Raw genomic sequence first — 72,089 nt, 5'->3', positions numbered from 1 at the left:
CAATGCTGTCAATGTCAACAAAGGAGAAGGTACCATTGCACACACGATCAATTCTGTCAATTTCAACAAAGGAGAAGGGACCATTGCACACACGTTCAATGCTGTCAATGTCAACAAAGGAGAAGGTACCATTGCACACACGATCAATTCTGTCAATTTCAACAAAGGAGAAGGGACCATTGCACACACGATCAATGCTGTCAATGTCAACAAAGGAGAAGGGACCATAGCACACACGATCAATGCTGTCAATTTCAACAAAGGAGAAGGGACCATTGCACACACGATCAATGTTGTCAATGTCAACAAAAGGTGGTTTTTGAGGATCGACCCGGCCTTGCATCATCCGTAAAGTCCTGTCGGACATCTTTAATGCACTTTCAATCTACTTGTATTCTTCTTCAGATTCATTATCACCGTATAAAACAGCCGTCACTCCATTTCTGAGGGGTAATTTCATATGATAACTTTTACCACCGCACTTCACCGTAAAAACTTGATTTGTTGTTTCGTTGCTACGTGATTTCATTGTCAATTTTCATTTTTAGACAACAAACAGTATAAAAACACAAGGGCAAAAACAGAAACTAACATAACTGGGCATACCAAAACGCACAGCTCGACGATCCGCCGAACCGCTCACGATCAATGTTGCTGTCAAAGTAATTGATTCGTTGCTACGTGATTTCATTCTCAATTTCCATTTTCAGACGACAAACAGTAAACACAAGGGCAAAAACAGAAACTAACATAACTGGGCATACCAAAACGCACAGCTCGACGATCCGCCGAACCGCTCACGATCAATGTTGCTGTCAAAGTAGTTGATTCGTTGCTACGTGATTTCATTCTCAATTTCCATTTTCAGACGACAAACAGTAAACACAAGGGCAAAAACAGAAACTAACATAACTGAGCATACCAAATCGCACAGCTCGACGATCCGCCGAATCGCTCACGATCAATGTTGTTGTCAACGCAGGTGTTTTGAAGGCCTTACATCATCTATGGCAACTTGTCGGCCACCATTTTAGAAAGCTTATTAACCCATTTGAAAACGAATGTTTTGTAATCAGACCATTACCACCGTATAATCAGCTATCGGTACATTTCAGTTTAATTTCTTGATAAATTCGAACCGATTTCTTGATAAATGGCGAATAGTATAAACACAAGGAAGGACAACAGAAACTATGACATAATTGGCATACCATTACGCATAGGTCGACGATCCGCCAAGCAAACAAGATATACGCTAACATATACGCTAGTTACCTCCTGAGACCCTCATTGGGTCTCAGGAGGTAACTAGCGTATATGTTAAAAACCATTTTTTATTGATGGTTTTTTTAATACGGAAATAAATAGTTGTATATCGTTATAAATTTATGCTGGTTATAATGTATATTATCTCTGTTTAACTGTAGTCTTTTTAAAAAATGCATTCATCGCTAATTATTTAGATGAAGATCATATATATTTTTTTAAACATATGTTTTTTTATTTGATATTTAGTTAAAAAAAAGGAATTAATTCCTTTAAAAAAAAATAACCTTGTCAGAATTTTTTTTTAAATAATGGGTATTGTTAACCTCAAGGGGGTTGCCATGGTGAATGAAAAATTAAACAGAAATTGCGTGTTCTCTCTTTATTTCGCGACACTTAACTCTTAATTTTTTTGCGAAAAACTTTTTTTACGGAATTGCGTAAGTATCGTTAGAATGAAGATGGTTTTTGCAAATAAATTGACAAAACGGATAACTTAAGATAGGGATATAAAGATTTGCAGGAAAAACATTTAAAAAACACGAAAAACATAAGGATTTTTCAAAGACGGGAGCTTTTTTTCCCGAATTTTTGGACAAAACTCTTAAGTGTGATTGGAGGGGGAGAGGGCGGGGAGACTATATCGTTATTCCTTTGTCTGTTTTGTTTCCCCACTCCGGGTGATCGCCTTCAACTGTTATTGGCATTCCCCTCCGATCTGGACTCGCAGCTAACGACACCTATCGGGGGGGAATTAGAAGCAATGCGATTTCATCCCTTTTTTCGCACAATTCTTCCGCTTTTTAATCGTTTTTTATGCGTTTTTTGGGCGAATTAAGCTCTATGCTAAATAATAATCACTGGGAGAGGGAAAAGAGAAGGACATTACGACGAACTCTGTCTACGATTTATATTCTAATTACGCTCTTGGATAATTGCGAAACTTTTTCTATAAGTTTAGAGCAAAAGTTTAAAATTCTGACGAACGAGAGAAGATTTGAGACAGTTGGTACCGATATTAATTTGGTCAATATTAATGAGTTGAATTCGAAAAAGGACATCTGTGTGTTTGCGTGAGTAATAACCAAATCATGTTCCAGAAACAAGCCATATTGTATATACTGTCCTATAAATACGAGAACTGAGGCCTTAAAAATACTCTATTTCGGTTTAAATTTAGTGTCTACACCAATGATTTTGCTGTTGTCCACTTCTTATCCAAAGTACTCTCTCTCCATTCTTAGTATGGTTATCTATGCCTTCTTCTTATTATGTATTCCATCTTATCCCTCTTTTCATTTCCACTCTTTAGAGAAGCTTCTCTCTCGGAAGTCCTCCTTCTTAAGGCAGTTCTTTTTAGGCTTTTAATTCGTGTTATATCGTCGTTTCTTCTTTGCTTTATTGATTCTGTCTCTTCTCCACACATCATCTTGTTCCTAAGTGATATACAATGTCCTCAATGATCATATTTCATTGCATTTTATATTGGGAATATAGGAAAAAGTCGCAAGTGGGGCAGAGATCTATTTAGAGGTTGTATGGGTATGGGATCAAAGGTGATTGAATTTTTTGCCTGAAACAACGGGGAACAATGACAATGCTTTGAATAATATGCTTAATGGTGCATTGATTGGTGTATGGTGTGTGTGCAAAGATCCATCCATCATAGAGGGTAGATTCTTTTAAATACCTGTTGTCCGCGGGCCGTTACAGTCTGCGGATCGTTTCCAGACTGAACCCCTGCTCGAGGGTCACGTGACGAATTGACGATGCCACTTTCCAATTGAGCAATTAGGGCATTAATTCTTTTGGAAAACTCTGTTTCGTAGATCCGCGTCAAATATTTCGAAAACTTATTATTCCTAAAATATTCCCAAGTAAAAATAAGAAATTTAAGGTCCATAAGACCTATCACCTTAGTGCCAAACTCTAATTCTTGGGCGAAACCAGGATATTTTAAAATTACGCAAGTAAGAACATAGGTCCATGCTAGTTCATTTACCTCCTAAGATAACAAGGTTGATAATGGTGGATCATGTGACAGAAATACGACCCGCTTCTGTTGTCTGCGGGCCGTTACGATCTGCGAATCCCTTCTAGACTGGACCCTTGTTCTAAGGTGGCATCACGAATTCACGATTCCACAGTCAACGCAGCAATGAATTATGTGCGATAGTCAATTTTTCATTAAATATTTCGATAAATTGTGTTTTGGAGACCACGACCGTGGTATGAAGGATGCCATATTATGTTTGGAGATGAATGTTCAAAAGTGATGGTTGTTTTATTATCTGCTATATTATATATATATATATATATATATATATATATATATATATACATATATATATATATATATATATATATATATATATATAGTGCCATCCAAGCCTTAGTTTGTCAGTCAGCCAAGGGGCTGCAAGCATTGCTGAGTGAATTGGAAATTCAGTGCGACAGGTATGGGATGAGAATCAATATTAAGAAAACAAAGGTTATGCGATTTTCTAGGAAGAAAAAGGGCAAGCTTAACATTAAAATAGGAGGGCAAAAACTAGAGCAGGTAGAGCAGTTTACGTATCTCGGTAGTGTTTTGGACCAACACGGTCCAAGTAGTAGGGACGTAAGGAGAAGAATTGCGCTATGAAAAGAGGCTTTCACAAGGAGGAGGGAGTTGATGACGGGGACTCTGAGTAAGGATGTTAAGAAAAGACTCGTAAAAACTTTGATATGGAGCGTAGCTATGTACGGCGCGGAAACGTGGTCATTGAAGCAGGAGGATAGACGTAGACTGGAGGCTTTTGAAATGTGGGTGTGGAGAAGAATGGAGAAGGTGAAATGGACAGAGAAGAAAACAAATGAGGAAGTACTTGGTATGGTGGGAGAAGAGAGGGGTTTGTTGGGAGAAATCCTGTGGAGGCAGGAAAAGTGGATGAAGGGGGTGTTGACCGACAGTGGGATGTTGAAGACTGTGATAGAGGGTAGAATGTTGGGCAAAAGAGGAAAGGGAAGGAACAGGATAGGGATGTTGGACGGGATGAAGGGAGGAAGAAAGTACTCAGAGATGAAGAGGGACCTGATATAGAGTAGGATGATGGATTTTGTGTTTTGTTAGGAGTAATAAAATATTTGTTTGGTAGTTGTGTCCATCCGAAAACCTACCTTAACCGGTAGATTACCTTAAAAAAAATATAGTGCCATAAGATGGTCTCCCATAAGGTGCTGTGGGGAAGGAAGACTGCTGCTTGTGTCTTCTGCAATCTTGCCCTCTTTGACCTCTTGGACTCCTGTTGGAAAGTGACCTGGATTGTATTTAGAATAACTGGTCTACTTGTGACGAGACATTGGGCCTTTAGGGTGTGGAATATAGACCCAAAATGTTATCAGGGATCTTGGGAAACCATCGCGACCCGCGTCAGTTTTCTAGGGTCCGTTACAGTCAGCGGATTACTAATAGACTGATCCCCTGTTCCGGAGATCGTTGAAATTCGATTGACAAGTGAAAATATTGAAATGAATCAGGGGAATAGAAATGAAAATCCTCCCTCCAACTGTCCAAGTGTCTAATAAATGTGCTTGTCATGTTTGTCTTTTTGCCTACAACTTGTAAATATTATACGTAGGCAAGTGATTCTTAATTAAATACCCAAATTCCAGTAATAAGCAACAGTAATCCTTACTATCCAGGCCATCAAAAAATTTTACACTACTACTTGCTAACTGACAAGGATAATCATTTTTATTAAATATTTTACATGCACAAAGTCTTATCACCCCCTGCCACACACCCAATTAGTAACATACTGGCTAATATATAGTAGACGTAGACCAAACAGACAGACCTTTTATGCAGCTTAACATCCGTGAACAATTTGATATAAATTATTAGCGATAACTTAATATAAAATTCAACTAGAAGGGTTAGATAGATCATCTACATCTACATGACACCACTGTAATGAATGCAAACCACTGTAAAGGCGTGTGGCGGGGGGTGTAAGGTAACCAAACGTGGATGCAAAACTAAATCATGTAACCTCCACACAAATTTATTTTTTATATGAACTCAAAAATGTTCAAAGCCATGAATGGATGTATTTTGGTATATTACATGTATGTAGAGTGAGATGAAAGAACCACGGCCTTAACTACACAGTACCACAGGAGAATACGTGGACTGAGAGTTGTAGGGAGTTTGAAGACAGCAAAGATGTTGACTCTATCCCTATTACCCAGCGAAACGTTGCTAGGTCGAAACGTAAGTTACTTTCTGGACACGCGTCCTACTCAATTTTCCCATTATTTTCAAACTCATGTTAAGTTCCTAGACTCGGAATTTGATTTGTTCATTTCTTTCATTGACTTTCAGTTGTCTCGGTAACGGCTGAGGCTCTAAATTGCACAAATGACTACCCCGACTGGAAATGTTGGTTTGAAAGTTGAATCTATATTATTTCTTTCCTTTAAGGTTAACTGGTATGCCTTACGTAAAAGGTATAACTCTAACATTAAGCGCTCATCTTATAATACTTTGAAAACATATTCATTTCCATTCCCTCAAAGGACTCGAAGACGGAATTATAGCTACATCTTCCTCGGAGGAATTGATTCGAGTCGAAATTATTAAGAAATAACTTGTGAGTGTTCTTTTTATGTGTGAGTTTTCTATTATTGTTTGTTGCTGTCCAAGTTTTTATATTCAGCACTTCCGAGTTCCTTATATATATATATATATATATATATATATATATATATATATATATATATATATATATATATATACATATATAATATATAACAAAGAGGCTTTCACAAAAGGAGGAGGGAGTTGATGACGGGGACGTTGAGTAAGGATGTTAAGAAAAGACTCGTAAAAACTTTGATATGGAGCGTAGCTATGCACGGCGAGGAAACGTGGTCAATGAAGCAGGAGGATAGACGTAGATTGGAGGCTATTGTAGATATGTGGGTGTGTGGGATGAAGAATGGAGAAGGTGAAATGGACAGAGAAGAAAACAATTGAGGAAGTACTTGGTATGGTGGGCGAAGAGAGGGGTTTGTTGGGAGATATTACTAAGGAGGCAGTAAAAGTGGATGAAGGGGGTGTTGACCGGCAGCGGGATGTTGAAGACTGTGATAGAGGGTAGAATGTTAATGGCAACCGAGGAAAGGGAAGGAACAGGATAAGGGATGTTGGACGGGATGAAGGGAGGAAGGAAGTACTCAGAGCTGAAGAGGGACCTGATGTAGAGTAAGGATGCTGGATTTTGTGTTTTGTTAGGAGTCACAAAAATGTTTAATTAAGTAGCTTTGTCCATCCAAAAACCTACGTAAACCGAAAGAATACCTAATAATAATTATTATTATTATATATATATACATATATATATATATATTTATATATACATATATATATATATATATATATATATATATATATATATATATATATATATATATATATATATATATATATATATACATGTAGATTGGGTGGAGTGGAGGATCCCCGGAGAGGCTTATTGAACAAGAATCGAACCCAGTTCCTCCATATAATTGTGTAACATTGTTAATGCTTAAATAAATGCCGTTTTTTCCAGCCTGAAAAGGAAATAGATGTCAAAAATCTTTGACAAAAAATGTTTCAAAAACATTCTAAAAAAGTGATAAATTAACATTTTAACAAGGTAAAAACACATAAAAACGTTATTACAAAATAGGGGAAGGGTAATGCTCTAAATAATATCTAAACTCAATGCATGAAATGGTTGAAAAAAATTTGCCAAATCTTGGATTCGAACTTGCGACCATAGATCTAGACCGCTTCTGCAGAGGACTTATTATAGACAATTTGAAACCAATAATGGTAATTGTACCGTTTTCTTTGAATTGCCTACATAATACTATCTGACTACTGTGTCCAATGATTACATTGACACGTCCGCAGACTATGTCAATTGGATATAAACAAAAGTTTGATACATGAAATTGTGTAGGTCGGTCTAGGTATATTAATCGACGGGTAGCTTGCACGGACTACTATTCTAGTACTACGCCAACAGTACCCTAGACACTGAATAGGTTCGTGTTGTTGGTCGATATGGGAAAACAAGTCCTGCTTCTATCGGTTTATCGAAATTGAACTTCGTTCAGTACAGGATCAGTAGTCTGTGCATTAAATGCGCGAACTGGTGCTATCTGGCGGGCATTACGCGGACTAAATGAACAGCACTAGTCGAGCTTTGCGTATGTTCTGTTGTCCTTGTTTTTACACTAGTTGCCTGAGCAACCCAATGAGCCATCTGTGTTTGGCGGATCGTCGAGCTGTGCGTATGGTATGCCTAGTTATGCTAATTTCTGTTGTCCATATTTTTACTGTCTGTCTGGAAATGCAAAAATTGATGAAATCACAGAGAAACGGATCGACATATCAGAGTTTTTTGCGATGGTAAAAGTTATCATGAGAAATTACTGTAATGTTGATAGCTGTTTACCGTTGCCGATAATGCTCCGAAGGAATCATCCGTTTTTAATTGAATTAAGTGTTAAGATAGCTGAAAGGACGTCAATGATAACATAAGGTCTTCAACCGATTCCATTGTTGATGGCAACATTGATCGTGTGCGGTACCTTGTCCTTACGGATCGTCATAGTAACTGTCCGACTGACAGCTGATATGAACTGAATTCCGGAAAATGAACAGGGCACACGCACACACTACTATTTTACTACCAAATGACATATGGGATATACAGAGGTTACCCAAAAGTGGTAGGACTGATTCTCTCTGGCGAGAACGGAGCAGTGGAGGGGGGTCTGCCTGGCAGGGCAAGGTGGAGGCGGCTCTTAGCAACAGATCGACACTAACCGCAGTCGCCTGCGGGCTGTCGTTGAGTGAGGACACCGTTTTTAGTGAAGCAAGTTTTTTGTCCGCGTCGAAAAACAAAATGAATCTGAATTTAGAGCAACCTTATCCCGTGAAGTTTTGTGCGAAACTCGGGAAGACGGCAACTGAGACCCTCAATATGATCAAGCAGGCTTATGGGGACACTGCCTTAAGCCATTCCACAGTATTTGAGTGGCACAAGTTGTTTGAAGAGGGTAGGGAGCTCGTTGAAGACGACCATCGCTCCGGACGGCAAGAACCGACACGAAAGTGGACAGAGTGAGGACACTGCTGAACACAGACCGACGCTTAACCAGTGAAGAAATTGCAGACCAGTTGGGTCTGTCTGCATCCAACGTCCAACGCATTATTTCACAGGATTTCGCCATGCGCAAGGTATGCGCCAAGGTGGTGTCGAAAATTGGCCAGCAGTGTCGACCGACAGCTCCTGGACAAATACGGCGTTGCCACGTTGCCGCACCCGCCCTATTCTCGCGATCTGGCACCACCGGACTTCTTCTTCTTCCCCCTGATGAAAAGACAGCTCAAGGGACGACGTTTTGACTCGATAAAGGCCGTTCAAGAGGCTTTGGCGAGGGTCATCACAACGGCATCCCCAAAGAAAATTTCCAGCGGGCGTACGGGGAATGGGAGCAACGTTATACTAAGTGTGTAGCAGCTCAAGGAGCATACTTTGAAGATTATTAAGTCGATGTAAGTATATTGTCAATAAAATTCTTGTAAAAAAATCAGTCCTACCACTTCTGGGTGCGACCCTGGTAGAAGATAGCATATAGCCTAGTACGAATGGAGAAAGAGTACTTTGAAGAGGAGGAAATCTAAATCGTAATTTTTTTGCAAAATTAAGTATTTTTATATCGCCTCAGCTCGCGTTTTTTTCTACAGACTATACATTCGCACTGCAGATCTTAATATAGTCGTTAAGTGATCACATACTTTATGGGTCAAGCTAACGAAATAAATTAAACACCCGAAGTAGACATGTGAGCAAGGCCACGTTCACCTTTCACACAGACTCTCAAAATCAGCGTACTAGGTCCTTCTGACCTCAATAATATCATCCGACATGAGGGAGGGACACAACCGACAACAACAAGGTCATCAATTAACCCGCTTAAGGTCACGAGAAAGGTCTAAAATTATCCAACCTACAAGATATCCCAAATCAAGGAAGCAGGAAAAATTTCTCCAACACCCAAAATGACCTCAGGTTTCGTCGTATTCAACCAAAATTAAACCAAACAATAGATATTTCAATAACTACTTGTAAAATTGCAGATAAGGCAATTGTAGTGAAGAGGAAGCGTTTGCAGTTAAATAATTCTCATATACGAGGTCCTTCCAATAAATACGCGAACTGGGGTCAATAAAAAAAAGTTAATTTTGCAAAATTTAGTGTCTTCACCGATGATTTTGCTGTCCCCTTTTTAATCAAAGTATTCTCTCCATTCATAGTATGGCTATCTATGCCTTTTTCTTATATTAAATCTTCTTCTTCTTGTCTATTCAACTGTTCAATGGAAGTACCCTATGGAAGTCCTTCTTCATAAGGTAGTTTTAAGGGATTTTTAGCATCCTATTGTCGTTTCTTCGCTTTGTCATTGATTCTGTCTCTTCTCCACACATAATCTTGTGCCCAGTGTGATATACAACGTCCCCAAAATATCACATTTTATTTTATTTTATGGTATTAGAAAAAGTCACAAAGGTGCCGAGATCTAAGAGGATAAGAATAAGCAGATGATTTTGATCAAGGACCATCGGTGAGTTAACTCTTTGGACAACTGGCCATTGCACACACGATCAATGCTGCCGTCAACACAGGTCGTCCCATCCTTGCATCAACTATATTGGCGTCTTGTTGGCTATCATTTTAAAACGCTTTCCACTATTCAGCTGTCGGAAAGTTTTTCGACGATCAGTAAGGACAATTGGCCATTGCACACACGATCAATGTTGCCGTCAACAGAGGTCGTCCCATCCTTGCATCAACTATATTGGCGTCTTGTTGGCCATCATTTTAAAACGCTTTCCACTATTCAGCTGTCATGATTCGGAAAGTTTTTCGACAATCGGTAACGACAATTGGCCATTGCACACACGATCAATGTTGTCTACGTCAAACACAGGTCGTCCCATCCTTGCATCAACTGTATTGGGGTCTTGTTGACCATCATTTTAAAACGCTTTCCACTATTCAGCTGTCATCATTTGGAAAGTTTTTCGACAATCGGTAACGACAATTGGCCATTGCACACACGATCAATGTTGTCTACGTCAAACACAGGTCGTCCCATCCTTGCATCAACTGTATTGGGGTCTTGTTGGCCATCATTTTAAAACGCTTTCCACTATTCAGCTGTCATTCGGATCACAGTTTATTATGACGATCGGTAAGAAGGACAAGGGGACCAATGCACACACGATCAATGTTTTCTACGTCAAACACAGGACGTGGTTGAAGGTCGTCCCATGCCTTGCATCATCTTAATGGCGTCTTGTCGGCCATATTTAAAACGCTGAACTTAAAGATGGATATTTTCATCTTCAGAGCATTTTCACCGTTTAAACAGCTTTCAATACAATTCAGTAATTTCTCATGATAGCTTTTACCACCACACTTCACCGTAAAAAACTTGATATGTTCATTCCTTGCTCTGTTGATTTCGTTCTCAATTTCCATTTTCAGTTGACACACATGAAAAACAGCGACAGTAGACTAACTAACATAACTGGCATACCATAACGCAGAGCTCGACGATCCGCCAAGCACAGACATGGCTAATAATTGGGACTCAGAGGCAACTAGTGTCGCTATAGTGGGTTGGACTTTATAGTCCGCGTAATGGATGCCAAATAGCACCAGTCTACGAAGGAATTAGGCAGACTACCTATTCACTAGACGTAAATGATTCCAAAAATAGCTCATGTAATAATCCAAGTGGTCTGGTGGCATGTGGAAGTAACATTCCTTCTCAACACGCATGCGGAAGTTAGAGGTCGTTACCTTGTTCATCTAGTGTAGTATTTTGAGAAGCAGAGGAAGTAGGGAGACGTGTTCTAGTGTGTGCTATATGTGTCAACATGGCGAGTTAATAGCGTGCTGTCGATCGAATTTTTGCCTTTACCTTATCATCGTCCGAGGTGTAATGATTACCCTTTGAGTTACAGGGTTCGTCCGGAAAATAAGTGTACTGACTCCTGGGCTGGGCGCGCCGCTCCAGGCGCGCCCAGCACCGCTCTGACGGGCTGCAATTGGAAGGGGGTATGTTGGCAAGCGACGCTGAAAAAGGCAGTCGGCTCTGAGCTGTGGTGTAGTGAGGAGCTCTGTTAACGCGAACCTCAACGCTCGACCCACGTCACGGAACGCGATGCCGAAGTTTTTGGAGCAGCGTTATTCCATCAAATTTGCGGTAAAGCTTGGGAAATCGTCTACCGAAACTGTCGGTATGATTAACCAGGCTTACGGGGAGTCAGCCATGTCCAGAAACATGATCTTTCGGTGGCACAAGATGTTCGTGGAGGGCAGAGAAGAGGTCGACGACGACTCTTCGAGAGGTTCCCGATGATGCCTTCGCGGGAGCGTTCCAGGAATGGGAACGCCGCTAAACAAGTGTATCGACTCACAAGGGTCATATTTTGAGGAATATTAGCTTAAGATATGTAAAAGTGTAATAATTTTTTTCCTGAGCTCAGTACACTTATTTTCCGGACGAACCCTGTATGTCTGTCTTGAGTTGAGGAAGGAAAAGAAAAAAATCGCAAAAGGCATTTGCAAGATCGCATTAAGGGGGAATAATAATAAGGAGGAGGGGTTTTGTGTTTGTGTTCTCTGTCTTTGAGAGATGGCCCTTGGTGGACCCATCGTGAGTACAGAATTATCACAGAGGTATTATCATCCCAATTATTGTTATATTATAATAATGAAACCGAAACACGTTCCAACATTGGATATACATTCCAATATATGGTTTGCGATATACTTATACGCTTTTGATAAGTGATTCGTCTTTGGTCACTTTTGAATCAAATCTTCAAAAAGACGAGTTTGCGATGTTTATATATCGTCTGTGGGTCAGTGATCTCGGACGTCCGCTGCTCGTGTTTCATCAAAAACAATTAATAGTCACGTTGTTTAAACTCGCAATTATTGACATATATATAACACAACACTAGAACACGTCTCCATACTTCATCCGCTTCTCAAAACACTACACTGAATGAATATAATGACCTCAAACCTCAAAAATGCGTGTTAAGAGGGGGAATGTTACTTCCACATGCCACCAGACCAGGAGTGCTTCTGAAGGTCATTCTATTTGTGAAGTCTACAAGCAACAGCACGCCGTTCAACTCCATACTTCCACTTCTCAAAATACTACACTTGATAAATTTCGTAACGACCTCAAACCTGCGCATGCGTGTTGAGTTGGGGGAATGTTACTTCCACATGCCACAACGGGTGCTATTGAAGGTGATTCTGTTTGTGCTGTCTACAAAAAAGTGTGCATCAATTTTCAGTCTACCTTCGTAATTGTATTCGATCGAAAATTTCGATTTCGATTCAAATCGAATTCAATTCGATTTTTTCATCATATCCACTCGATTCGCAAATGATTTTTCTTGGTTTAATTTCACGTCACGGCGCCTCAAACTTGTCCATATCAGTCCCCCCGCGTAATTTTCCCCCCAAAACGCAAAGGTGTTTAATAGCATCATCTCATCTTAACCGTCACCAAGGCGACCGAAACAAAAAATTAACCAAATCTCCCCCCCATGAAGTCGTAACAACGAAACCATCCCTTCACCGTCCTTCAAAAGAAATAAAAATAAAAGAATCCAAGAGGTCTTCGCCATCAAACTCCTTCCCATCACATCAGTAGTCGTCTCCAAGTATAGCGATGGAAGATTTCACATCCCAGTCCCAGGGTTCTATATTTGAAGATACGTGTCATATTACTCTTTGTGTAGTCGCTACGGGCAACCCAATAAATCTTTGAAACCCCCTCCCCCCCCCTGGTCCTCACAGAGCCCCCCCTTCTCCAACACATCCCCGCTCGGGAGACTTCCTTATAATATATTTTTCGGTTGGAAACCATTGGGTCTATATATAAGCCCTCGGAGGAGAGACAAGATGGCCGGCGCGCGCAACCCCCCCCCACTCCCAGAGACGTTTCTCACCCCCTCCCGCCTGTCAACTTGACGAAAGACGGAGTGATGCATGACGGAAACAGCTGCGCAGCGCCACCCGTCTATCAATGCGGGTGGACCGGTTGACAAGTGGTTCCGTAGGGGAAAGTCCCTTCCCCGCTAACTCTCTCGTCTCTCCCGCCTTAGAAAGCTTCCAGAGCGTTCGGGGAATAGCCCACGGTTCTTCGTCTTCAAAATTTTCGTTTTTGAGAATGCTTCCGATTAAAACTATACCTAGATTTACCTCAAGACGAGCTTCCACGAGAGTTTTAAGCATTTCAAAGCAATAAAACAATACCTGGGTTTGATATTTTAAGCCTGTTTATGAAAAGAGAGTATTTTATATTTGAAAATAGTTTTATTTCCCTTCGAATTATTCTCCATTTAAATTAATAAACACTTTTTCAAAGCGCTCAAACCGATTTTCGTCATACTTTTCCCAATTCGATTGAAGTACCTCCCAAGGCTAGTTTTTTTAAATCCATCAACGGCTGCCTCAGACACCGAAAAACATAGGCCACGCAATTTTTTCCTCATGAACAAGAGAAGATCAATGTTATTAGGTACTGAATCAGGGCTCTACTGAGGATTACCAATGCATTCGAACACTTGTAGGCCATTAAAATACGTAGATATTTCAAAAAAATAACAGTTTCAGGTTTAAATTTATGGAATTCCTTCATTTTAATGATAAATAAGAAGCTTTATTCTTCCACCAAAATATTCAATACTTCCCGACCATGGTTTCGATGCTGGGAATCATTATCAGGTAAGTAGGTAATTGTTACAGTCGCAGATCTGTGAGAACTTACCCGTTGTCATGGCGAAGAATGATCCTTTGTTATCGCTTCTTCTTTCCGTGATTCAACGAGCACTTCTGTCAAACAAATCTCGTGTACCATTCAGAATTCACGGTTATACGTAGCTCTAACGGTACGGTTGCCACATTTCCAGTCATTTCGATGAAACAGGCGATCAGGTGAACGTCAAATGGCGCCTAGAGCACCCAGTATTGTCAAGGCTATATACATAGCCTTAGCAACCATCTTAAGTAATTACGCCGGTGTTTACATGAGGAGAAAGTCTAAATACCCTCCCCTCAAAATCCTACTTCTCCGACTAAGAAAGCTTCCAGGAAACCGGGGAATAACCCACGTTTATTCGTCTCAAAACTCCATTTTTGGAAAACTCCCCATTAAAACCCCCACGTAAGCTTACCTCCAGAGTTACTATAACGACAGTTTTAATCATTCAACATTAAACAATACGCATTTATACCCATTTTCAACATTTAGAAATAGCAGCAATAAGATCGACTCTAAAACCATCAGATTTCAAACTGCAACACGGAACACGGAAACAAACACGGAACAAAAAACTGGACCATCTAATTCCAATATTTCGGTACATACGCTGCTAGGCTGGAAAATAATCCACACATGCCTTCAGAAGCACTCCTGGTCTGATGGCATGTGGAAGTAACATTCCCCCTCAACACGCATGTTTGCAGGTTTGAGGTCGTTACATCACTCATTCAGTTTAGTATTTTGAGAAGCGGATAAAGTATTTGAGACGTGTTCTAGTATGTGCTACAGGTATATGTCAACATTTGCGAGTTTAAACAGCGTGACTATTAAAAAGTGACTCCTATTGAGATTAAATCGTCGTTTAAAGGCTGTTTATGGGGACTGTGCTGTTGATAGGTCTACTTTGAATCGATGGGTAGTAGAATTTCGTGGTTGTGAGCCTGGAAAAAGCTAATAATTGTTGTTGAAGAAACACGAGCAGCAGACGTCCAAGATCACTGACCCACAGACGATATAAACATCGCCAACTCGTCTTATCGAAGACTTGATATCAAAATTGGCCAAAAGCGAATCACTTATCAAAATGGTATATCGTAAACCATATTGGAGTCGAGTTTGTTGTGTTTTAAAGGCATTAGGCTGGCCAGCCAATAATAATCTTGCAAAATGACAATAGAACGCTCGTTGCCATACACACAATTCAACAGCGCAACTAACTGAAGAGGCCATTGCGAAACCAATAGAAATTTGAACCGATGTCATACCGTCCTTATTCCCTAATGCGATCTTGCGATGCCTTTTGCGATTTTTATTTTTTCCTCTCAACTCAAGAGACACCTAAAAAGGGTAATCATTACACCTCGGATGATGAGGTGAAAGCAGCTGTCAAGTCAGGTGGATTCGAGAAAAGTCGGAAGAGTTTGTCGGTGACGGAATGAGAAAAAACTAATTACATGCTGGGAGAAATGTTGGGAGCCTTATTCGGATGACTATGTTGTAAAATAAATAAATGATTTTGAAATTTAAGAATTGTATTTTTAATTTAATTTTAGCCCGTTCTTGCTATTTGTTTTTGTTTGTTGTCCACAAGGATATGAGCATTGCTTTTCAGCCATACCCTCATGAATCGCATAGTGGCAATAATTTTAATACCCTGACTTTCGTGAGAATCTACGTGTTTTAAAAATTTAGTGTATTTTTATATATTTTACCTTATGTTGAACTTTGTTTACACCTTAAGAAAAACAATTGTTTGGGAATAAGTAATGTCCAGGGCATTCACGTAACTCATAAATGATACTACAAGACCACATTGAAAATATTTTTGCGAGAAATTTAAAATCTATTAACATAAACTAATATTTTTTAGGAGTACATCTTTGTTAAAGCTGCTTAGTTTCATTACTCAAGCAAGGATAAAATCCCTATAATTCGAGAGATTATTTTTTTTAAAATGGGTTGCTATAATATACATAGAGAATATCGAAGAATTGCATACCAATTGTCCTCTTCCTGTTTGGTATATTATCTATTTTGAGTTCTACTTGTACGAGAACATAGGAACATTTTAAATTCATCTCCATTCTGCAAATAAATCTAATCTATTTTACGTAAATCATCTGATCTACGACATTAAGTCGAGGTGTTTAATAATGTCGTTAACATACTCAGATAAGTGACCTGCCCCCTAGTCATACAGTAATTTCAATTTGTATTTTAACATTGTTTTTACGCTCTTGTAAGGCTTGATTCAGAATATGCTGTATCGTATGGGATCCGAGTGAAAAAGGCCTATTTCGGGAAACTGAGAAGGTTCAACGCAGCCTGTTTCGTTAAAAAAAACTACGAATAAACCCGAGAAGCGTCACTGAAATGGTTATGGAGTTGGGTTTAGGAATATTTAGAAGAAAGACGATCCAATGCTTTAGGTTTAAATTAATAAATAAATTCAGATCCACATGTTTCAGGGCTGAGGTCTCGAAAATTGCTCTCATTCCAAACATATACATTGGTCGCTTGGGACATTAAAATATATTAAATTTGGGAAATGGATGCCATTCCCAGCAGACTCAAGGACTCCTTCTTCCCAAGGACAATACGGAATAGCAACTGCTAAATGGTTATAGATAGCAAAAATCCCAATTGCAACCCACATTAGCGTCTAGGGAATAATTAGTTCTACTCATTTGCATTTAAACTTTCACTAAACTCTGCCTTTTCACTGCCACGGTCAGCATTCGGAATACGTCTGCGCACTTAATTTCGTTTTTCACACAAAATTTGATACAGATTCTTTGATCCATTTCTGTGGAGCAGACAAAAATCGAAGAAAAGCCAAAATACGTCCAAAAAAACAGCTGTCGACAATTAACTGGGCATTAAAAAATGGTCGAAATTTTCGGCATAGGTGAGAGACATTGGTACCAACAGAATGGCACAAAAAAATCGAAATTCAAATTTACGTTATCCGCGGAAATTCGCGATAATTTTTGAACAGACCTCGTGTAGTCCTGTAACTGATATATTATAAGATTCGCCTGGCATTTTCCAATAATTCCTAGTGTTTCTGAGCCTACTTACTAGGGTAAGAAAGACAACAATAGCCATGTATTTTTTTATCTATTTTTTTATAAACCAACCTCTAAAAATGTCACCTCGGCGTGACGTTTAAAATGTCACACCTCCAGTTAAAGCAGTCTAGTCGTAGACTAAACAATTGACCAAACCTAGAATAAAACCAGGGATATTAAAAACGTGATTTGTGCGTGATCACAGGTCTGTAGTTCTATAAAATATTAATGAACGCAATCGTGACATAACCATAAATATTAAACGTTTAACATCTGACCATAACTTCATCCAACTTTCGGATAACCCAATGCGTGTTTAGCCACTAAATACGGTGGATGAACAGTGGATGAACAGTGAATTAAAACAAGATTAAATGGCAATAGGTTAGGAGAAACACTTTCAAATAAACCAATATCGAAAATGGTATTAAATTAATAATAAAACGCCTATTTTACCATCGTGACATTTGCAACTAAAACCGTGACCAGATCAGTCGTATGTCAACTGAAACCAACCAGTGTTTTATACGTGATTAAAACAGTGACTAAACGGTCGATAAACCTGCGATACAAACCAGACAAAAGCGTGACAATTACTACATCACGCCACCTAATAACATGACCGAATTCGTGATTAAACTAATGACTAACAAGGCATTATCAATAACAATGTCAACTACTATGAAAAAAAACAACCCAGCCCTTGCTTTCCAAGGGAAAAAACACACACATTTGAAAAGTAACACGACTGGAGCGTGACTGTTACAGTGACACACTTACCGTCACACTACTCTGTCACGCCTGAATATTACACTTGAGTGAAATCATGGAGTAATTACCCAATCCAATCCTTAAAGCCAAATAAATTATGACTGCGAATTTATGAAAGTGTCACACCTAACAAACGAGACCATGTGTGACTGACAAAATCACCACAGCGTTACGTAACCAGTGACGAAAGCGTGACCATAGTTGCGTCACGCTCAAAATCAACCTGAAAGCGTGTTTAAGCAAGTGACCAAACATTCAGAAAACCAGTTGAGGAGAGCTTTTTTTTATTTTAAATTTAATTAGCTAGTAAAAGCAGTAAAGCACCTTAGCAGTAGCAGTTCGAGCTACTGCTAAGGTGTTTGGCAGGGGGTGTATACACGCCAGACCACTATTGAACCATAATGCTTTAAAGCACCTTAGCAGTAGCAGTTCGAGCTACTGCTAAGGTGTTTGGCAGGGGGTGTATACACGCCAGACTACTATTGAACCATAATGCTTTTCCAATGATATAGTGCTTTCGCACAATGTCTTTCTGATTCTTTTATCTTTAACTGGGAAAAATGACATCTTAAATGTACCAATTCTATACTTAATCTCTTGTATTGTTGTAATCTCTCCTACCGTAGTACCATTATAATAAATATGAAGATCTCATTGATAAAGACATGTACTTCAAATCTATGCATTAAATTAATCTGTAATGTTTGACCTTATCTCCATCAAGTTATTCCCAGTCTAGTTAGTCTAATATTTTGGATACACCACTAGGTTTATCATTAGAACGTTTCACAAATGGAACTCCTGTCTATTCTGATGGAAGCGTTCGAATTCGGTAATCAATCCAACTTCGTGAGGATCCCATATACAACTATAATACTCCTACTAGCAGAATATTAAATGAATAAAGCATTAACAGCGAAATATAACAACATTCATCTCCTAAACCTTTTTTCTGATATACTTCAACTTTTGTTAACTTGTCCACCTAATTTCAATTCTACATAAACTACCGGTTAAGCTACAAGAAAGGGCTTATTATTAATGATCAAACGAAATGACCTTCAGAAGCACTCCTGGTCTAGTGGCATGTGGAAGTAACATTCCCCCCTCTCAACACGCATGTTTACAGGTTTGAGGTCGTTACATTCAACCAGTGTAGTATTTTGAGAAGCGGATGAAGTATTGGAGACGTGTTCCAGTATAAATGTATGTATGTATATATGCATTCGATCAATATCGATAAATAGATAGAAAAGGGATAGGAACACATAATATAAAGTACGAACACAGTAGAGGAGGGGAAGGCAGTATCAGGAAAATCACGAGCGCAAATATATTCCCTTGACCGGGACTTGAACAGCGGTTCTTTCGACATGCCATTGGGGTTGAATCTATTTCCACGTGATTGAAAACTTGTTCTCTATCTAGGCTGATTTTCGTGTTTGAATGTCTGTGTGTATATATATATATATATATAAACACATATACATGTATGGATGAGGGATGTGATGACAGGGACGTTGAGTAAGGATGTCTAAGAAAAGACTCGTTAGAAAACTTTGATATGGAGCGTAGCTATAGTGTGGCTATGGAAACGTGGTCATTGAAGCAGGAGGATAGACGTAAAATGGAGACTGTTGTAGAGATTTGGGTGCTTTGGATGAAGAATGAAGAAGGTGCAATGGACCGAAAGAAGGAAAACAAATGAGGAAGTACTTGGTAGGGTGGACGAAGAGAGGGGTTTGTTGGGAGATATTACTAAGGAGGCAGAGGAAAAGTGGATGAGGGGCGTATAGATCGGCAGTGGGATGTTGAAGACTGTAATAGAGGGGAGAATGTTAGGCAAACGAGGAATGGGAAGGAACAGGATAGATAGGGATGTGTTGGATAGGGAATAGAAAGGAGGAAGGAAGTACTCAGAGATGAAGAGGGACCTGATGCAGAGTAGGATGTTGTGTTTTGCTAGGGGTCACAAATTATTTAATTAGTAATTATGTCCATCCAAAAACCTACCTTAACCGGTTGATTACCTCATAATAATACACATATGTGGGTGTGTGTCTCAACGAAAGCTTAACAAACAAACAATGAGTGAGGGATGAATTTAGCTGACCAAACTAATCAGTTTTCCGCACAATATTCAAAGACAAACAAAAGGTGATATAAGAAGCATGGGCGATAATTGCAGTGGGGCAGAGAATCCCCGCGATTACCCAACGACCGGTGTTTTTGTTAAATTACCAAAAATAACAGATGACCAAACGGATTGAGATCCCCGAACTGGACGAAGATTCAGAATAATCGAGGAAGCGTGTGATAACCTTGCCTTTTCTAAGGAAACACACATTCCTTCCCTCCGTCTATTTCTCTGGAGGGAATAGTCGACGAATAGATGAAGGAGGTTACGTCGAAGAAGAAGCTCTTGTGTGTGGACAAAAAGATATGTCCACGTATAAATGCGGGGAGCATTTAAAAAAGATAAAATATAAAAAAACAGCCAACGGACCTAACCAGACGAGTCGCCAGGCTGAGGAGGAGGTGGAAGAGGGAAGAGATAGAAGGAGAGAGGGAAAGAGGGAGGGACGGAGGTTATAAAGAGAGGCCTGGTGCATATCCCTTCACGCCAAAACGATTTATGGGACAGATGCTGAAAGGTAGGCAGGGGAGGGAGGGGAAAGGGAATGAGGGGAAGACTAGAGTGGGAAGTTGAGAGGAGAGAGAGGGAGAGGGAGAGAGTGAGTAAGGAGGATTGGATGGGAGAATGAGGGGAGGACTATCGCCCGCCCTTTCCTTCTTCTTGTCTTTTCCTCTCCTCTCTCGCCGCCTCAGACGTCCAGCACTGCGTCTTGAGGTCGCAAAAGAGGCGGGAGTCGATGGATAATCGATCGATATGTATCGTATCGCAGTGTGGGCGGGGCGAATTCAAACGCGGAGTGGAACACATACGGATTCAAAAGTATGTGCATATATATATATATATATATATATATATATATATATATATATATATATATATATATATATATATATATATATATATATATATATATATATGTATATATATATGTATATATATATACAAAACTTGTAGATTCTTAGAGCTAGAGGACTTCTTCAGGTCAGACTGCCAGTCTGACCAGGAAGTGTGTGTCCATCGGAAGAGAAGACGTATTTCTTCAACCCCAACATGTCTCAGACGGCTCAGGTGCGAGTGGGGTACGCAGAGTCGGGATATACGGGGAGTTTGTTAGTTAGGAATAGATAGAGATTATGGCATGGGGTGTCTATAAATCACATGTGCTATTCAATACGTTTATAAAACTGTTTTGAAAATGGTATGACGAAAGGGGCATTATGGGAAGAAGAACTTGAAGCAAATAGCAATTAAATTTGGCGTTGGAATTCAATTATAATGTACAGTTGGGTTTGATTGGATAACCAACCAATATAAATATATATATATATATATATATATATATATATATATATATATATGAAAACAATAAACTCAGTAATCAACCCGAAGGTCGGTTTAGTAGGTGATGGTAGAGTTCACCCAATACTAAGCCCTATTTACGGCGTGTGGAAATTCACACATTAGCAGGATATTAAGGGGGGCCAGTTCCTTTCCCTGTGCCGGTTATGGTTTCCCAGGAAGATCTGGTACCCGTAAAATCACATAGCTGGGGTGGAGCTGCAGCTGCCGAGAGTGCCTTGCCTGGGAATCGAACCCGGGACCCTCCAGTCAGCAGTCCAACGCTCTACCCACTGGACTACCGCGACCCACATGTATATATATATATATATATATATATATATATATATATATATATATATATACTATATATGTATATGATTCCGTTGACGTAACACGGAAGTGCCGAATAGTACATTACACTGTAACAAACAATATAGAAACAAAAAAAAGATCACCAACACGTTATTTCTTGATAATTTCGACGGAATTCTACTCCGTCTTCATCGCAAGATAGATAACTAACTCTATATTCCGATGAAGACGGAGTAGATATCCGTCAAAATTATGAAGTAATAACGTTCGAGTGATCTTTTTTTTGTGTTCCTATATATATATATATATATATATATATATATATATATATATATATATATATATATATATATAAAGATGTTTGTATGTAAACCGGAACGCGATCCAGACGGTCTGGAGGCCTTTAGCCACCCTTCCCCTCCTCCGCTGGGTTTCTCTGCACCTTGAGGCGGCCTTAATGAATCACCTGCTTCGAGCCGTGCCGCCATGGGAACGGAATCTCAACGGCGATGACGTCGACTTGTGACCCTTTCGGTAGCGACTTTTCCGCAATTCAAGATGGCACCGCCGTGTTCGAAGTCTGTATCGACAGTAGGACCTTAATGTTACCCGGAAATTTCAGCGAATAATCTTTTTTTTCTGGAGAAGAAGGGACTTTTCTCGTTCAATCCGGTAGGATGTTTGAGTTTCCTTAATTGAATTTTGTAATGACCGATTTATAGACTTAAAACTTTCTTTTAAGCTGGAATAATACATGTATTTATCCATTACGCACAAATTGGACGTGTTCTGGGAGCCCTCTACGGTTTAGAATGATGAGAAACACATATTAAACGCGAATAATCTTATACTCATCATTTTCATTTATATATACCCTCTACCTGGACCAATTTACCCAATAATAGAGTCGCAAATAAGACTGATATATCTTATTTAATAACTTTAGCATGTGTTCAAATGATTCGTGCCCTTAGTAACTCGACAACGACGCGACAACCAAATTCTATCGATATTTTAAACTATTAAAATTGATTGAAACCCTTAATTTTCAAAACCTCCTACTACATTGACTTAAAAACAAAATCTAGTCCTAAAGCAAATAATAAATTTGACCTACGTTCCATCAAAGTAGCGTAAAACACAATTTTGTTCAAATTTCAATTTAAAACCTCACGCATTTCGTTCGTCATTCGAAAAATAAACACAAAATGTCTTCCTTAGCAACCCTGTTTTACTTGTATACGCATTTGGAGTTAATGTATATTTTTTCAAACTAATTTATCGTAAGCATAAATCGAACATTTTTGCATTAAATACATCAGTCAATAAATAAAATCTCATGAAACATCGTAACCATATGCGCAAATGATTCCTGTTGTCAGAAACACACCAAAGATTTTGACAACCATATTAAATCGTTCTTTTTAAATGTTAAAATCGATTGAAATCCGTTCATTTTCGGTCGCACATAGTGAACGATGTGTTATAAACAAAATGTAGTCCTTAAACAAATGATACCTAAACCCTTAAACAAAACAAAACAAATGATACCCCATCAATATTACGTGAAACACAATTTTGTTTAATTTTAATGCAAATCGTAACAAATTTCGTCCTTCATTTGAAAAATAAACACAAAATGTCTTCCTTAGCAACCACGATATCTTTTACGCGCGATTGATATCATGGTAGAATATTGCTTCAAAATAGTTTATCGCAACCAAAAATACAAGCTTATCGCATAACGTCGATGGGATTTCAAATGATCTTTTGGGATTAATAACCAAAAGCAGAAATATTTAACGCAAAATCCATTTTTTAAGGAGTTACCGAAAGACCCCATGACATGTAGACGATATTGTGTAGTCTATCAATTCCTCTGGGAGATATTCAGCGGTTGTTATAGCGAAATAATGGTTAATGTGAACAGGGTAATGTCTTTTTCTAATAGTTTAATCATAATTGCCGATGTTAGCTCCTGAATCCTTTTTTATACGTCGGAAAAACTGTCGTCACGGAACGGATCTTTTTCCTATGAGTCATTCACGGTGAGAAAGAGCGGATATTCCCAAAGTATGACGTGATCCAAATGATTTCCCCTCTCAATCCTTCTACTTTCGTGAATAAGGGAGGGGCACGCTACGTGAATCTTTCCCGTCGACATCCCACAACAGATTAAAAGGTCAAACCGTCAACAGTCACACTCATTCGAAAGTTCGCAGAATGGAATTGAGGTAAATGTACCATTCACAAAACCGGATCGCAAATGATCCGTTCATTTCCTGGAAGTGTTTTGAACCGAATCTCTTAAATTAAAAATCGAACATTTTTTAATTTCATAGAACGAAATTTTTTAAAGATTAAGATGTAATTTTTTAAAGATTTTACTATGGCTGGCAAAACAGGCTAAGTATAGTCAAATTAATGACTATTGCAATTTTATTATTGCGAATTTTTACATGATATATATATATATATATATATATATATATATATATATATATATATATATATATATATATGTGTGTGTGTGTATATTATTATTATTATTAGGTAATCTACCGATTAAGGTAGCTTTTTGGATGGACATAATTACTAATTAAATAATTTGTGGCCCCTAGCAAAACACAACATTCTACCTTACATCAGGTCCCTCTTCAGCTCTGAGTACTTTCTTCCTCCCATCCAACATCCCTATCCTGTTCCTTCCCTTTCCTCGTTTTCCCAACATACTCCCCTCAATTACAGTCTTCAATATCCAACTATTGCCAATCAATACCCCCTTCATCCACTTTTCATCTGCCGCCATTGGATTGCTCCAAGCAAACCCCTCTCTTCGCCCACCATACCAAGTACTTCCTCGTTTGTTTTCCTTCTTCTCTGTCCATTTCACCTTCTCCATTCTTCTCCACACCCACATATCTACAATAGCCTCCAGTCTACGTCTATCCTCCTGCTTCAATGACCACGTTCCCATAGCCACACATAGCTACGCTCCATACCAAAACTTTATTACGATTCATTTCTCAATATCCTTACTCAATGTCCCTCTCATCTTAACTCCCTCCACTTTGTCTAAAAGCCTCTTTGCCCAATTGCGCAATTCTTCTCCTTACGTCCTTGCTACTTTGATCGTGTTGGTCCAAAACACTTCCCAGATGCGTAAACTGTTCTACCTGCTCTAGTTTAATTTACCTCCTATTCTAATGTTTAGCTGAGCCTTCTTCTTTCTGGAAAATCGCATAACCTTTGTTTTATTAATATTGATTCTCATCCCATATATCTATCGCACTGAATTTCCAATTCACTCAATTCAATGCTTGCAGCCCCTTGGCTGACTGACAAACTAAAGATTGATATATATATATATATATATATATATATATATATATATATATATATATATAACACTTTTTGAAAGTCTCACGGACGTGAATTATAATATATATATATATATATATATATATATATATATATATATATATATATATATATATATATATATATATATATATATAATGTATAACACTTAGCACTAGTGGACACAGACAAAAACACAGAAACACACAAAAAAAGAGACTCACTATATTTCGAATTTTCGGTGGTCGTGACCACCTTTATCAAGGAAGAGAGGGACAGTTCTGTAGATATATTATTATATATATATTATATATATATATACATATATATATATATATATATATATATATATATATATATATATATATATATATAGAAACAGATATAAGGAAAAGGGATAGGAACACACATAAAGGACGAATACAGGAGAGTTGGGGAAGGCGGAATCAAGAAGATCACGAATGTAACAATATTTCCTAGACCGGGATTTGAATTGTGGATCTAGTCGAACGACAATTCGATAAACATTATTATGACTTTAGATGTATATCTCGAACGATCTGTCGATTTGTCTAGACTAGTCGAACGACAATTTGATCTAAATTATAACTTAAGGCGTTTATATAACGACAATTTAATTCATCAAATCGTTTGACCCGTTTCAATTCTCACATTAGACGTATTTATCGAACGAAAAGTCGATTTGTCTAATCGACTGACCGGTTGGCCGACAATTCGAAATAAAAAAAACCTTCAACCAAGTATTCGTATGATTCAGTGATCGTTTGCTGATAATAGAATCCAACATTTCGAATGATCGAAACGACATTTCGGTCGATTCGAGGTTATTTCATTTACCCTCCACCCCAAACACGTTCAACGAGTCGAAATTCCTCTCATTCGGCCCAATCTCTGGTGCGATTTGATAAAAAGGTTAGGTTTTCTCATCATTCGACCGATATCTTTGTCTCAGCTTTCTTCGGAGATGTGGAAATGGCAAAATTGCGAAGAAACGAAGGAGAAAGAGAGAGAGAGAGAGAGGAAGAATAAAAAAGAAAGAGAGACGAACACGTTTGCGGATGAGTGAAGAAGATAAGAGAAAAAAGTGAAAAACGAAAAGCGGACCCGGATTGCATTTCTGTCTCTTGCAAAAGTGCATTCGGATTTTGGCAAAGGGCCGTTTGTTGACCCCTCACTGTCTCTCTCTCTCTCTCCAGGGGGAGAACAGGTCGGGCGACAAGAGGTGCGACTGGTCATCCCCCCAAAAACTACTGAAAACCACCCACCACCCATGACCAGCTGACTCCCACAGCCAACCTTTCCCGAAAAACCACACCGACTTTCATTTCCTCCTTAAAGAAGTCCAGTGTAAAAGACATTGGAAGCGGAACCTTTTTATTATAAGGTATGTCTGTTCTAATTAACGAAAACGAGGTTTAATTTTTGATCTTAAGTGAGTTTTCTATTCAAAAAATATATGAATTTCACACAAATATTTAATATTAACTAATGTAGTAATATTTTAAAACTATTTACAGTCAGTACCTATTTTTTTGTAGATTTTTGTACAATATATTTTGAGAAAATCGGGTGAATTTTAAAAATTTTCCCGGTTTAAAAAGACGTAAGACTGGGCTGTTCAGCAGGGTTATATCTTTGTTGGGAAATAAGAAAGGAGGATCTATGCTAACAGTTAGAGATAAGGCGGGTAAGGTAATAGTTGACGGAAGAAAGATCCAAGAGAGATGGAAGGAGTATATAGAAGAGCTGTATAGTAAAGAACTTAGACCAACAAAGTTAGACATTGAAAAGGAATATGACGTAGAGGAAGACAGCTTAGGTCCAGGCATACTAGACAGTGAGATAGAAAGGGCATTAAGGCAGATGAAACTAAATAAGGCCGTGGGGGTGGATAACATTCCCGCGGGACTATTGAAATGTTTACGAAAACGTGGGAGGAATATGCTATATGGGCTGATCCGTAGTATTTATGAGGAGGGAATCTGGCCGGAAGACTTTGTGAGAGCAGTTTTAGTTCCTATTCCGATAAAAGGCAAAGGCTACATCATGTGAGGACTACAGGACGATAAGTGTGGTATCCCACGCAGCTAAAGTTGTTCTCAAGAACATAAACAAAAGAATATAGAGTAGGGCAAATGATTACTTAGGGGATGATCAGTTTGGGTTTAGGAAGGGGAGAGGAACGCGTGATGCCATTGCAGTAATGAGATTATTAATCGAGAGGAATATAGAACACAACCAGAAGGTATTTGCCTGTTTCGTAGATTTCGAAAAATCGTTTGATAGAGTGAATTGGGAAAAACTAATGAGTATATTGCGGAAAATAGGAATAGATTGGAATAGGGACAGGAGGCTAATCCGCAAAATGTACATGTCTCACACTGCTCATGTGCGGGTGGGAAACGGGGAGTCCGGATGGGCAGTGTTAGGAAGAGGTGTAAGGCATGGGGTGTATCCCATTATCACCGTTGCTGTTCAACCTGTATGCAGAGGAAATGATTAAAGAGGCATGGGAAGAACTGGAGGTAGGAATGTAAGTGGGCGGGGAATTCGTAAAATCAGTTAGGCTCGCTGAAGACCAAGCTTTGGATGAGAATCGATATTAATAAAACAAAGGTTATACGATTTTCTAGGAAGAAAAAGGCTTCAGCTAAACATGAAAATAGGAGGGCAAAAACTAGAGCAGGTAGAACAGTTTAATACGCATCTCGGAAGTGTTTTGGACCAACACGGTCAAAGTAGTAGGGACGTAAGGAGAAGAATTGCGCTAGGCAAAGAGGCTTTCACAAGGAGGAGGGAGTTGATGACGGGGACGTTGAGTAAGGATGTTAAGAAAAGACTCGTAAAAACTTTGATATGGAGCGTAGCTATGTACGGTGCGGAAACGTGGTCATTGAAGCAGGAGGATAGACGTAGATTGGAGGCTATTGTAGTTTTGTGGGTGTGGAGAAGAATGGAGAAGGTGAAATGGACAGAGAATAAAACAAATGAGGAAACACTTGGTATGGTGGGCGGAGGGAGAGGTTTGCTGGGAGATATTACTTTGGAGGCAGGAAAAGTGGATGAAGGGGGTATTGACCGGCAATAGTGGGATGTTGAAGACTGTAATAGAGGGGAGAATGTTAGGCAAACGAGGGAAGGGCAGGAATAGTAAATAGGGATGTTGGACGGAATGAAGGGAGGAAGAAAGTACTCAGAGATGAAGATGGTTCTCAAATATGTAGAATATATGTTATAAAGATATCTATGTTCTTCCATAGCTATAAACGCTAAACAGACAATAGCACAACGTAGTCATAGTGACAAGGACGGCGGGTGGAGAGCTCATTTGATCTTAAGGAAAACCTCCAATGTTTTTCGTCTTTGAGACATATTCAAGAAACAAGAAGTGATTTAATTCAATGCGTGTTGTCTTTTTCAACCGTTCTCTTTGTGTGCAAGGTTAAATATCGCCCTGGACTTAAGTATTGCTCCGACTGCGTGACGGAGTCATACGCCTTAAGTGGTCCGCATATCGAGTATGGTCGTTTTTTCCTGGTCCCCGCGACATTTTTATGTTTCCTGGCAACCAACCAAATGGGTATGCCCTCAAAGAAATACTCCTATACATCCAGAAAGGACACATCTCCCAGCCATCCCAATTCAATCGCCTCCTTATTCTTCCCAGACGTAAGAAAAGCGAGAGAGATAAGAAAAGGAAGAATTGGTTTAATTAGTATCTGCATCTTCCAGACACAAATCCTTAGTGACATCTTTCCCAATTTGGATGCGGCGTCAACATAACAACAACGCCAGACTAGCGAGTACCGTCTCCCTGACCAATGGCACAATTTGGCAACACTGCCATTAGTACAGACGCCCTCAATACCTGGCAACACCGTCGGACTTCTATATTTTTGAGTTTTTTCCCCCCTGTAAGAATAGTAGCTCAGACCGAGGCAACCATTTTGGAACGCTGTGTGACATTTGGTCACATTTAAAGCCTTGTGGCGCAAATTATTTTTTTGTGTGTTTTTCCTCCTGTGAGAATAAAAAGGAGCTCGTACCGAGGCGACCATTTTGGAACGCTGTGTGACATGAGGTCACAGTTAAGATATTGCGGTGCAGAGTAAATGTTTGTGTGTTTTTCTTCCCGTGAGATAAAAAACGAGAATGAAACAAGGAGACCATTTTGGAACGTTCTTTCGAACATGACGACCGGTAAGAAAACGTGGCGACCAAATTAGTTTTGTGTTTTCTATCCTGTAAGAATAAAAATGAGCTTGGAACAAGCCGACCATTTTGGAACGCTATGTGACATGGCGTCACAGATATGATATTCTGGCGCACACTATATTTTTGTGAGCTTTTTCTCTCGTGAGAATAAAAAGGAGCTTGGAACGAGGTGACCATTTTGGAACGCTATGTGACATGACGTCATGTATAAGAGAACGCGGCGCACACGTGGTTGTCACATGAATGCCTTCCTGGAAGCGTACCGTTAATGCTATTCGTATTCTGGAGCAATTGGCGAAAGAGTTCTATCCAATAAATTCGCGAACTGGTGCATTCTGGCCGTCATGACGCGAACTATGATTCCCCGCCCACTAGCGTCGCTCGTTGCCTGAGCAACCCAATGAGGAGCCATCTTCTGTGCTTGGCGGATCGTCGAGCTGTGCGTATGGTATGCCAGTTATGTTATAGTTTCTGTTGCTGTCCTTGTGTTTACTGTTTGTCGTCTGAAAATGGAAATTGACGAGATCACGGAGCGACGAATCAACGTTTCAAGTTTTTTTGGTAAAGTGCGGTGGTGAAAGTTATCAGGTGAAATTACTGAGAAATATACTGACTGCTGTTTTACGGAGATAGGGCTCTGAAGAAAACGATCGTTTTTAAGTTGATTGAGCGTTTTAAAAATATGGCCAGCAAGACGCTAAGACGGATTATGCAAAGCCTTACAGGACCTTCCTATGACCTGTGTTTACATTGACAACATTGATCGTGTGTGCAATGGTCCCTTTTCCTTACCTTTGACATTGACAACATTGATCGTGTGCGCAATGATCCCTTTTCCTTACCTTTGACAATGACAACATTGATCGTGTGTGCAATGGTCCCTTTTCCTTACTTAAGACATCGACAACATTGATCGTGTGTGCAATGGTCCCTTGTCCTTACCTATGACATTGACAACATTGATCGTGTGTGCAATGGTCCCTTATCCTTACATTTGATAATGACAACATTAATCGTGTGTCCAATGGTCCCTTTTCCTTACTTTTGACATCGACAACATTGATCGTGTGTGCAATGGTCCCTTGTCCTTACCTTTGACATTGATAACACTGATCGTGGGTGCAATGGTCCCTTTTCCTTAATTTTGACATTGACAACATTGATCGTATGTGCAATGGTCCATTTTCCTTACCTTTGGCATTGACAACATTGATCGTGTGTGCAATGGTCCCTTGTCCTTACCTTTGAAATTGACAACATTGATCGTGTGTGGTGATATGTGGATAAGAAACACGACAATAAAGCAAGCAACAATGACGATAGAAAACTGATTGAAAGCATTAAAACTGCCTTAAGGAGGAGGACTTCCACAGGAGGGTGCTTTACTAAACATTATTGGAATGGAAAAGAATAAGAAGATGGAAGATATAAGAAGAAGGCATAGCCATAATACGAATTGAGAGATAGTATTTTGAATAAGAAGGGAGGACAACAAAATTATTGATGTTGTAGAATCTAAAATCAAAATAAAGTAATGTTTTTTTTGTTGTCTCAGGCGTAACTTTGTGGAATTTGCGTAACATATTGAAATGTAATGAAATAATTGACTTTGTATGTGTGTTTTTAAATAAAGTGTGTGGAATTACAAAGTCAATTTGTTTGTCAAAAAAATGTTTTTTTTATGCTCTGAGTTCGCGTATTTATTGGACAGACTTGCATGTGCTTGCTACTTGTGGGAATAGATATTGCATGAGTCAAGGTAAGGCGTCCATTCTTTGGGGTGGACATCACGTATTCTCCATGAATTTCCCTCAATTTATGTGGTCTAAACCGACGATTTAATCACCAATATTTTCAAAGTTCAATTGTCCATCAGTTAGGATCAGGAGGTACTCTCTCCCTACCTCTCTCCCTCCCCTTCCGGTCACCGTTATGAGATTATCGTAGCATCTCCACCCGGTTTTATAAGTCTGGGAGGAGGAGCGGACTCGTAAGGAGGTGAAGTCAGATGCGTTCGAGACATCAATCGCACGAAACGTCTCTTATCTCCGATATATGCAAATGTGAGTGGAGTTTGAATTTCTCACGAGACCTCGTAGTGGTTCTTTTTTTGCGAGGAGAGGGTTTGGAAGAATGGAAGACTAGTCGTAAAATGGATGAGGTATGGTCGGTGTCGCCATTCTCGTCTCATCCATTTGGAAGGGCAGGAGAGGTCCATGGCGATTTTGTGAGAGAGAAGAGAGAGGAAGAAATATCTATATAAATAAATGAATTCATTCCATTAATGAATTATTTGACGGGGTCGGATCACGTGTTGTTATTTGCTGAGGTGACCAACTGTGGGGGGAGGGGAGGGAGGGGGGGGAATGGGAGAGGGAGTGATGGAGAGATGTAGAGAAAACTGGTCTATGACCACAGATTCAAATCTGTAGATACTGGAGGAAACGTAAAAAAAAGCAAAAGTTATCATTTACAATTATCAAAGTGAATTACCGCACGACCAAATTAAGAAAAAGGATTGGATTATGAATATATTGATATATGAATATAAATAAATAAATAAATATATATATATATATATATATATATATATATATATATATATATATATATACATATACATAGATATATATACATATACACATATATATATACATACACATATATATACATACACACACATATAAATATATATATATATATATATACTGGTATGCGATTCTTCAGTTAGTACCAGATGTCTTCCTGGAAAACCATAACCGACACAGTGTACTCAGGAACTGGCCCCCCTTATTTATACCCTGCTAAAATGCGTGAATTTCACACAATACCGTAATTAGGGCTTAGTACTGGGGGAACTCTACCATCACCCATACCAAAGTGACCTTATGGATTGATTACCACTGTGTATATGGTTTATACATTATTGTTAAAATAAGGTAATCTATTGGGTTAGGTAGTGGTGTTTGGATGGACACTACGACCAAATAAATATTTTGTGACTGCTAACTAAACACTCAATTCAGCAACCTACTCTACATCAAGTCGCTCTTCATCTCTGAGTACTTCCTACCTCCCTTCATCCCCTATCCAAGACATCTCCTATCTATCCTGTTCCTATCCCTACTTACTTATATTCCATTAATATCCTCCCGTCTATTCCAGTCTTCTTCTTCAACATCCCACTATCAATGCCAATCAATACGCCCTCATCCATTTCTTTCTTCTTCTTGACTCCTCTTTAGTAATATCCGCAAAACAAACCCATCTCTCCTCTCCTCTCTCAACCATATCTAGTTGTCTTCCTCGTTTGTTTTCATCTCTGTCCAATTCACCTTCTCCATTCTTCATCCCACACACCCACATATATCTACAATAGTCTCCAGTCTACGTCTATCCTCCTGCTTCAAAGACCACGTTTCCATAGACACACATAGCTACGCTCCATATCGAAGTTTTCCAACGAGTCTTTTCTTAATATTCTTACTCAACGTCCCTCTCATCTTAACTCCCTCCTTCTTGTCTGAAAGCCTCTTTCCCTAATAGCGCAATTCTTCTCCTTACACGTCCCTACTAATTTTACCGTGTTGAATTCATTTATAATAAACAGTTAGGTTTGATTGGATGACCAAGCTTTAGTTATTGCCAGTCAGCCAATGAATGGGATTTGGAAGTATTGGATTGAGTGTGAATTAATGGAATTCAGTGCGATATATATATATATATATATATATATATATATATATATATCCCATATATATATATATAAATAAATAAATAAATATATATATATATATATATATATATATATATATATATATATATATATATATATATATATATATATATGGGATGAGAATCAATTTATGAAGAGAACAAATGTTATTCTGTTTTCAAGAAAGAGAGCAAAGCTATGATTATTAAACATTATTAAAATACATGAGATGGCAGATAATAATAATTAGAGCAGCTGGAACAGTTTATCACGTGTATCTCTTATAGTGTGTGTTATTTGGACCGAAATGGTGTCAATTGTAGAAGAAGTATTAATGGGGACGTAAGATAGAGAAGAATAAGGATTGCGATAAGCAGCAGAGAAGCTTAGAACACAACAATAAGGAGGAAGAGGGAATTGGCGAGAGATATAAGACACAGGGGAGACATTAGGGAGAGTAAAAGTAAGATGTATAAGAGGAAAAGGCTCCTTTGAGTACACACTTAGATATATAGAGCATTGGTTACGTTACGTGTGGCTATGGAAACATGGTCATTGAAGTAAGAGGTATTGAATGATGATAGGTGAATGTAAAAGTGGAGGTTTTTGTTGATAAAATTTGAGAATAGAGAGAGATAGAGGAGGTTTTTAAACTGGATAGAAAGAATGAAAACAGAGAAAAAAGAGGAAGTGGTGCTATATTATAATATTGATGATAGGTAGAGAGAGAGAGAGAGAGAGAGAGAGAGGAGAGGGGATTGCTTTAGAGGAATCAGAATAAGGAGGAGGAAGGAAGAAAGGAAGATGGATGTATTCAGAGAGAGAGAGAGAGCATATCGTATTGATTGGCAATTGAAGATATTAGTTAGAAGACTGTGATATATAGATAGAATTTGGAGAATGTTAATGGCAGATGAGGGAGTAGATAGGGATAGGATAGGTGGATAGGGATGTTTAAGATAGGGAACAAAGGGAGGGAGGGACTACGGAGATGATTAATAGGGGCTTTGATATTGTATTTTATTGTATGTTGTGTTTATTTACGTGACAAGAATAAGAGAACGGTTGGGCACTCTTTCGTCCATCCAAAACCTATCCCCCCTTGACCAGTAGATTACCTATGCAAAATATTAACACGAGAAGTAATGATTTCTGAGATGATCGGTCTGATTGACAACCTTTGTCGTCACATCCGCGGTTTCGTGCCCGGCGTATTTAGTGCGGACAGACCTGGAGTCCGCGTCTGGAGTCCCTCCACGCTTCGCCCATCGCCCCACACGTCTCCCTCCGCCTTGGTTCCTCTCCTCACTGGAGGCTGGAATGGGTGTGGGGTCTGGAATGGGTATACTGGACCGGTTTCCTCCGACCTCCCACTCCAGACTATAGCATTGAGCCTCCCTCCAGAACTCCCCTCCAGTTAGTCACCCCATTCCAGTCCCCTCCGTAATGACATGCTGTCCAGCGCCCGGTGATTTACACCGAAGTGGTTTTTTGGACTGTGGGAGTGTGAGAATGACGCCGACTTGAGACGTGTATGGCAGGGGGTGTGAGTTATACGACCTGACTCCGTATCTTCGACTGTAGGCGAGACGGGATCTTTCGAATATGTCCTTCCAATCTCCTTCAAACCTGGATACGAGTGGGGACCCAAAAATAACAGGAATGTTGGTATAGATTCTTTAGTTCTCAATATATTTACATTAAATTAAGTTCACCTTAAACGTATTCCCCATTGACTACAATGGACTTCTCCAAACGATGCTTCCATTGCTCGAAACATTTCTGAAATTCATTTATCGGGAATCTTCTAGCGATTTTTGTGTTACCTCCTCCTCCACTGTGTCAAAATGCTTTCCTTTCCTGTCCCATTTGAGTCTGGGGAACGAAAAGAAGTCACAGGGAGCTGAATCCGGTGGGTATGGGGAGTGGATATTGGATTCCATACAGTTTTTTGTCAAAACAGATCTGCTCAAAGCAGATCCCAAAGATCTGCTCTTTTGAACTCCCTGACACTCCAAACATAAGTAGTTTGCTCCTATTTCGATCGAAACGTATCGAACAGAATGCCCCATTGCTTCTGGTACGTACGGTGGAGGGTACTAGGACTACAACCATGGAAATGGAACACTATAACATGTTAAAACAAGCAAATATCATCAATTCAAAATACGTAAAGCAAACAGAAACATATACACGCACTAACATAAACCGTATTTCCAACCTAGACACACGGAAAAACTCAAAACACAAGCGAGGAAACCAGACACGCATCTACATCTAGGAATTCACTATAGATAGTTCACTAGGCATGTTTTGGGCGAAATTGAGACCAATACGGAGCCACTCTTCAATTCAACCCTTCGTCATGTACACCATTGCAAAAATCATAAAAATGAGAGGAAATTTAAAAGGTTATAATCGAGAGATGAAAATGGTAACTCTATGGTTTGCATAAAATGTATCTAGGGGACAAGTTTAGGACAATTAATAGGTTTAGTTCTCAAGATATGCTAAGCACAGAATGCCTTTCTCTTTCTCAATACTCACTCCAAAGTAGTACTTCTTCTTTCCTTTCTTATAAGAGCGTCGACACACACACACACACTTTTGCCAGAGCAAGCGACCTTTGTTAACTGACAACGACGACTCGAAGGAGGACCCCTGGTGTCATTCTTGTTGGTGGTGTTATCTGTCTGCTAGTGGTGGTGCCAAGTTGCCGGAGGGACTGTAATTAGGGGAGTGGTTGGGGAATCGTCGCGGTGTCGTTTGCAGATCTTTTTCTTCTTATTCTTTTCAAAGCAGACAGACACAGACATTCATGAAGACTCTGTATTCTTTTGTTGGTCGTCCGTCCAAAGATCTTTGGGAAGGAAACACGACATAGTTTATCATTGGTGGATGTAGAGATGATATCTTTTTTAGCCAATCGCCAATCAATATTCTTCAGTTTACAATATTAATATTGGCGTGCGTGTACTGTCACTGTCAATGTCTTGTCAATAGTAATGCCAAAACTATTGCCATATATGTGTATCATTACACTGACTCAACCGGACGGTTCGATGAATTCAACACTTCATAAAGGTTATGCTGTTTAATAGGAAAAGAGAAGTTAAGAATTAAAAATTAAAATAGGAGGGCAATTAAACAAGAGCAGATAGAACAGTTTAATATGTATCTCTGGAAGTGTTTTGGACCAACACGGTCAAAGTAGTACGGACGTAAGGAGAAGATTTGCGCTAGGTAAAAAGGCTTTCACACAAGGAGGAGGGAGTTGATGACAGGGACTTTGAGTAAGGATGTTAAGAAAAGACTCGTAAGAAAACTTTGATATGGAGCGTAGCTATGTGTGTCTATGGAAACGTGGTCATTGAATCAGGAGGATAGACGTAGACTGGAGGCTATTGTAGATATGTGGATGTGTGGGATGAAGAATGGAGAAGGTGGAATGGACCGAAAGGAGGAAAACAAATGAGGAAGTATAGCACTAGGTATGGTTGAGAGAGGCGAGGAGAGATGGGTTTGTTTAGCAGATATTACTAAGAAGGAGTCAAGAAGAAGAAAGAAATGGATGAGGGGGTATTGATTGGCATTGATAGTGGGATGTTGAAGGAGAAGACTGGAATAGCCGGGAGGATATTAATGGAATATAAGTAAATAGGGATAGGAACAGGAAAAATAGGGATGTCTTGGATAGGGGATGAAGGGAGGTAGGAAGTACTCAGAGATGGAGAGGGACTTAGATGTAGAGGTAGAGGCTTTCATACACAAGGAGGAGGGAGTTAAGATGAGAGGGACGTTGAGTACGGTAATTAAAAAGAGACTCGTTAGAAAAATTTGACATGGAGCTAGCTATGTACGGCGCGGAAACGTGGTCATTGAAGCAGGAGGATAGACGTAGACTGGAGGCTATTGTAGGTATGTGGGTGTTTGGGATGAAGAATGGAGAAGGTGAAATGGACCGAAAGAAGGAAAACAAATGAGGAAGTACTTGGTATGGTGGGCGAAGAGAGGGGTTTGTTGGGAGAAATCCTATGGAGGCAGGAAAAGTGGATGAAGGGGGTTTTGATTGGCAATGGTGGGATGTTGAAGACTGTAATAGAGGGGAGAATATTAATGGCAAACGAGGAAAGGGAAGGAACAGGATGGGGATGTTGGACGGGATGAAGGGTGGAAGAAAGTACTCAGAGATGAAGAGGGACCTGATGTAGATTAGGATGTTGTGTTTTGCTAGGGGTCACAAATTGTTGAATTAGCAATTATGTCCATCCAAAAACCTACCATGAGCGGTAGATTATCTATTATCTGGAGGAGATGCAAGTGCCGAGAGGGCCCTGCCTGGGAATCGAAGCCGGGACCCTACGGTCAGTAGTCTGACGCTCTACCCACTGGACTACCGCGACCCGTATGAGTATATATATATATATATATATATATATATATATATATATATATATATATATATAAATAGATAGATATATGTATATATATTTATATATACATATTAATGCATAAAAAATATATACATCCATATATTATATATTTCATTTTTTATATATATGTACATAATGGACAGCACATGTGACACCCCATGCCATACTCTATCTATTCCCAACACTGCCTATGTCCTGATCCTCTTTATCCCAATCGTACCTAATTAGAAGTTTAATATACATCTGTACAGGTTACAATAATTAGGATTAGTATATCCTATCCCAATCTATTCATATTTTCTCTAATATACACTCATTAGTTTATCCAAATTCACTCTATTACAACGCCTTTTTTCTGTAATCTTATTATTAAACTGGCAAATACGTCCCTTCTGGTTGTATTGTATTCTCTATTCTTGTATATTCCCATTTCACTATCTGTAAGTGTTGAACTTTATCTGTATCACTGCAATTCCCATCGCAATTTTGTCCCCTTCCTGGAACCTATCAACTGTTCATTATCCAACATATCAGCACAAATCAGTAATCATTCGCAGATTCTCGGTCTCTGCTTATTTCTCCTCGTTTTGTTGAATAAACGAGGAATCGGAAATTCTTTATACTAACGTTTAAGAGTGGCAATTGATTGAGGATTTATCTTGAAAAGGTGGAAGTAAGTTGATCGATTTACTCCCTCTCTCTTGATAATCCACGTCGAAGTCCATACGAAAATCATCGCACAAAATTTTTCACGAGATAAACACCAATTTATTCGCTTAAATTCATCCAAGTTAGTGTGTGGAACACCAGTTATGAAAGTCAAACTTCAAAATGTTCTGAAGAATGTTAGCCTTAAAAAAAGGTTCAAATTTTCAGTTGGAAAGGTCAGATTTCGCCAAAAGAACTCATTGTTGTCATTTTTCAAAATATTAACAGTAACTCTCAATATGTAAAACATTTGATTGTTCCGTAATCCTCACACGATGTAGCCTTTACCTTTTTATTTGGAATATACGAACTAACACAGGTATCAGACAGTGGAAATCGTTGTTCCTCTGTCATTAAGAAGATATATGGGTGCTTTTAATAGATTCAATTCGAATTCGTAAAAGCATCATCAGTTTGCCCAAGCCAAGCATTCCTCCTTGAGAAACATTCGTGCCTAGTTAAGAATAGACCTCAGACAGTATTGATAGAGTGAAGGATAGATTAAAGAGAATGCCGTCCAGACTTCAACAACGGGCAAACGCGAATACTGTACATGATGAAGAGATGAGAGATGAACGACCGCTGGACCAGTGTATCCAGCATCCGGTGATGAAGTCGTCTTACAACAAGTGTGGAGCTAGAAATGCTGACATCTGATCGAAGACTGTTGCTAGCCTGTCTGATAGATTTCCTCTTTCCTAAGACAGACACTACTTACGAGGTTGTTTTACACGAGTCAGCAGCTCTGATAGTATCACTCGGATGGCGTTCTATTGGTCAGTGAGCACTGACCAATATGCTTCCGGAGTAACAAACATGAAGAGAATAAAATGTTAGTTAGTGGCCGAGCGTTCTATGGACCGCTATCTACAGGGCAAAGGTTACTTCAAATTTTGCAAATACTGCTTCCTCTTTCCTCGCAAACATTTGAGAAACAGTGCCCTTAAGTGGACAACAGACAGTCTCAAGACAGACAGGAACTGTTTCTAAGACCGCCGTGGTCATCAACCTGTACACAATTCCCTGAATTGAATCCCCTTGGATATATTCTGAGACGGATTAAGAAAACAATGGTTGTATGCTATTAAGATGAAATGAGTACTTAGTTGTTCTCGTAAGACCTCTTGTATGACCTCTTGTGTGTCCAGGAGGTTTTGCAATGGAAACATGATTTAGCCTTTACCTTTTTATATGAATAGAAACTAGTGTTTATCTCACAAAGTCTAGTTGAGGCTAGATTCCTCCTTCCTCATCTGTATATGCTACCAATCATTCTCTATATACAGACTCTTAGACTCCCACATTTTCCTAAACCTTATTCAGTAGTTCTAACATATCTGATTACCCAAAAACCTAACTGATTTTACGTATTCCCCGCCCACCTTCATTCCTACCTCAAGTTCTTCCCATAATGCCTCTTTGATCATTTCCTCTGTATACAGGTTGAACAGCAACGGTGATAATGGGCAACTCTGCCTTACACCTCTTCCTAACACTGCCCAACCGGACTCCCCGTTCCCCATCCGCACCTGAGAAGTCTGAGACATGTACAGGTTGCGAAGATTAGCCTCCTTTCCCTATTCCAATCTATTCCTATTTTCCGCAATATACTCATTAGTTTTTCCCAATTCACTCTATCAAACGATTTTTCGAAATCTACGAAACAGGCAAATACCTCCTGGTTGTGTTCTATATTCCTCTCTCGATAAATAATCTCATTACTGCAATGGCATCACGCGTACCTCTCCCCTTCCTAAACCCAAACTGATCATCCCCTAAGTAATCATTTGCCCTACTCTCTATCCTCTTGTTTATGATCCTGAGAACAACTTTAGCTGCGTGGGATAGCAAACTAATTGTCATGTAGTCCTCACATGATGTAGCCTTTGCCTTTTTCGGAACAGGAACTAAAACTGATCTCACAAAGTCTTCCGGCCAGATTCCTTCCTCGCGCCTGAAGATCATTTTGTTTGTGATATCCTGAAGCATGTGTGCATTATGTTTTAGCTTACAGTGGTGTATTCCTTCCATAAATATAGGCACTTTAAGAGAATATGTGTGTAATGGAGTCAAATTTATGAAACTGAGGGTGAAATATGAGAAAAAAATTCTTTTTTCGTGTATTTCATAATAGTTGATTCTAAATATTCCGCCAATAAAATGAATTTATCCTTTAGTTTGCATTATTTTTGGAATCAAAACCAAACCTTCTTCCAGTTTCTAGAGTTAATTGAAACCATTCAGCCGAGCACTGGACAGAATGTCAACGCATTTTTCCAGGTCCAGATCTGGAACAAAGCGTTGTGTAGTCGGTCTAAAAGAATTCTCAGTCTAGACAACAATAAGGTCTGTGGCCGAGGATACAATCTACAGGCTGCGATACATATCTACGTGTTTGTACTGATTGGTCAATGTTTTGATGATCAGAAAAAAGGCCTTCTTTCACAAATTAGCCTTGAATATACGAGTAAGTGAAATACTAGGACGATTCGAAAAGTAAGATCTCCTATTTTTATTATTATGGAAAATCAAATTTATTCTCTCATCTTTGCGTACATCGTATGTAAAGATTGAGCATTTAGCTATTTTCTGCATAGTCGCCCTGACGATCAATCACTTTTTGCATCTCCTTGTAAGCAGCTTTTTAATACGGGCGACGTACCTTTCTCCCGCCGCGTCACACGAAGCCGACTGTGACGACTGCTTCTCTTCTGATATAATAAATTCATCCTGCCATTTTGTGGAAGTTTATGTTGAGAAGTGTGTAATGGACATCAAATACGTGCATCGGAAGTGGTGCAGGGAGTTTTGTGATGGCTTGGAAAACGTCCACGATGAGCAGCGGTCGATGGGGCGGCCGTCGGGAGTTTGCCATTGGAATCAACAACGGTGGCTCCAATTGACGAGATATTGCGATATAACCAGAGGGAATTGACCCTTCATTTAGATAAAGGAAGGCCTTAGAATGAATGAAGAGAGAGAGAGAGTGGCTACTTCTCTGTGCTGCAGAATATTGCGTGTCTTGAGGTCAATCTGGAACAAACAAGGTGTCCCTCACTTAAAGGAGTTTGTCTGCATATCATGACAATGCACGTTCACATGTCTTCACATCAAACGACCACCCTACTCAATCAATGCGGCTGGGATACCATAGACCACCCTTCTTACAGCCCGGACGTTGCCCCCAGCGACTAACACTTGTTTCCCGCTCTCATAAAACACCTTGGAGGGCAGAAATCCAAGGCAGACGAGGAAGTGGAAGAACCCTTTTTGAGAAAGGATGGCCTTAATGAAGTGAATTGCTGATAGATAATACAATAAATAGTATGTGCTATCATTAGAAATGGTAATTGAATTATTTGAACTAATGTTTAATGAAATTTAAAGCATTTTTCGAATGTAAAATTTCAGGTAAGTTTTCATTTTGAGGGGTTTAAAATGAATGTCATTTGAGCTTAATAAACATAGCTCTACAAATCCTTTGGAAAGTCTGAAATTTTGATTTTTACCTCTGTCGAATTCAATCGAAACTAATTTTTGAGTTCTTTCCAGAAATAATTAGGTTATATCCCCAAATATATCCTAATTAAATCTTCTATTAGAATTACGTATAGCGTCTTAAGAAAGGCCTACGTCTTTGCAGTATACATTCAAGGCATACACCAAAAGGCATGAATTTATTGTGTTAGGAAGATAATTGAAAACCCCAAAATATATTATGAATTGGGTTTTCTTTGAAAAAATCGAGCATTTTTTTTAAGTTTAAAAAAAACAGAAATCAGGGTCCAAATTTTTCAATTCAATCGACACGAAAATTAACAATTGAAATAAAATTAAAAAATAATACGCATTTCCCAAAGCTTTGATCTTTGTGTTTTCTCATACATATAGTTTTCGCCTAATCTGACGATTCGTCCGCGTGTGTATTCTAATACCGCTCGCTATTGGTTGATGTCGCGTCGGTCAAGGCTTATTCTTGTTTTGACCGAAGGTTATTTGACCTGGACGTGTGCATTAAATTTAATTTATAAAAGAAATATATATTTTTAACCAAAAAGGTCGAAGAGCGAAACCCTCGTCGCTATGGAGACGTATAAATAACTCGTAAATGGAAGGACTTTGGCGAAATTCGTATAATTTCCGTTGAATTCCATCCAGGGCGGGCAATAAACATCGAATTATTGCCGTCGTAGAGGAAAAAATCACGATAAATCTAACATATACTACAAAATTGCATTTATTATTACAATATTTCTTGATCGTACGGTAGATTGAAGGTTTATTTTGGAATTTGACAATAATCAACCAATTTTTTCTTAATTTTTTCGCCAAAAAAAAACAGAAATAACCGCAGCGTAATATCTAAACACGCTAATTGACGAGCTATCTTCGATTGACACAATTTCAACGCTATTATTACATTACTCAGGCATCAATGAAATATCCAACAATATTAGACGTATTTAACTACGTATAATATCAATAAAAATGATTTGTAGACCTTAAAAAAGTGTTTAGGGCTATTAAAAAAATTGAAACATAACCCAAAAACCCCTGAATGAAAAAATTCCGGCTTATTCCAATGTAACAATCACAAGATATACAGGATCGCACCCAAAAGTGGTAAGACTGATTTTCTCCGGCGCGAACGTAGCGGTGGAGGGGGGTCTGCCAGGCAGGGTAAGGTGGAGGGGGCTCTTAGTAACAGACCGACACTAACCGCAGTCGCCTGCGGGCTGTCGTTGAGTGAGGACACCGTTTTTAGTGAAGCAAGTTTTTTGTCCGCGTCGAAAAACAAAATGAATCTGAATTTAGAGCAACGTTATTCCGTGAAGTTTTGTGCGAAACTCGGGAAGACGGCAACTGAGACCCTCGATATGATCAAGCAGGCTTATGGGGACACTGCTTAAGCCGTTCCACAGTATTTGAGTGGCACAAGTTGTTTAAAGAGGTAGGGAGCTCGTTGAAGACGACAATCGCTCCGGACGCCAAGAACCGACACGAATGTGGACAGAGTGAGGACACTGCTGAACACAGACCGACGCTTAACCAGGGAAGAAATTGCAGACCAGTTGGGTCTGTCTGCATCCACATCCAACGCATTATTTCACAGGATTTTCACCCGCCCTATTCTCCCGATCTGGCACCACCGGACTTCTTCTTCTTCCCCCTGATGAAAAGACAGCTCAAGGGACGACGTTTTGACTCGATAAAGGCCGTTCAAGAGGCTTCGACGAGGGTCATCAACGGCATCCCCAAAGAAAATTTCCAGCGGGCGTACGGGGAATGGGAGCAACGTTATACTAAGTGTGTAGCAGCTCAAGGAGCATACTTTGAAGATTATTAAGTCGATGTAAGTATATCGTCAACAAAACTCTTGTAAAAAAATCAGTCCTACCACTTTTGTGTGCGACCCTACTTTCATGCGATTATTACAATGTATATAGAGCTTTTCCCAAAGAAATTGATTCAGAATTCTAATAAGATCTCCCCCCTTTTCGACTTTCTCCCATATTCCCAATAAAACACATTTAAATTTGATAATTAGGGGACTTTGTATATCAATTGGACACAAGATTATTTGGTAGAGACACACACTCAATAAAGCAAAGAAGAAATGACGATGGAAAATTAAAAAAAGCTTAACTACTGCCTTAATTGAAGGAGGATTTCCAAAGGAGGGTGCTTCACTGAACAATGTAGTGGACAAGGAGAAGAAGAATCTGGGATATAAGAAGAACAAGGCATAGAGCCTACTAGGAAGAGAAAGAGAGTGCTTCGAAGAATGGGACAGCAAAATCATGGATGTAGAAGACTAAATCTAAAGTGAAATAAAGTTTAAAATGGCCTCAGTTGGCGTATATTTATAAGACAGTCGTCTTATGAGTATTTGAAGTATCACGTTGTTTAGGTATTTACACGTTAACGTAAAAATATTATCGATTTTATAAAAAAAATGATTGAAATATTTAGAATTTGATTTTTTTAGGATGATACAGAATCAATTGAATGTATACAACGGCTTCAAACATTCATCAATGCGATAAAAAATTGCAAAAATTTAAAAAAGAAACATTTTTTTTAGTTCAAAAGAACGGATCAAAAGTCAAGACAGTTTCGCAATGAGACGCGCAATTTGCGTCGTAATAAAAAAAGATAGATGAGCGAGATGAATGCACACATGGAGACGAATGTAAACGATGTAAAAATGTCGACAAAAAAATTACAACACATGAAAAAAGTAAAATATATGCAAAAAAAAATTTTATTTTAAAATAAAATTAAAAAAATTAATTCATCTCTGCTCAATTTTTAATATGGTAACATTAACGAGTAATTAAAACAGTTATATTAATTTATTCAAATTTAACCTTACGAAGATAAAATTTAAACATTTGCATTTACGATAAAAACGATGTATTTGCAGATAAAAAGTAATTTTTCAAATATGTCTTCGAATTATTGATGAAAATAGATGGGTCCCTTCACGCAAATATCATTATGACATTATTCTTACAGTATTACATCGAAAAAACATTTCATTGTCTTCCACGATAAGGGAATTGTCGAATAAAAAAATATTTAATCAAGGAAGAAAAAATTGATGAAATACAAGGACGATATTATATTAAAAACGTCGCTAAAACCCTGAAAGAATTGATTAATATTCAAGATATGGTAACGCTATGACATTGATCCCGTAAATATATAAATAATATATCTGTACACGTGTATACATCGCAAAAATATGAACTGCATAATTTTACACCAACACACAGTGGTAATTAACCCTAGGGTCGGTTTTGGTAGGTGATGGTACAGTTCATCCAGAACTCTAAAGCCCTATACGGAATAATCTGAAATTCAAGCATTTCCAAGGTATTAAGGAGGGCAAGATCCTTTATTTACCCTGGTAAAGAGAGGGGTTTCCAAGGGATATATTTGGTACCCTGTAAAATATACAAAGATAAGGTGAAAGGCTGACGATCCCCAGAGAAGCTTGAACTGTGCCTCAAAAATTACCTATCATTATTAATTAATATATATATATATGCATATATACTATTAGGTAATCTACCGGTTATGGTTGGTTTTTGGATGGACAAAACTACCAAATAAATATTTCATTACTCCTAACAAAACACAAAAACCAGCAACCAATTCTACATCAGGTCCCTCTTCATCTCTGAGTACTTCCTTCCTCCTTTCTATTCCCTATCCAAGATATCCCTTTCCTGTTCCTTCCCTTTCCTTGTTTGCCAAACATTCTCCCCTCTATAACAGTCTTCAACATCCCACTATTGCAGGTTAGTACGCCCTTCATCCACTTTTCCTGCCTCCTTAGGATATATCTCCCAACAAACCCCTCTCTTCGCCCACCATACCAAGTGCTTCCTCGTTTGTTTTCTTCTCTGTTTATTTGACCTTCTCCATTCTTCTCCACACCCACATTTCAAAAGCCTCCAGTCTACGTCTATCCTCCCGCTTCAATGACCACGTTTCCGCGCCGTACATAGCTACGCTCCATATCAAAGTTTTCTAACGAGTCTTTTCTTAACATCCTTACTCAACGTCCCCGTCATCAACTCCCTCCTCCTTGTGAAAGTCTCTTTGCCTAGCGCAATTTTTCTATATATATAAGGCAAGGCACTATGGGCACCTGCAACTCCACACACGCTGTCATTTTTACCAGATCCCAGATCTTCCTGGGAAACCATAACCGGCACTGGGAATGGAACTGGGCCCCCTACATACCCTAATGTGTGAATTTCAGACGCTGTATAGGGATTAGTACTGGGTGAGCTCTGTATGTGTGTATATATGTATATGTATACATATAAATATATATATATATATATATATATATATATATATATATATATATATATATATATATATATATATATATATATATATATATATATATATATATATATATATATATGTACGTGCACTTAGTCGTAGTCGAGTGAGGATGGCTTCGCTTCTCCGTCTACCCTCGGTGGCGTGGGAGGTAAGTAGTGGGGTCTGGGGTCGGCCGTGGCGTTTGTGGGGAGAGTGAGTGGGGAGTGTGGGGTGGGGGGTGGTTTTTCGAGAGTAGTAGGTATCCAAGAATCCACGGAGGCGTGGTCTTAGACACATAAAGACGCCAAAGGAGAAGGCGGAAGGGGTGAGGAGGGAGGGAGGGAGGGGAGAGAGGGAGGGTAGGAGAGATGGAAGGGGTCTTTGACAGATTGATGGACGGGAGACGTGTTTCGGAGACTGGAAATGGACAACTCCTCCTCCCCCTGCCTCCCCTTCGCCATCCCGGGGTTGGAGGGGAGATGAAGGAGGGTCTGGGGGGAAGGCGGGAGCGGTTTTATCGTCGTGGTGTTGGTGCCTCGTACCTAAAGGAAGCAATTCTTTAGCCGCGCGGTCGGGTGTCGTGGTGTGAGGGAATGGAACACTCACTGGGCGCTCCCGTAAGGGAAATAAAAGAGTCGCGCCGTGCGAGAGGAGACGGGTGTGCCAACCTTCCCGGTTTTTATTGCGGCGAGAGTTTTTAAGGAAGAGGTTTGCTACCAACATGGCGGGTTGTGAAAGATCTCTCTCTGTCTCTCTAAATCTTTGGCGAGGAGGAAGTCCTTTCCGAATTTCAGTCTCGGTGAGAATGTATTCTTATCTTCGTTGGATATATGGTTCTTATTCTTTTGTGAATTCCTAAACTACCATATACCAGCCCTTATATATGTATTTCGAAATATACGAACGAGTATATATACATATATATATACATACTAACGCCGTAGGGTTTTATACTGGGTGAACTCTACCATCACCTATCAAACTGATCGGGTTGATTACTGTGTTTAAGGTTATATACTCGTATATATATATATATATATATATATATATATATATATATATATAGGTTATATATATAGGTTATATATATATATATATAACCTATATATATATATCCCCTATATATATATATATATATAGGGGATCGAGATGGTGCGGGGGCTACCGTACTGGCTTCCCACCCTGAGGGTGCGGGTTCAAATCCCGGCGGTGTTGAATATTTTTCAGAGGTATCTCGATCCTCATTTGAGGTGCTTTGTGGAGGGCACTTTCAGTGAGTACGCCGTCCGTCGGATGGGACGTTAAACTGCTGACCCATTGGCGCCTTTCGTAAAGAGTAGACTAATGCCGACGCCGACGATGTATATATACGAGGTCAGATAGCTTCATCGGCTTGTCTGCCTTCTCTGAGCCAAGTTGCGTGACGCTAGCATTGCCTGTGTTGTTTCTGTGATTGTTTACAATGTTTAAAAAAATTGAGAACGCCGCCAGTTGTGAAGTGAGGGCAGTGATTAAATTCCTCAATGCAAGAAACGTTCGCCCATGTGATATTCATCGCCAATTAAAGGAGGTGTATGGAGACAATGTAATGGACGAGTCGTCTGTTCGGCGGTGGTGTCGCAACTTCAACATGGGGAGGGGGAACACACACGACGATGAGCGTTCGGAGAGACCGTCTGTCATTACAGACCAACTGGTGAGCTCAGTTGACGAATTCGTGAGGAACGATCGGCGCGTCACAATTGATGACATCTGTGAGCATTTTCCCAATGTTTCTCGAACAATTGTTCATGAAATTGTTAAACACCATCTGCATTATGCAAAAATTTGTGCAAGATTGGTCCCTCGCGTATCTCAATGAGCTGGCGGCGAAGGACTATGCAGCAGGAATAAGGAAACTTGTCACACGTTATGACAAATGCCTTAATTTGCTTGGAGATTATGTTGAGAAGTAGTTTAAAGTATCCTCTTTCAAATAAAATTTTTTATGTTTGTTAATATTTACTTTTGTGTCTTTATTTCACGAACGGGTACTACTTTCCGGATGACCCTCGTGTGTGTGTGTGTGTGTATATATATATATATATATATATATGTATAAACCATAAACACAGTAATCAAGGCCGGTTTGGAATGGGTGATGGTAGAGTTCACCCAGCACTAAGCCCTATTTACGGCGTGTGAAATTCATACATTATAAGGGTATTAATAAGGAGGGGCAGTTCCTTAATGCCCTTATGTGCCGGTTATGGTTTCCCAGGAAGACCTGGTACCCGAAAAATCACATAGCTTGGGTGGAGCTGCAGGTGCCGAAAGTGCCTGTCCTGGGAATCGAACCCGGGACCCTCTGGTAGTCAAACGCTCTACCCTCTAGACTACGGTTACCCATTTATATATATATAAATATATATATATATATATATATATATATATATATATATATATATATATATATATATATGCACTCAATATAACAATTGGACATCACAATACATTAATAGCATTTTAAGATGATGATAGGAGGAACATAGGTTCGTCTAGACTTTGTAGGGAGAACAGGTAAAAAGTAAACCCTACCTCTAAGTGAAGAATACAGGGAACCATAAAAAGTTTGAAATATTTCGTATTAGCGATTCTATTGATCTTTCCCACAAAATTTCAGAATCTAATAGGACGCTTCGATAGCTTAAATGGCAGAAGCACTGGATCGGACATCGAGTGGGATCCGGGTTCGAATCCCGGTCAAAAGACGATTGTTTTTTACACTCTCAAATTGTTGCATTGAAATGTATATTAGCGGATGACTGATTTGTTAAAAGCTACTGTTGTGACATCTCTATCGCTGTTTTATGGAATTCTTAAAAGCAGCTGAAGTGATTCTAAGGATATATTCTAGAGGCGGAGTAAAAACATCATTGAAATAAATGATTACTTAGGGGATGATTATTTCAGGTGTACAAAGAAGGGGATAGGCATGAAATAAAGTGCCATTGCAGTAGTAATAATGTCACTAATCAACAGATAGTAATATACAATTAATAAAGACGTATTTGCCTGTTTCGTAGATTTCAAAAAGGCGTTTGATAGAGTGAATTGGGAACAACTAATGCGTATTCTGCAGAAATAAAGGAATAGATTGGAGAGAAAGGAGGCTAATCTTCGCAACCTGTACATGTCTCAGACTGCTTAGGTACGAGTGGGGAACGGGGAGTCCGGTTGGGCAGTGTTAGGAAGAGGTGTAAGGCATGGGGTGTATCCCATTATCACCGTTGCTGTTCAACCTGTATGCAGAGGAAATGATCAAAGAGGCATGGGAAGAACTGGAGGTAGGAATGAAAGTTGGCGGGGAATTCATTTAAAATCAGTTACGTTTGCTAATGACCAAGCTTTAGTTTGTCAGTCAGACAAGGGGCTGCAAGCATTGCTTAGTGAGTTGGAAATTCAGTGAGACAGGTATGGGATGAGAATCAATATTAATAAGTAAAAGAAAGGTTATGCGATTTTCCAGAAAGAAAAAGGCTAAGCTAAACATTAGAATAGGAGGGCAGAAAGTGATTTGGACCAAAGTTGTATCAAAGTAGGAATATATTAAAATATGGACAGGAGACCAATCCGTAACCTGTCTATTAGTCTGCGAAAGGAAAAATAGGCTAAGATGTTCTACAGAAAAATGAAGCAGTGGGAACAGTTTGGTCTTTGTTGGAACAGTCTCTGGAAGTGTGTGTGCTTTGGACCAAAGTAGTGGAAGTATAAATGTAGACGTAAGGAGAAAAAGAAGTGAGTCATATATTAATATATAAGGAGCAGAAGAGAAGCTTACAGAACACAGTACAAGGAGGAGGAGGAAGAGGGAATTAGCGAGAGATATGATACAGAGGAGACATTAGTGGGAGTATAAGTAAGATGTTTCAGAAGAAAAGGCTCCTTTGAATACACACTTTGAGATATATATATATATATATATATATATATATATATATATATATATATATATATATGGTGAGACGGTGGTCCAGCACTGCTGACCGAAGTGCCCGGGTTCGATTCCCTTATAATATGTGAATTTTATGTATATATATATATATATAAAATCTATATATATATAACCATAATCACAGTAATCAACCCGAAGTTCGGTTTGGTTGGCGATAATAGAATTCACCCAGTCCTCACCCAATTTGCAGGGTATTAAGGGGGGCCAGTTCCTTAATACACTGTGCCGGTTATGGTTTCCGAGGAAGATCTGGTCCCGAAAAATCACATAGCTTGGGTGGAGCTGCAGGAGCCCAGAGCGGCTTACCCGGGTATCAAACCCGGTTCACTTCGGTCAACAGTCCAACGGTCAACCTTCACGACTATATGTATATATATATATATATATATATATATATATATATATATATATATATATATATATATATATATATATATATATATATATATATATATATGTATATATATATACATATATATATATATATATATATATATATTTATATATATATATATATATTTATATACACATATATTACATATATATACAAACACTTATTGATAAAGGTAAAATAATTATTCTATGAGGTATTTCAAGGTTATTGATACGAAATGAAAACATTTTCTTTAATTTTAAATACAAAGGAAGCTTATTTATTTTCTTAATTCAATTGTTTATTACATGATTTGGATATGATGCAAAGATCACGGCTTTAATTAATAATTACAAACCACAAAATCCATTTTTCCTCAATTTCGTTGTGGCGTTTGCGGTCCACATTTCGGGCCGCATCAACCAACATCAATTCAACACCTCTCTCTCTCTCTCTCTTTCTCTCTCTCACATACTTTTTTTCTCGTTCTGTTTGTGTTAATTTTTTTTAATTTATCAGTTATTCTTGGAGTGAGCAATTTCTTTTTTTTTCATAGATATATATATACGTTGAGATTAGTTTTTTCAATGACCCACACGTTGAAATTTGCCATTGGAACTGCGATGGACTTTTTAGTATTTTTCATTTCGTTTTTTGTGTCCTTAAATAGGTTTTTTTTTAAAAGAATTTGAGTTTTCGAGAAAAAATTTTGAGAAATTGTTTTGCCAAAAACACTTCATATTGTTAATGAAAAAACGGAAATATAAAAAGAAAATAAAATTGAGGAAGTTTTTACGGAAACATTTTCAGGAAAAAAATTTTCGTGAAATTTTTCACAAAAAGATTTTTTTTATGTATTTCAAATATCTTTCAAAATCATTTTTCGGACCCTTCGCCGAAAAAACAAAATTTTAAGTAAAAACCCGGAATTATTAAAAAGAAAATAAATGAATTTTTTCAAAAAATTTTGAGAAAAAAATTTTTTTCGTGAATATTTTCCAAAAATAAAATAAAAAATTGTTTTTTAAAATCATGTAACTATGCATAAATAAATGAAAGGATAAGAACAAATGCGAATGATATTCAGTTGTTTTAACAAAAACAACTTAAAAAAAGGTATTCCTGCCTGATATAATTAAACAAAAAAATAAGCAAAAACTCTGTAAAAAATATAAATTTTTACCGATTTGTATTGAAAACTTTATATTCATTTCTCCGCACACGTACACAGAAAATAATAATAATAATTAAAAATTTCTGCCAAAGCGTGTATCAAATGTATAATTTAAGTACATTTACGGGAATTTGAAATAAATAAATAAACTTTATTACAAAAAAATTAAACGAAATAAAAAATAAAAAAGTTCGCAAAAAATTGCGAATATTGCCCTACATAAAAAATATAGTCGAATATTATTTGCATAAGGCAGGTTACAACAGGTAAAACTGTTTCCGAGGTTTTCCCGAGAACTTCAGGTTTTTCTTGATATACTCGCAAAAAATCGACTTAACCGAGATATCGATCAATCGCCAAATAATCGATCATGTGTATCATGTAGTTAAAGACGTTATTTCATGTAAAATAAATGATTTACACTCAAAATTATACAGTAGAATTTCATTTAACATGATGTAGAAGTTACAATGCGTCGGGAAGAATATATGATAATTGAAAATATGAAATTTCTCTCATTTAATTTGATTTTCAATTAAATTTTCAAAAGAATTCCGCCATTTTGTTTGTTTACCTTAACGACGCGGACACAAAATGGCGGACAATTGTTCAACTTTTCCAAGAATTCTAATTTAATTAATTTTACATTAATATCCTTCACAAAAACATTGGTTTTAATTTATAAACAGAATGGAAATTGGATCAAAATAATATTGTTTCAAGAACCTGAAAGAATTTGGTCGAAACGTTAGTAAGGCGTATAAAAACATTGAAATCTACGGATCATAATAACCACGTTTCCATGTCTCAACGTTTGTTTGGTCACCATGACGATGTGTAAACGTGAAAACATAAATTTTTCGAATGGTTTTTATAAATTCGGGGAGAGTAAAAATTTTATATATAACTTCAAAAAGCCTTCTTAATTACAGTAAAAATTTCCAAATCAGTAGGACAACCTCGTAATACATACGTGAATGAAATCAGTTGAAGTTCTAAGCACGTTTAACAATCATTTAATTCAAAAACACGTTCGGGAAACGAAACTTAGTTGAATACTTCACGCAACGCCGGTCGCCATCTTGTTACGTTGCCATGACGACCAACAAAATGGCGGCCGAGGTTTTTGTTTTTGAGAGAAAAAGTCCACCGAGTCCGTTCCTTCAGGCAAATATGTTTGCTGACGTCATTTTAGACCCACCAAAAAAAATTTTTGTTTTCAATACCATGCTTCAAATACAAATCACAGCATTATAATGGATACAATAGGTTTCACATGAGTTTAATACGTCTTCTTATTCTTCAAGTCTTCAAGGATTTTGATAGGTATACGTAATAAATACCTATGTCTCAGATAAACCGGTTCCGGAATCGGTTTTTTAAAATATTGTTGGCACCACCGCAAAAAAACAAAATTTCATTTTTTTCCTCAATAATAATTACCTACGATTGTAACCATATTTTAAATTTCGTCTTGTTTTTTTATATTCAACTGTGTTCAATTCTAAAATGCTATTTATCATTCTTTTAAAAATTGATTATTATTTTAAAAAAACAAAACAAATTTTTTTTAAATCAAATATTTTTTTTAAATCTCAACGCCTATGCCAAATTCATTATTTTTTTATTCAATTTTTTCGAATATGATATATTTAAAAAAAATCCTCCTTTAAATGTCCTCCTTTTCCTTATTTATTCATTCATCCAATCGTCAATTTTTTTAAATTCATTGCAATTTTTTTTTAATCCGGTTTCTAAAGCAAATAGTCTCAAATAGTTTTTAAGCATATTTTAATAATATTTACAAATTGAACATAAAAAAGACTGCCATTTTGAGCGTTTAAAGCCAAAAAACACACTTTCTCTATCATTCAATTTCTTCCCAACATTTCTCTTCAAAAGAAAATATTGGAATATTTTAATTTAATCAACAAATAAATTATAATTATGTACAACTGAGAGCTCGTATTTTAAATATTCAAATATGTTAATACCTATTTTTTTTCAAAATATCCAAATCGACGTTGCGCCGGCGGCCATGTTTTTCCATGCATCCATCTTGTTTGAGGGCGTTCCTAGGCAACCGCGGACATGTGACTCGAACCAATACGCGGAGGAAATATTGTTTATTGTGCGAAACGAAAAAAATGATGCAATTCGACCAGATAAGACGGATTATATGAATCGAAATTACATATTTAAATGGAAATAATTTTGATTTAATTTAGGATTTCAAATTCTTTAGATTCCAGTCAATTTAGTTTTCCAAATCCTAATCAACATTGCGCCGGCGGCCATGTTGCCTGCCGCATCTTGATTGGCACGATCGTGCGTTGCTAGGAAACCGCGGACACGTGGCTCAATCCAATGCGCGAACAAAATTTTGCTAATTTTTTGCGAAACGTAACAAACTGACGAATTCAGACCATAAAAAAAACGGATTTTATGAATGGAAATTGATATTAAATAGGAAATAATTTTGATTTATATATATATATATATATATATATATATATATATATATATATATATATATATATATATATATATTTACAGCGATAGTTTAACAGGGAATGAATACCAATAAAACAGTTTTCAAAGCTGTAATTACGTAATACGAAAACGGAAAAATAATTTCGGACGCCATCTTGTATGACGACGCGATGACGTCACCGAGTCCACAAAATGGCCGACAAATTTTTCTGTCTGGAGGAGAACTTTTTGAAATTGTTCCAAAATAAGAGAAATTTACGGAAAAAAACCTTATTTTTTTATGCATATCATTCTCACATGGCCTTATGCGTCCTGAAATTTCTTAAAGTAATTTTCAAATGTACAATTGAAATTTTATCTTTCCGTTCTGTTTCTTTTAACAGTTTTTTACGTATATAAAGTTGCCACCATTGTTTCTCAAACACTTCACCCCAATTACTCAACTCCCAGTCCATCTTAGACATACATATTAGACCAGTCACACGCACACACGCACGCACACACAATTTTTTTATCACACACAGATCTTGAGAAAAAACGAAAAAAAAACATTTGTAACATTTAAAAAAATTAATACTGCCAAATATTTTTGAGGAAGATCATGTTTTTTTAAAAACATATTTATATATATTTATTCATTTAAATATATATATAATACGTTCTTCATTCTTTACGGAGGTAAATTGAGTCTTAGTGTGAGCATCAGGACATCTGTCTTTTCCATCATTGACCCCATTAAAACAGGCTTGCCAAACGCACAGAGGACACACCAACACAACTAGATGAAAAGAAAACATCTAGTGAGCAAATGTAATTTCATGTAACGCACTTTTATTCCCGAGGAAACCACCGTGACGCAGCTCTGTAACTCCACAAACCGTTCGTGCACGTTTTCTCACCACCTAGAAATGCGTAACGCGTAACGTAACGCTGGTGTAACTTACGCAATTAACGGTGCGTGACAATCGTTACTATTTAACGGCACCGCAAAGTTGATCAAGTGGAAGGGAGAGTTAATTTAGAGTCAGTTCAGTAAAGTTGAATAATGCAAGTTGACCCGTTGACGTCACGATACAATATAACGTTATCCCATTCAGTCACGCTCAAGGTCACTACCATGACTACAAACCACTCGACAGGTGTTTGGCCCGCTTACAACTTTTTCACCTCTGCCAAACTTTTTGCATGACACAAATGACCGGTAGAAAAAAACCGAACCAAATCACCAGAAGAGCCAAACCAGACACCATAGGAGTTTCCACGGTGACTAGCAACAAAGGGTCACGCCAGGGTGTTCCTCATCGAACGTGACAAGCACAGCTTACACAGCACCACACTTCGGGAGTCCATCGTCGTGACGACAAAACCATTGTTGGTTAACTCGATGTCTTCAAATCAACAGAACGCTACCGTTACCACAGTTATCCCAACACTCACAATCACACACACACACATATTCGGTTGCCTAGACAACTAAGAACAATTGAAGACGGGTCTTCACGTATACTTCAGAATCGCCCGTGCATAATTTTGCGCTGGCGATTATCCACCGTAACAGTCGATTCTCAACCGACAAACGGATGCGATTAATTACAATTTATATTTAATCCCTTAAACATTATTATTGCACTCGAATCACAATTAAATAGAGCAATTTAAGGTCTATTTCTGACGATTCCCTAAATCGTTTTCAATTCATTTATCAGCCTTCAATTGATTCGTATGTAACGCCCGATCGTCGTCAAAAGGCTCAGAGGAACAATGAATAATTCACACCTTCGCACAGTCGTCTGTCACTTTTTTCCATCTATACACACCCAAACACCCCTTCTCTCGTTATACGTAACGCATAGCGTTCTTTATTTTTTAAATATGGCCGTGAGAGAAGTGACTTCAATGCTTTTTTTCTTTTTTTTTGGTCGTCACGTCACGATTACTGTCTTTTGTCACAGGTCACGCGTGAAGGCTAACGCATAACGCGTTGTACCTAACGCGTAACGCGTCACACGTTACGCCAGACCTAATTTATGCCACTTGTGTGTAGATGCCGATACTATTTTCTTAGGGGTATTACATTTCTACGGTGTAATATCGGTTCTGGAAGCATGTCGTCTTTCAAGTAACGCCTGAGAGGGTGTTGGACAACATTTCCGCTCCAACAAAACACAACCTCTGCCAACAAAAACGTTCGCCCCCAAGACAACTTTTGTCCACAGTTAGAGTCCGTATTGGACGAGAACACACTTCAAAAAAATAACAAAAGTTAAAGAGATCAAATTGAGAATAATACGAAGAGATCCAATAGCCAACATTTTGGGGTCAAAGGGGTCAATTGAGGAACTAGTAGTCAACGAGGCAGTCAAGATTCTGTCAAAGACACAGGCACAAGTAATCCTCAGTTCATCCAAAATCCCCCCACCCGAAAACATGGCATCATTCCACGCAGAACGTTGGCCAATAAAAAATTGGATACGAGATTAAACAGATCTTAATCCAACTTTTTTGGCTTTCAAACATACTTGCTTGAAAGCTGCTTCGCTAGTTCTGTATACTTTAGAAATTTCGAATGCGGACTTTCATCGGAAGAGCTAGTTCCAGGAGGTGTCGTGGATACCTGTGGACTTCTGCTTTCCGGGCCGGTACTGCCACCGGCAGACGCCTGGTTCTTAGGTGACGAAACCTCGTTCCTACCACCCGTACTAGAATTCCCAACATCCTGAGCAGACTGACCACCACTCCCTGACCCTTGAGGGGACGGTTCTGGCAACTGTCCATCTTTAACGAAGTGCATCTTTGAAAGATGATGCCTGTAAGCACCCTTGGACACGAACGGAGTCTCACAGAAGGCGCACTTTAGAAGGGAATCGCTAACTACAGCATCGTTGCATGCCCAACTGAATGCCAAGATAGCTCCAGGGTTACTAGGAGATGTGTTTGAGGATGAAGGATAGTTTGCGTTCAGAGTAGAGCTGGTTGACCCCACACTAGGTGACCTGGCTAGTACGGATTGGTGACCAGCTGACCCTGAGTGGTTGTGATGTGATTCCGTCTTGTCGCAAAGTTTCTGAAGGGCTGCAAGTGGGTGTGAGGTGGTAACTCCAGTTGCAGAACCGGAAGATGTAGCCTGTCCACCACTCTGGTTGTCACCAGATAGACTGTCGAACATTGAAGATAAAGCACCAAGACTACCAGCTGCCTGAGCCTTTGGGCTGCCCTTGGAGGAATCATCGTCCTTCTCCCCATCTACCTCAACTTTGACCTCCTGGTTCCCTTCAGTCTTTATGTCAACCTTTGACCTATCCTCAGAAGACTTGGAAGACTTTGGTGTCCGGGGCTCATCTTTGTCTTCAGGAACTGTTTTCTCCGTGTGTTCTTCATTGTCCTGTTCACCTTCAGCCTCTTCAGGGTCACGTTCGCTGTTGACCTCTTCCTCAACCTCCTTTTTGACCTCAGGATCGGATTCCTTATCAGTATCTCTACTGTCGACCTTTACAGAATCCTTGACCTCCTGAGTGCGGTTTTCTTCTTCTTCGCAGGTCTTTTCCCCTTCTGCTGAGACGTTTGTAGAGATCTCCTTGTCCGGTTCATCCTCGCTACTGACAACATCATCCTTCTTCTCACGTTTTTCCTCTGAGGTAATTGGCGTAGCCGGCTGTGAAGTGGGTGGGGTAGAATTTGCTTGGTTGACGGCAGAAGGGGTTGATACCGGTGGGGACTGAAGTGCTTCAGGGGTTGAACGTGGGGTTAGACTCTTCTGTCGCCGTTCGGGAGGTGTGACAGAACCTCCTCCGCCACATCTATCTGATACTGAGCTGCTCTCGCTACCGCTTCGCTCTCTTTTGCCCGCTGTTCCGGATTGTGCTACAGGATTTAGTAGCCCACCAAACTGGCCATAGGCGTGGTAACCCCTTAGAAGGTTCATCGTGTGTGGGTCTACCAGTGGTTTTGTGTAGTCGACTGTCTCATCGATACCCAACCTCTTTAAGATACTTGAGCCAATTGGTTGGGTACCTGGAGCGATGTTACCGGTTCCTCCAGCTGCCATACCACCCGCGTATCCCTGCCTCATCCTGGAGTCAAAACTCTTCTCAATTAGCTTTTCAATCGCGTTCAGAACGGATGGCGACGATCCGGGGAGACCACCCGAACCTAATGGGTTATCCCCCTTCGAGGAACCGGTATTTTCTGACTTGTCCGGGGTGGAGATCTTGAGATTTGGTCTCTGTGGAGGTGGAAGGGTGCTGCCATCTGGAGTCCTGGCTCCAGCCGCGGCTGCTGCTGCTGCGGCTTCCTGGACTTCACTCATCAGAGCACTTTTCAGTAGATTTCTCTGCTGGTTCAAGCTGGTAACGTTGCCTCCCACACACTGTCTAATGTGCTCTACAAACATGGCGGTCTCTATACGTTCTCCGCACTTCTCACAAGTAATCCTGCCACCTCCCGGGTTCGCCAACATTGCCATATTGCCAGACTTCCCATCTCCTCCACCGTTTTTCAGTTCGTTCTGAGCTCGTTCCAGTTCTAGAAGCTTTCTGACCGGGAGAGATTTCTTCCTCTTTTCCCTTGCTGCTATTGCCGATGCGCTGTTGCCAGTTCCCGAGCCACCTCTCCTCCTAGCCTGAGCACTGTTGCCAAGTTGACCCGCCGCTCCGCCTTCTGTTATACTCCTCATTATGTGTTCCTTGTAGTGGGCGTTCTTAACCATGTGATTGGACAGTTCTTTGAGGCTTCCAAAGGCCTCATCGCAGACTTTACAGGTCAAAACGGCCGTGACGTGACCTCCTTGCGAGCCGGCGTTACCAGATGAGCCTCCAGTAGTGTTGCTATTGGAGTTACCTCCAGCACCTCCCCCTCCAGTGCCTCCTCCAGATCCTCCAGTTCCTCCGGAACCACCCCGATCGTCTGCTGACTTCCAGGATATGATCTGCTCTTGTGAGACTATGTTGGTGTAATGCTGGGTCTGCTGCATGTGTGAGGTCATTTCAGCAAGTGATCTGAAACTCTGCCCGCACCACATACACTTCAATATCTGCCTCGTCTGCTCAGCCCCTTTGCCCAGCCAAACATCTTGACCCCTGACCAACTTCCGAGGAAGAGGCATTGTTTCCTTAATGAGCAAACTAAGATCTTTCCCACCCTGCTGGTTTCCTGAAGACGTATTTCCGGAACCGCCAGGAGCCCCTCCTTGGTTCCCGGACATATTAGACGTCGACTGAACCGTTGATGACTGCTGTTGCGATGACTGCGATGTGGATATGGCAACGCTGACCGGAACTTGACCCTGGGGCATTCCCTGGACACCGCAGTGCTTGGCTTCTTTCATATGTACGGTGAGAGCTGAGAGTGACTGGAAACTTTGTCTACACCAAACGCACTTCAGGACGTCTCTCGCCTGCTCTGCTCCTTTGGATAGCCAGTGAGATTGCCAGGCACTCTGTCTGGAAGATACTGAACCGCCACCGGTAGAACCTGCGCCAGTACTTTGGTGCTGGCGTAAGTACGAAAGGGCAGCTGCATCATCCCTAACCGAATCACTTCCAAGCTTGCTAAGTTCACTCATCTTCTCTAAGGCCTTAGACGCATCACTGGGTGCGACAGATGATGACATGTTGTACCCAGGTGAGCTGGTCATACTACCTTTGACCTTACCGTTCCACGGATCCGGCGAGGATTGCCTGAGAGAATTGGACTGGGTGGTGGGAGTTTGATGATGATGGTGGTGGGTCTGAGCCGACTTTGAACTCTGATAGAATGGGTAAGGGAGGGTTTGAGCTGTTTGTACCGGTGTCGCTCCTGTAGACCACGGTGTTGGAGGTTGTTTGAATCCTTCCGATCTTCCCTGTTGAGAGGACCGCCTATGTGGGAGGAGGTGACTGGCTATAGATGATGCTAGCGATGCAAGCGGTGACATTGACGTGGTTGGGGTACTGGCACCAACGTGGAGGTTCTGTGGTGTTTGACTAGCGGTTCCCGGCACAGTTGACACGGAGATGTCCTCAGAACTTGCCAATCTCTGTCGTTTTCTCCTGTTCACGCTCAAGTCTAGAGGACTGCTCAGGTCTAGGGTAGCAACCTGAGGCGTAGTTGGTTTACTCAAGTTAAGGACACCACCTTCTTCTTCTATAGATTCCTGGTCCATGTCTGATTCTGCATCTTCTTCGCTATCGACGTCTTCACCGCTGTCCCTACCGCCATCCCGTCTTCTACACCTCTTCCTGCCTTTGGTGCTGAAGTCCAGGATCTCTGCATTTCCACTGTTCCCTGATTCAACCTGGACGACTGGTCTGGATGCTGATAGGACACCAGGGACTGAACCCAAGATGGTTGCAGCAGCAGAAGGGTTGAGCATTACAGCGGGTGGAGTGGTCAGGATTGTAGCTGCTGGACCCAACATGGCTGCAGTTGGGTGGAGCGGGATTGGTTGATGGTGTCCCTGAGGGATCACGTGAGGTGGTCGGTGGATCTCGATGATTGGTTGGATCTGTGGGGTCAGCAACGGCGTTGCCAAACTTGGTGAGGACGCAGGTGGTGACGGTGATGGGGTAGTCGGTTGAGACGCTACTGTCGCACCTCCACGTGGGCTGTTTGGATCCCTGGGGACATAGAAGATCGTGGAGGTTAGAGGATGTTGTAAAAAGTGGACTCACTCCCACATGCAAATTAGGGCCAAACCAACTTCCAGCCAACATTCAGTAGGCACCCATGCAAGGAATTAAGCTTAGCAGAACAGGCTTAGATCTCTAGCATTCCAGATATTACTAAAAAAAGAAAATATGTCCCGATTGTAAACGGAGATCAAGAGGTCAGAAGATGTTGTATAATCTGGACTAGCCCGGAACTCATCCCAACATGCCAATAGGGCCGAACCAACTTCCAGCCAACATTCAGAAGGGTCCTTGCAAGGCCTTAAGCTATTTAGAACTGGGTACAGAATAAACCTATCACCTCCAAGCTCAATACTATGCACTATGTCTACCAAATCAGACTTTACGATAGGTTTGATATTACAGGAAGCTTGATAATGTGTCCCAAATACCAAAGGAAAAGAAGACATGTATGTTTTCATTCTTCCTTTAGGTTGAATAGGCATAATGCTTGCTTAATTCATTTGTCCAGTAACCTTAGAAGCAACATGCATGAAGCGGTACAATTTCTATAACGCCCAACTGTCAACAACTCTTTCGCATATCGTATCGAATCGCGAAGTATTCCCGAGCATATACATGCAGAAAAAAACACATTTAAATACGTGAAAATGAATATAATTCAATTAAAACGAAATGAGTTTAAATGATAAATATACGGTTTTCTTTTAAAATTACGCAAAGAGTATTACTAAATACGAAAAAAAATCGAAGTTTGCGAGGTATCCAAGGCGGCCATGTTTTGTCAACACGAAAAGTTGAGAAACGAAATACTAATTTGAACGAACGGTAACATTTCGACAAAATTAAGGTGGATAGAACCAAAATTAAAGTATAATCTGTTAATTAAAGCATTATGCCATATTAGAGGAGTGAATTGAACCGGTGAGGTGATGAATCAAGATGGCCGTCTTACCTTGTGACGAGGGCTTCTGGTCCTAGCATCCTCCCTTCCGATGACTTGTTTAGATTGAGCACCTTGTCACCTTCGGAATGAGGGGTTTCCGAAGATTCCTTGACCTCTCCCGGCGGCCCTTGGGCACCGACGCCTTCTTCAGTAACCTCGCGTCGCTGAAGGTCGGTGTCGCCTTCCTCAGCGACGGCGAACGACGCTGATTGGCCCTCTGTCTCTTCTTCTTCGTCTTGCGAATGATCAGAGGCGTCCTCTTCCTCTCCGTTAGAAGACCCAGTGTCTAAGTCGCCCTGCTCGGAAACCTGGTGCTGTTGCGATGGAGACCTTGGAGGCCCACCGCCCTCCCCTTCAACACCTTCCCCTGCGAAGGAAAACAAAACAAAAGAGTGGTGAATTTCGTCGAAAAAAAACAGTTGTGTCGCGAGAAACGCACAACGATTAAAAAATTCGCGAAGGAAACCGATCACAATAATGTTCAATGTAAACAAACATCAAAACTTCGAAACATCTGCGTTGACAACAACATTGATCGTGTGCTGTCCTGTGTTCGGCGGATCGTCGCGCTGTGCGTATAGTGTACCAGTTATGTTATTACTGTTTTTCTAAAATTGGAAATTGAGAACGAAATCATGAAGCAGCGAATCGAAACATCAAGTTTTTACGGTGAAGTGAAGTGGTAAAAGTTGTCGTATGAAATTGCTGTTGAAATCTACTGAGAGCTGTTTATACGGTGATAATGCTTTCTGAAGAAGAATACAACGTTTTCAACTGACGACCTTAGATAAAATACATGTGTATTCTTCCATCCATCCTTCTTACCGATTAGCTTTCACAAGGCCTCCGTTCGCGCATTTAATAGACAGGGTAGTGTGATTTTTCTATGCCGGATCTGTCGAGTAATTAAGATTTTTTTGAGAGTTTTTTCGGCATAATTTTTTAGACGGACTGCGTAGTTTTTTCCTCAATTTACCCTGTATTGATTATTTTTAAGGTGGTAATTTTTTAAATTTTTTTATTATATATATTTAAGCTATGTTTTAGGAAGATGGATGTGATTTTTTGATGCGATAATTAGTTGAAAAAGTTCCTTGAGTTCCTTGAAAAGGTTTGAGTCACCCAAAGGAAAGGATTTCATTGATTGAGTTGATAAATTCATCTTTTTTATGTTCGAGGTTTAATGGGATCCAAAAATACCTCACCTTGTGGTCACGGGAGTAACGTACACACCCTCCATTGTACATTAGTGACCAAATTTGTTGGGAGGGGTCATAAAATGTAAGCGAACTGGACGTAATAGACTAAATTCAGAACGCATTTGTGAGACTAGTGTGTGGGAATCCTATAAATAGTGGAATGGGTCTTCGGAAGGGCATTTGACATTAATGTACAACCTAATGACCTCCAGGGGGTTTGGGCAAAAGGTTCGATTGGAATAAATAAAAAATTAAAACAAGAGATTGGAACACTAATAACGATAAACAAACGGAGAAAATGTTATTTCCCAATTCGTAATATGAAATTGAAAACCTTGATTACCTTATATTTTACACCATACGAACATCACAGCCCGCCGACATTTTATTATCGCCTTCCGACTGCAATTTCGCATTATTTCTGCGAATTCCAAGAGTGTGGGGAGGAGAGGATATAGAGGGAAGGAATGGGAATACAAAAAGGAGAAAGCAAAAGCGTACTTATGTTGGTCGGAGGAAAAATGTAAACAAAAAAAAATTGACAACGGAAAGCGCGGGAAATTTATCGAAGGGAACAAAAACGAAACGATATTGCGCGAAAGACAAATTTACAGAGAAATATTTAGAGCAAAAAAAGATGAATAAGAAAAAAAAAGACTAACTAAGAGCGCAAGACGCTCATTCTTGACAGACAATTGAATGTCACGCGGCGACAAAAAAACTGCGAAGTAATTGAAATCATTTGTTTATTTATTAATGAACTAAGTCGAAACAAATTTTTATTTGTTTATTTACTGAAAAAACAAACACGAGACGAAAATTATTTTTTTGTTTATCTACCTAAAAACAAAGCCGCAACAAACATTGTCCTTTGATTATTTATTTCAAAACAAAAGTTAAACGGAAATTATTTGTTTATGAACTTAGAAACTCACTAGAAACGAAACTTTTCTTTTCTTTTTTTGCCTACAAGCAAATTCAAAGTGAAAGTTATTGGTTTATTTACTCAAAAACCAACTGTAAACGAAAATTATTTGTTTACAAACATACATTTGTTTATTTACTAAAAAACAAAACGAAAATCGTGTGCTTATAAACCTAAAAACATATATTGTTTATGTATTTACCCAAAAACAACATTGAAACGAAACTCGTTTGTTTATTTATCTAATAACAAACTCAAATCAAAAAATAATTGTTTGTTTACTTAAATACAAATTTGAAACGAAAAGTGTTTATCTATTTATTTAAAATCTAACTTGACCCGATACTTATTTGTTTATTTACCTTTCAACAAACTCAAACTGAAGGTTAATTGTTTATATACTCAAAAACAAACTCGGAACGAAATTTGTTTATTTAATCTGGTCTTTCTTTATTAATTTATTTGCAGGAAAAAAAACTTTCGCGAAGAAACAAAAGAAGGAAGAAAAACGAAGACGCAGATCTTGTGGTCGGAGAAATAAATAAAAACAAACTCGATGCGAAAAGCGCGGGAAATGAATCGAAGGAAACAAAACGATAATAATAGATAAAACACGGAATTCGATAGGGATAGAGTTGAAATAGAGTGAAAGAAAACAAAACGTAAGAAGAAACAGAAGACTGAATCCGAGCGCAACAGCACTCTCCCTTGATTTGACAAACAATTGAATGTCTGCGCCGCGAACATAGCATAAAAATTTCAAAAAAAAAACGAAAATTGCATTTTAATTTATTTTTTCCGGAAAAAAAATCGGTTGCGAATAAACAAAAGTACGAGGAAAAGCGAGGTCGCGGATCTGTTTAACGTGCGTTTGTGGGAAAAAGACAGAGAGATATAGATAGAGTAGATATTCGCGAATGCGAGAAAATTAACACAAGGGAAGTGGGGGAGGATTACCAAATAAAAAAATTAAAAAAAATAAAATAAAAAAAACCAGAGAGAAGACCTAAACCCGCTTTTAATTCATTTCCGTCAATTATAACCTTTAGCATTAATGTTTATGCTACCATAACTACAGGACGTAATGGCCTCCGTTTTTGGGAATATGGGTACGTGGCGCCTGAGAGAGGCGCCAGATCATAATTCACATTTAAACTTTTCCCCCGCGTCGAAATTCAACAGTAAACTAGCTTGGTGCACGGCACATTCAAGCACCACCACTCCCGCCCTCGTCTACCCCCCCACCTCCATTCCCACCGCCGACTGGCGCTCAACCTAGCGGTGGTCACCAGAAAGAATGTTAGCCGTTAAATCCCCCCATTCCACCAACAGACGGCGACTTCCTAATTACTCGATAAATATACTGCCTGATAATCTCTCTCTCCCTCTCTCTCTGCCTTTCCCCTCCTTCCATTTCTGCAGGGAACGTTTATCCGCAATAGGGATGAGCAAAAAGATAAAAAAAATGCCGGGAAACGGAGCTGGAATCGATACATCGAAACTCCACCTTTCGATATATCGAATGGTAAAAATTCAATTACTAACGAATACTCGAGTTTCGATACATAAATCGAACCTATTTTACCATTTCAAATGGAACCACGTATTGGTTAAAGTTTAAGTAAACGCATTTTCGGAAAAAAATATATAAATTTTTGGCAAAGAATATTTCAAAAGATGGATAATTGTAATGAATTTCCTCTCGTCATTGTTTCATTTTTCTTTGGAACATTGAAACGAACGAAAAAAAGTTTTTTTTTTATTTTTTAAATTTTTTTACGACGATTTCGTTCACATTTTTTTTCAAACTTGTTTTTTATTGACATATTTAAATTTGAAACAACGTCGTTATAATTAGAAATTGGCTCAAGAAAAAATCAACAGTAAACACACGCTACGAACATGTTACTACCGAATGAAACGATGGATGGATTCTAATGCACCACCATTAAACAGCACACACATATATATATATATATATATATATATATATATATATATATATATATATATATATATATATATATATATATATGCTCATTTACATAGAAATACATGTAAGGAAAAGGCATAGGAACACACAAAAAAGACGAACACAGGATAAATGGGGATAATATTTTTGCTTGTTTTGCTTTTGATAATATCTGCTTGATTCCGCCTTCCCCACCTCTCCAGTGTTCGTCCTTTTTGTGTGTTCCTATCCCTTTTCCTTATATATGCTTCTATATAAATGAGTATTGGTTCTCCGTTTGGCAGAATATATTAAAAAACGCAGATGTAGATTTTTAAACTATAGAAACAGAAAGAAAAGATATTCAAATATGTTGTTTTGACATCTCGACTGCACGGCCGTCGTCTTCAGATATTGTGTGTGCGTCAAATGACACTTTGGGCACATTAAAATGGTGATTGATATGCGTGTGAGGGTTTAGATATGAGAGAGAGAGAGAGACTATCAATCAATCAATAACAAAGCAAAGAAGAAGCGATAGAAAACTACTGATAAATCAATTAATGAGGAAGGGAGACTTAAATATAAAATAGAACTGCTGCTTTCTTAATTAAAGTGAAGAAAAGAGAAGAAGATGGAGAATATAATAATAAGAAAGAGGCATAGACATAGCCATGGATACGAATGACTGAATAAAGGAGAGACAGAGAGTGTACTTCAAGATTAAGAAGGAAGGAAGTACAAATTCAAAAGCAAACGCCATCCATACACAGGTGGACCCATCCAAGGTATTGTCCCCATAAGCCTGCTTGATCATATCGAGGATCTCAGTTGCCGTATTCCCGAGTTTCGCACAAAACTTCACGAAATAACTTTGCTCTAAATTAAGATTCATTTTGTTTTTCGACGCGGACAAAAAACTTGCTTCAGTATAAACGGTGTCCTCACTCAACGACAGCCCGCAGGCGACTGAGGTTGGTGTCGGTCTGTTGCTTAGAGCCCCCTCCACCTCACCCTGCTAAACAGACCCCCCTCCACCGCTCCGTTTTCGCCAGGGAAAATCAGTCCTACCACTTTTGGGTTGCGACCCTGTACGTGTGTACGTAGAGAAGACTAACTATAAACTAAGAGCAAAATGATAATAGTTTTTATAATAGCCCAATTTCACGTATCTATCGGACAGCCCCATATATACTATATACTCAAACTATCATATAGTATTCATCCTAATGTGATGGTGATATTTTTAAACTAATCATATGTTGGATTTAGTGCGATCGCCTCTTCCTGCATAGATTAAAGCCATATTTCACCGTTATTGCGCATTAAAATGATATTTTGGCGAATATCATTGCTCTATCGCCTCACTCTCTCTCTCTCTCTGATGTTATATTAACGCATATTTAACAGTTTATACCCTGAGGATATCGGATGTTGCTACAATATGCTTGATATATCCGATCACAGAACGATATTTTCATTATTTCAATACTACTCCCTTATCTAGAAACGAATTGCAATGGTAAAATCCAGAATTGCAACCTGGCCTTCTTGATAGGTGCCCATTCATTATTAATTCTTACGTATTACCCGAATAGAAAGATGAAAATATATATAAATATATATATATATATATATATATATATATATATATATAAACATTTCAACACGGTAGCTGGCGGAAAGGACACTCACATATACAGTGTAGAAGTTTCGACGGCACGGCCGCTATCTTCTGAGATTTCCTAAACTTCCGATTATAACGGAACGTCAAAAATACATATATGAATGTGTTTTCTTTGTGTTTCGGCGTTTAAATGTCTTAATTTATGTTTATATGTACGTGTGTGTGTGTGTAAGATAGGATTGCCCATTGCTGTTCAACCTGTATGTAGAGGAAATGATTAAATAGAGGGTTTATGGGAAGAACTGGAGGTAGGAATGAAAGTGGGCGGGGAATTCGTAAAAAATCAGTTAGGTTCGCTGGTGACCAAGCTTTAGTTTGTCAGTCAGTCAATAGAGGGGCTGCAAGCATTTCTGAGTGAATTGGAAATTCAGTGCGACAGGTATGGGACGTGAATCAATATTAATAAAACAAAGGTTATGCGATTTTCTAGAAAGAAAAAGGCTAAGCTAAACATCAAAATAGGAGGGCAATTAAACTAGAGCAGGAAGAACAGTTTACGTATCTCGGTAGTGTTTTGGACCAACACGGTATCAAAGTAGTACGGACGTAAGGAGAAGAATTGCACTAGACAAAGGGGCTTTCACAAGGAGGAGGGAGTTAAGATGAGAGGGACGTTGAGATATGTGGGTTGTAGATATGTGGGTGTGCGGAGAAGAATGGAGAGGGTGAAATGGACCGAAAGAAGGAAAACAAATGAGGAAGTACTTGGTATGGTGAGAGGTGAGGAGAGATGGGTTTGTTTTGCAGATATTACCAAGGAGGAGGCAAGAAGAAGAAATGAATGGTTGAAGGGCGTATTGATCGGCATCAATAGCGGGATGTTGAAGAAGACCGTAATAGAGGGGGGAAGGTTAATGGCATAAGTAGTGAGTAGGGATAGGAATAGGATAGATAGGGATGTCTAAGATAGGGGATGAAGGGGGTTGTTTGACTCCTTGTGGGTGGGAATTAGGCGGCTTTGGATCAGCGAGATTAAGGACAGCATAGAGAACTTAGACTAACAAAGTTAGATATTGATAAAGAATATGACGTAGAGGAAGATAGCTTAGGTCCAGGCATACTAGACGATGAGATAGGAAGGGTTTTAAGGGAGACGAAACTAAATAAGGCCGTGGGGGTGGATAACATTCCCGCGGAACTATTGAAATGTTTATGGAAATGTGGGAGGAAGAGGCTATATGGGCTGATTCGTAGTATTTATGAGGAAGGAATCTGGCCGGAAGACTTTGTGAGATATTGAAGAAGAAGACTGTAATAGAGGGGAGAATGTTGATGGTATAGGAGTAAGTAGGGATAGGAATAGGGTAGATAGGGGATGTCTTAGATAGGGAATAGAAAAGAGGACTTGATGCAGAGTAGGATGCTGGATTGTGTTTTGTTAAGAGTCACGGAATATTTATTTAATTGTTAGCTGTGTTCATTGAAAACCTAATCTATCTTAACCCATTGATTACTCAATAATAATGATGTTAAAGAGTGAAGAGAGCTTGACATATCTATATGACTCAATTCTGCAAGGAACTAAATATTTATTTGGTAATTGTGTCCAATGGACACCCACCTAAACCGGTAGATTACCTTGTAAATCAATAATTATATGTATGTATATTTTCTAAACATATATGTATATATATATATATATATATATATATATATAATTTCGTCGTAGTGACACGGAAGTGTTGAATAACAAGCTTCGACAGCAACAAACGATATATGAACACATAAAAAGATCACTCACACGTTATTTCATTCATCTTCATCTTGTCTGCATCGGAAGAATTAGAAGTAATTATATATATATATATATATATATATATATATATATATATATATATAAGTATTTAGGATGCGTGGGAGGAAATTTGGCAAAAAGAATTAGATAAAGTCCAGAGAAAATCCGCTAGATTCGTTAAAAATTGTTATGATAAAAACACAAGTGTGACAGGTCTCTTAGGGGATTTAGGCTGGGAACCACTTGAAGTGCGGAGAGAACAAGCGAGGCTTAGACTTTTAGAAAGGTTCAGAACAAACGAGTTTAAATATGACACTGAAGGAATTATAATGGCCCCACACTACTTGGGTAGATCAGACCACAAAGATAAACTAAGGGAGATAGATTCCAAGACAGATAGGTACAAATACTCATTCTTTCCCCGAACAATCAGTAATCATAATAGCAGGAAACCGAAGTCACTTTAGAAATATTAGAAACGTTGAATTTACAAGTCGGAATAAAATTAAACACTATAGAGATGTTAGGTATACTTTCAGGTGCATGTGTATGTTAGTTGGTAGTTTGAGTGTTTGCATGTGTGTGGGGTGTAAGTGTTCATGCATGAATGTATGCCAAGTTTTTTTTTTTTGGATATATGATTTTGTGGTTATTGCATGCGGTTTTTTTTCTCTTTCTTTTCTAAATTACGGGTGGTGTCCTAACACCCCCCGCCACACGCCCTTACGGCGGCTTGCGGGGTATTAAGTAGATGTAGATGTAGATATATATATATATATATATATATATATATATATAAATATATATATATATATATATTCTTACTCATACGTACTCATGTGTGGGCTAACGAATATTACATTGAAAAGGACCAATCAGATTCGTCCCTGTATTAGATTAGCGATACCTTTTAATGGGGAGTTTGGGGGGACTATTTATTACCGCGGAATAATACACTCGATCGCCTCATTGCCAATCTCTTCCTGTCAATATACTCGGAGGTAACTCCAAAATTTTATTTTCCTCCGCACAAAAATCTCTCCATTCTTTTCTTCCCCATCCCCCCATAAAACCTCAGTTCACTTAAGCATATTGCAGAACCCTTTTGGCGAGGTATATCTCTGTCTCCAAGGGAGGAAATGGCGTGAGGAAATAAATACGAAAGCAAATGAAGGTTGAGATTTAGTGCAGTCAATTGTGCGTTTGAGGGGTGGATATAGGGGGGGGGGTGTTTTCGAGGGGTTTTTGGGAGGGGGTTGATTATTAATGAAGGATGTGTAGGCAGTATTTCGATTGCAGGGGAAAGAAACGCGAAAGATTTGTCGACAGCCATCTTGTTATGAAATATGTTCGTTAGTTACGTCGTTCCATTGTTTGTTTTTCCCGCTTTGCTAGGCGCGCCATTTTGTTTGCGAGTTGCTTCTATATTTAATGTTTGGGAATATAATTCAGCACAAATATATTAATATATATCGTTTCTTTTATTACCCAATAGAATTATTTATATCATTTAAATATCTAAGTCGTAAACGAGTCGATATTAAGGGTAAAAAGTGTTTTTTTTTACATTAATTTTCAATCTCACAAGCGCAAATCCGTCGGGTTTGTTTAGCAAAGCGATTGTCTTCTGTTTCGCGTGTTTTTTCGTATTAATTTTTTTTCTCTTTTTTTAACACACGCGAATTACCGTTCGATTTGCAACTTGTCACAGGTGTGGATTTTTTTAAAAAAATGATGAGAACCGTTTATATTCTTTCGAAAGGATCGTTAAATACGAAGGGAAACAGGCCATGTTTCTTCTTCCTCCTCCGCTACCCGCGTGATTCCATTGAGTTCCCATGATGCATTACTCCCGCGCCGACGTAACAACGGGAACAGATTCCCAAACTGCTGATTAAAAACGAAATAGCGAATTGCGATTTTTTTGGGTGGAATGATGAAATAAATTTTTGCGCATATTTTAAAATCAATTCGGACATTGCTGGATACATCGATATTTCCCCAATACGTAGTTTCGGCAAATGAAAATTACGATGACTGTTCAATATATACGCGAACTGAGGATATATTAAAAAACAATATATATATATATATATACATATACACACCCCTATATACGTATATATATATTGAAGAAGGCCTCGGAGAAGGCCAAAATATCAAACAATATACAATGTGAATGTCCTTCTAAGTGTTTTCCATTTTATTTGTGTTCTACTGTGCCTTTGTGTTCTTATATATATATATATATATATATATATATATATATATATATATATATATATAAAATTTATATATACACATTCAAACACGAAATCCCGCCAAACGGCGAATAAATACACATATATACAGAAACAGATATAAGGAAAACGGATAGGAACACCAATAAAGGACGAACACAATAGAGGTGGGGAAGGCGGAATCGAACGGATCACAAGAGTAAAAATTCCGGTCAAGGAAATATTTTTACTCTTGTGATCTGTTCGATTCCGCCTTCCCCACCTCTATTGTGTTCGTCCTTTATGTGTGTTCCTATCCCTTTTCCTTATATCTGTTTCTGTATATATGAGTATATATATATATATATAAATATATATATATATTTATTTATTTATATATATATAGCGGGCAAGCCAATGTGAGAAGTTATAAATATTTCATCCATATTGTATTACTGGCCTCTTTTTTCCCCATAGCATATTCGAAAACGAATCACGTATTTATTTTAAGATATGATAAAAAATGACTTTTTTTACCAAACAAACAGGGTATTAGATGGATTCGTTCACCTTATAAGATATTAACATTTTGATATAGGAATAACCTCCCAGTAAACACATTTGGATTCAGGTGTGAAAATCGGTTAATAAAAGTGTCGAATGTATATTTGGGGGGAAAGTGGGAGGAAAACG

The 72,089-nt window shown here is 38.9% G+C and overlaps 1 protein-coding gene across 1 annotated transcript; it reads right to left on the bottom strand.

Moving 5' to 3' along the window:
* Nucleotides 1-55,726: 55,726 nt before the first annotated feature.
* Nucleotides 55,727-60,523, bottom strand: LOC139691696 (protein tiptop-like). Its single transcript, XM_071589540.1, has one exon. The coding sequence runs from the start codon at nt 60,521-60,523 to the stop codon at nt 56,639-56,641; it is 3,885 nt and encodes a 1,294-aa protein (XP_071445641.1). The 3' UTR covers nt 55,727-56,638.
* Nucleotides 60,524-72,089: the final 11,566 nt, after the last annotated feature.

The sequence above is a fragment of the Hetaerina americana genome, unplaced genomic scaffold (assembly GCF_022747635.1).
Source record: "Hetaerina americana unplaced genomic scaffold, ioHetAmer1.1.p SCAF_39, whole genome shotgun sequence".
NCBI lineage: Eukaryota > Metazoa > Arthropoda > Insecta > Odonata > Calopterygidae > Hetaerina > Hetaerina americana.
This window is presented reverse-complemented; position numbering and strand designations above follow the sequence as displayed.

Coding starts and splice junctions, on each gene's coding strand:
- LOC139691696 (XM_071589540.1), bottom strand. CDS start 60,523: ATGTTGGGTCCAGCAGCTACAATCCTGACCACTCCACCCGCTGTAATG.